Below are 72,089 nucleotides of genomic sequence, written 5' to 3' on the forward strand. Positions count from 1 at the left end.
AAGTATAGGAGATCAACCCGTAGCCACTTAAGAATGGAAAGCCGATGATTTAACAATTTCTCACAATAGAGGGGGAAAGAAGGATGAAGATGAAACTCCTTGATGTCGGGCAAGGGGGGCAAAAAAGATTTCCAAGCATGAGACCAAGGAATAGGTCCTGGAAACTTTAAGAAGAAAAAATTAGATTTCCAAGCTTTGAGAGATGAAGGCATACCCTCAAAAAGAACCATTTTAGTTCGTGAATGAAACAGGAAAACACCCGGTTCTGAGCACTTGGGATAAGAAAATATGAAGAAATTTTGAGGAGTAGGAGGAATATCCCGTAGACGAAACAACATGTAAGTACCGCATAGATAACGAAATGCATTAGGGGCGAACTGCTGCAAAGGAATATCAAAGTACCGACTTATTTCAATCAAGAAAGGAGGAATGAGGAACCTTAAGCCCCCTATCAACTGGTCCCTGAAAAAAGTCATGCAGTCATCAGGGGGACGATGAGGTCGATCATTCGGTGTTGGGATTATGATGCTGTATTCCCTAGGAATTTCGTATTGGCGATGGATGGATAATCTAGCATTCTTATCAAAGGAGGAAGACATATGGGCATACCAAGGAGCAATTGCTTCCGCAGCCATGGACAAAAGTATAAGCTAGTGAAGCAACAGATTACTTACTGAAGACAAGAAAAGAGATCGTCGAGAAACGGTGAGCCCAGGATTTGGTTGAAGACTACCACAAGAAAAGAACGCTAGAACAGAACAGAAGGGATAAAATTTAAAAGGAGGCGAAGGGTTTAGGGTTTGGAAGACACACAACCGTCGCCAGATCAAAACATTTTTTGCAGCAGGCGCGGAGGATCACAATAGAAAGGCAGAAGACCCACGTGACGTGGCGGTCAGAAAAAGCGTGTGTCATGCCATCATAAAAACATTTATATCGGAGGTGATAGGTCGGATCACGCTGGGGTTGGTAGCATCTCGGGGTACACTTCTAACATTCTCTCACTTGAAGAAGAGCCAATCACCAGCTAGGAAGCTTCGAAAGAAGACGTGATCAACTGGACATGAAAAAGCGAAAAGGACTGATTTCCTTGACTAAAGTCTAAGCTAAAGACAAAAAACATTTAAGGATGAAGATTTAGACGAATGACAGATTTCGAATTAACGCCCTTATGAAATACAAATTAACATTGATTGAAAATGATTTTATATTGACTTTGGTTATGCTGGGAAGGTATAATATTGATGTCAAGCAACGAAACAATATTGGCTGGCATAATATTAACCATGATATAAAAGTATAACAGTTAAGATAGTCTCAGTCATGATAAATAACACATAAGATATACAGAAAGATAATGAATACAACATTACATTTATTCTTGTAAATTACAGAAAGACTCCATAGAATCATTAAACTTAATACAAGAGTCTGTTGTTACATTTAGAATCTGATCAAGTACATAATATTACATTTTCCCTCAGAACAGTAAGCCTCAAACAAATAACAAATAACAAAATTCACAAACACAAGCTCTCACAACGCTTAAAAAACTTCAGTCCCCCTGGGTTCAAACTTACCATGAAGCAGAGATGGAAATATCTCACTTCGCCCAGGCTTGTCAAGGCACATAAGTGGCAATATTCTGCCCGGGACGAAGAAAGCAACAAAGTAGAAAAACTCAAGGGCAGGGGGAAGGAGAAAGGTCCATACAGACCATAATGGAAAAGTAAATGTAAAAACCACTTCCCCTCTCAAGCCCTAGAGCTCGGCTAGTGAGGCAACCAGGTATAGCCCAAGGGTAACATGTGTTGTGCCCTTCACACAGCACCCCTGGGTCATTTGGCTACCCCTCTATGAGTAGCAAAAATCTCTCTGAAGTTTCTTGAATCTTTCAGAGCATCGACATCTTTGGATGAAAAATCTGACTTGTGAGGCTTCATCTCTTAAGACAATCCCTTGAACCCTAGAGGTAACCGGAGCAAATATCCCAATAAACTCATATATAGATCTCACCTTGTCCAACAAAAGTCGCCCCCAAAGAGGAGGATCCGAGACCATAGCCTTAGCAATAAAAGGTGGCAAGGAAGGAAAAGAACTGAGATGGGTGGTGGATGAAGAGAAGGTTGTAGCCCTATTTAAAGAGGCGAACGGCTCACAGGATCACTATACTTGGTTTAGAGAAACAGTGGTACACAAAATTTGTGAGGTCATTTCAATATCTGGAGCAGAGTCACGGGCAGGAAAAGACAAGACCATACTCATGTCTAGTCAGTCGTCTACACCTCCTTCTACTAGACTTGAAGGGAAGGCTAGTGATGTGGGTTAGGTTTTGTGGGTCTCCCGATGAGGAAAGAAAAGGAGGAAGGAAAAGCAAAATAGATAGGCTAATATTGGCCGGGACATACCTTCAGGATGAAGGTAGGCTAATATCGGTCGGGACATACCCCAATAGGAGGTAAGCCTATATCGACCGAAATACGTCTCCCAGGAGGAAGATATATATACTTTAAAGGAAGTAGGCTAATATCGACCGGGACATACCTTCAGGATGAAGATAGGCTAATATCGGTCGAGACATACCCCGATATGAGGTAAGCCTATATCGACCGAAATACGTCTCCCAGGAGGAAGATATATATACTTTAAAGGGAGTAGGATAATATTGGCCGGGACATACCTCAAAGGAGGAGTTAGGTTTATATCGGCCGAAAGATGCTTCCCCAGAGGAAGATCTATATGTCTTAAAGGGAGTAGGCTAATATCGGCCGGGACATACCTTCAGGATGAAGGTAGGCTAACATCGGTCGGGACATACCCCGATAGGGGGTAAGCCTATATCGACCGAAATACGTCTCCCAGGAGGAAGATATATATACTTTAAAGGGAGTAGGCTAATATCGGCCAGGACATACCTTCAGGATGAAGATAGGCTAATATCGGTCGGGACATACCCCGATAGGAGGTAAGCCTATATCGACCGAAATACGTCTCCCAGGAGGAAGATATATATACTTTAAAGGGAGTAGGCTAATATCGGCCGGGACATACCTTCAGGATGAAGGTAGGCTAATATCGGCCGGGACACACCTTCAGGATGAAGGTAGGCTAATATCGGTCGGGACATACCCCGATAGGAGGTAAGCCTATATCGACCAAAATACGTCTCCCAAGAGGAAGATATATATACTTTAAAGGGAGTAGGCTAATATCAGCCGGGACATACCTTCAGGATGAAGGTAGGCTAATATCGGTCGGGACATACCCTGATAGGAGGTAAGCCTATATCGATCGAAATACGTCTCTCAGGAGGAAGATATATATACTTTAAAGGGAGTAGGCTAATATCGGCCGGGACATAACTTCAGGATGAAGGGAGGCTAATATCGGTCGAGGATATCCTTTCAAGGGGAGAGCCAGTACAGGCCGGTCGACCAATACCTTGGACAGATACTGGATAAAATGTAGCTTATTAACATAAAAAGGGTGCAAATAGAAGCTGCATGAGAAAGGATCATAAATGAATATTTCAAAGAAGATAATTAATGAGAATATCTGTAATATGTAAATGCATGACAGGTGTTATATATTTTGGTGGGAAATATGCTTCTAGATTATTTTGCAGGTACTAAACGATAAAGAAGGTACATCTGGGGTACAAAAAAGATTCCTTAAAAGTCATCTACCGCAAGTACACCGCTGACGTCATCTCATAACGAACTCTAACAAATCGAGGTCCACTTCATGACTACGGAGGTTATATGAAGTGGTATAAAAAGGAGAATCCTCTCCGTTGGCCAGGTAAGTTCACAAGTTCACATCATTGTGCACATTCATAACCCTAATTTTCAACTACTGTTCATCTTCTTCTTCCTTCTTCCACACCGAGAGAGATCACTGACTTGAGCGTCGGAGGGCCTAGCTAGGGATTCTCACCCCGGTCTTAGGTCGCTGACGATAGTGTTGGTTGGTCTCTTGTGCGCAGGAAGTCTTGGAAGCTTCAGATCTGGGTTTCTTCTCTTCATATTTGGATTTCTTCTTCCTCATCGGGTCTTCGTGCGAGGAGGACCTGCGGTGACTCTATTTCTCTTGATCTGCTTTGGGTTTCTCGGATCGGTATTCTGTGGACATTATTCTTCATCAGCTTGGTGGGTTTCCTTCTTCCGGATCTCCGTCGTGTCCAGCTTCTCAGACAGGATCACATGCCAACATTCATCCAATAATAAAAATATCTACATATCCATCATTAATTTGATAAGAAAACAATTGATTGGAAGTCAACATTCATTACGTAACAATTGATTTGGAGCAGACCCAATTGATTGGAAACCCTAAAAGTGTAGATATAAAGGCGACGATGAGTTCAAATGAGAACATCTCTTCACTTGATCTTCTCCGCCAGTTCTTGGAAGCTTAGGGCTTAGGTGTTGCTACACTTCTAAGCTTACAAGAGGCATTTACAAGCAACGAAAGATCAAACAAGTAGGTTTTTCATTTGTATTTGTGTGTTTACTTATTGTTTTGAGTTGTATTGCTTATGTGAGTTGTAAGAGATTTCTCCACCTCCGGATTATTTCTGATAAGGAGTATTTTTGATAGTGGAGAGAGCGCTCTGTGTGGATCCTTAGATTAGTCATCTTTTCTTAAGATAGATACCAAGTAAATCCTAGTGTTAACATTAGGAAGTTTGCCGCTTTGAGTTAATCCACTACAACAACATCTACGAAGCGAGCAAACAAGTGAGATGAGCTATTCACCCCTAGCTCCGAAGTATCCCAACAAGACCTTAACTAGATTCTGGTCTCGGGAAGACAAGATCTAATTAATACTACTAACTTATTGTGCTAACTTTGTTTTACAGAATAAGCATATAATAGTTGTCTGGACTAACTCTATTTTGCAGGAAAGAGAAGAGTGAAAAAGGGTTGTCTGGGCGCTCGAACCAGGTTCACCCGGACAGGTGCCTAGCCAAGCGCCCGGGCGACGGTTTGGGCGCTCGAAGGTGCTCTAGGTGCTTGGAATAAAAAAGTTCATCCAAAAATTGAGGTGGAGTACAATGACTGGCCAAACCATGTCAACAGTTTAGGCTCCCGGAAGGGACTGGGTGCCCGGAGGTGGATAAACTTCGAGGATGAAGTTTTGACAAGAGCTCGTCATATCAGCATAGTTCAAGCACCCCGAAGGGGCTCAAGGCGCCTTGAGGGGCTATAAAAGGAGGTTTTGACCAACAGCTTCAAATCATCATTTGCTACAACTTTCGTACTCGCACACTACTCCGGAAAGGTCTTTGGGATATGAAAAGTTGTTCCAACAATTTACGCTCAAGTTTTCCAAGTTGTATTGTCAATATGATTTAACTCCTGTAATTGTACTTAAAGTTTTGCAATTACTTTGTGATTATAGTTATTGCCCAACGAAAGCGCTCAGCGAGTGCGGACCTTAGAGTAAAAGTTGTCAAAAGCTCTGAACCAAATAAAATCATCTATGTTAGCATTCACTTTTCTTTTACTTTGATTATTTTCGCTGCATCTTCTCATGATTTTTGAAAAAGCGATGAACACTATTCTAACCCCTCTAGCATCTTTACGATCCAACAAGAACAAGATATCTCTAGATCTAGATCAACGGTTCAAATTGATTCATCTTAATCTGCTCTATTTGACCTCCAAATCAAGCCAGATTTAATCTGACATGACCCAAATCCATGGCTCTTTAATTTGGATTTCCTACAAAACCACACTAAAAATATAAGATTTAACTCCACAATTGTAGAAAATTTATAGTTATGTCTAAAATGAATTCCTACTCGTAAAACATGATATAAACATCAAATTTATCATACGAGAAGGTCTAAGTACAAGAGCCAGAATTATAAATAAAAAAATGCTAGTTATCAATGTATTAGCTTGATATGTTGTGTGCTAAACTTAAGTTGCAAATTCCTAATCAATAAGCAATCTAGGGAGAGCACTTGAGTTCTCAGTGTTATTTGGTGTTTACTTCTCTTCAAGCTTTCCAAACTCAGCATTTCAGATAGATGATAAACATAATCGAATGTTGCAATTGCATGAATTTGACAACTTGAAGTGGTTTGAATTTGAATTGCATCCTTATTGACATTCGATGTGGTTACTGCATATGGGAAGAATAAAAAATAAGAGCAGAAAAAGGAAAGAGTTGTTGGATTAATACAATTATGTAAAATCTGCAATGAATGGTCTGAAATTAATGTAACAATCGTGTGCTAAATTTTATTACAGCTTTTGATCAACAAATCCTTCCATTCGAAGTTATATCCATTGCAGTATTAGAAGCTCATTAAGACTTAAGTTGGAACTTCAGTGAATTCACAATTTTTGAAATTAGAGTATGAAGTAGAAAATTCCAAAAAAACTAGTCTCAATTATGAAATTATGGAGTTAGGATTCTGGATTTCCAAATGCAGAAGATCCGGGAGATGGAATTGGTAGATGATCTCTGAAAAACTGAACTTCTTTGAATCTGATTACCTTGTCCATATTTTTGAAACTTGTGAAGACTTAATTCATTAGGTTTTACTGAATTTGTTTTCTTAAGTTCTGATACGTAGAAATTTCTCAAGCTTGAGTCTGAATCTAAATTTTGAAGGTCGATTTCCTTGAAACAATTTCTAGAATTGGAAATGTAGAAATGTTAGCTGAAGCAATGACAATTTTTGACAAATGACAATTTTAATTGAAGCCTATGTCAAACATTAGTAACAAGATTAAGCATTCTCTTATTTACTCTATCAACAAGGCACATTCTTTTGTGCAATTTATTTGGTTAACTCATCAGATTTATTCTACCAATACTTTTACTCTCTCATTATTTCTTTTTCTCATACTCATTTTGTTTACTTCACTTAATTTCTTTTTGATTCTCTTTCAATTCTTAATAAATCCTTTTGATTCATGTATACTATATATTTACAATGGTAGAGAAGAGAAAATAAGAAAGTTTATGGTAATGAAATGTTATGAGTAGCCTTTTAGCGAAACTCTATCTTTACACATGTTTTTGAGAGCTAGAGATGAAATACTACCTTATGAGGCTCTTTTCATGCTTAGTCTACTCAAGTAGTTTGAAATCACCATACTTGCTGACTAACGTAACAATTGGATAAATATGTGTTTTGATCCTTGTAAATTTGATGATCCTAGGTAATTATTTTGTACTATCTTTGAGATATTGCTAAGAAATTGTTTAAGAGATATTTTAGTCATTCTTTATTTTATTTACTTGCTCGGAACGAGCAAGAATAAATGTGAGGAAATTAATAGTCATCATTTTGTCACATGATTTTAGTCCTTAATTTTTATTTTTAATCCTCTCATATGGTTAATTATTGATTTTTATCATGTTTATTGTATTGAATTCATATTATCATATTATGAGCTTTGTTATAATTCTTCCTATTTTTATGGATTTCTATTTATAATTGTGTACTTTTATTTTGTAAGGATTAAACTTAAGCTGGATTAAATTGAACCTAAAGGATTGAGTCAAAGAGAAGTCTAATTTAGAGAAATCTGAGTCGTTTGATCACATTTGAGTCGTTAGATTAAATCTAAAGTAAAGTAATCAAAGGGCTCAGATTTAATTAATTTTGGTCGTTCATCAAGATTTGGTTGATTCTGGTCAATCTATATAGTTCTGGGATGATCCGAACAGCTCATTTTGATCCTACCATCTTAACCTTCCATGGGGGCTTGCTTGATCTGGACCATCCATTTAGATGACATTTGACGAAGCACAGTGTTGGGGGTCGCGCGCCAGAACACGAATTGAGGAGGTGAGCTTCGATCGTCGCCACCGCCAATCTACCTCACCGCCGACCACCGTATCTTCTTCCGTCGAGGTCAAGGGTTTCCCTTCCTCATCCATCCTCACATCCATTTCCCTCAGAAGCTCCGGTCACCATCTTCATTATGCATCGTCTCCGCCATCGTCGCACGCACACACCCGACGCCTTGATCCGCGACGTCTCCTTTATTTTCCGTATCCTCCTACCACCTGCCTTCATCACTTCCTCTCCAGATTGGGAGAGGAGAAACTTCCTCATCGACCGCATCTTCTCCACCTCCCATCTTCCCCCGATCCAGATCTGAACAGAGCATTCATCACCTCCGGCTTAACGTCTCCTTCACGAAGTTTCGGGATCCTGAGGCCAGCATCACTCCAGATCTGGATAGCTCCGATCAACCACATCCCTTCTGCCCCAGATTTGGACAGCGGTTTATCTTCACAGCAGCACACTCATCCGATCTCCATTGCATCTGCAATCTTGGTTTAATCCCTTTCGATGAATTGATTAGATCATTCCTTTGTTTGTTAAGTTGATATGCTCTTATTTGGTTGTTGGTTGTTGATGTGTTGCTTGATTTCATTTGGGTGTTAAGAATTGTAATTGGTTTGATTTCCCTTGTTAAAGATTGCATGCATTAGAGTTAATTCGATTCATGCTACAACTTGTTTGTTGAAATGTTTCTTCCACTTGATATACTTTAGTTTTGCAATTCTATTTGTTTAGTTGGTTGCAATGTCATTCTTATTGAATTGTAGGTTAGTTGTGTTCGTTATCTAGATGATCTTGTTGCAATGTAGCTTAGTTTTAATTTCATCATCATGAGTAGATTAGGTATGCTTTATTTTATGCTCTCATAGATTAGATTAGGGTAGCTTCACGTTTCCTGTCATTAGCCTAGGATCTAAAACTCAAACCCCCATTTAACTTTCAAAATACCGAGTAATAACATTCAATCCCAAGTTTATCACCCTATTGGTTACATTCCTTGAGAGAGACGATTTGGACAATTCTTATGCTATATTAGTGTAGAAAGAAGTTTCGGCACTTTATTATTTGATACTCACTTCATGATAAAATTAGGTTTATCACTATTCTAGATTCTAGAGATTATCCTAGAATGTGCAAATATAGTAGAGCAAGCAATATCTTTGCTCAACACTTGGTATGCCTCATCTCAGTGAGACTCCACCAATGCATATAATTTCTTTTGGCCGTGGGGTCAGCAACTAACTTGAATTGTGGTGATTTAGAGACTGAACAATATTCACAACACATAGCTGTGTTACGACTACTTGCACATGGGCACCTACAAACTAATGATGGATTTTCTTTGTGTGACCTGCCTTTTTTGCCATGAGAAGGATAATACACATGATCATCTCTTCCTCAATTGCTCAGTTAACAAGATCATATGGACTAAAAGGCGCACTTAGCTAGGCATTCAGCAGGAGATGAGCACTGTGAGGCAGATGTTTCAAAAAAGAGATTAGAGATTCAGGATATATTACCAGGATGATGAATTTGACTATCTTATATATCTTATTTGATAATCTAATAATCGATATAATATTAAAGGAGTGGTATATAGTTTTGATAGGATGTTCATAAAGATCCTAATTGGATTCTTAATCTAATTTATCATACGTATCAAAAATAAATAAAATTTTATATTCAAATTTTAAATTATCGTAAAACCTGCGGCAATTTACCAAAGGGCGCACTTGAAAATTTGAATTTACCAAAAGGCGTACACTACTTTGGTATTTACCAAAGAGCGCACTTTTTTAAAAGCATTTCCTATTTTACCCTCCTGATAATTTGACTTTTCCTATTGTTTTTCTTTTCTTCATTATATTTCTCTCACTTCTCTCCTCTGTCGGCAGAATATAGGAATAACATTAGTCAATCTTTAATCACATTTTAATACATTTGAAGAAACCAAAAAAAATAATGGACACCATATTTGGACTCCTTGCAATTTTAGAAATCTACAGAAACTGAAATGGGTGCAATCGGAGCTTTCTAGGTCGATCAGTGGGTTTCGGTCAAAACTCACTGATGGACGATTGCACTCATTCAGTTTCTATGGAGTTCTAAAATTACAAGGAGTTCAAATATGGTGTACATTATTTTTTTGCTTTATAGATGTTAACAAGCAAAATCAAAGAATCGACATAAAGCCACGTTGGGCGATATGGAATCATATCAGCCCAGCGTGACTATCATTCCATATCGGGCCCAATGTGGACTGATATCATTCCATATCAGGCCACGTTGGGCTGATTTGAGTCCATATCGGCCCAATGTGGGCTTTTTGCTGATTCTTTGATTTTGCTTGTTAACATATATAAAAGCAAAATAAATAATGGACACCATATTTGAACTCCTTGCGATTTTAGAAATCATAGAATGAAATGGGTGCAATCGAGCTCTGGGTCCATCGGTGGGTTTGACCAACCCACCGATCGATCTAAAGCTCGATGCACCCATTCGCTTCATTCTAAAATTACAAGGAGTAAAATATGATGTCCATTATTATTTTGCACTCTGTGATGGACGGAGGTTTTGAAAACCCTAAATCTCTCTTCTTTTTTTTTTTGTTTAGGCCTGATATGAAGATATCATGCCCACGTTGGGCTTGATATCTCTTCATATCAGGCCCAATGTGGTCTGATATCTCCATATCAGGCCCAATGTAGGCCTGATATGGGAGATATCGGACCAGATACAAAAATAAAAATAAAAAAAAAATAAAGAGATAGTAATAACCGATAGTTTTTAGAGTGCTAAAAAATAATGGATATCATATTTGGACTTCTTGCAATTTTAGAAATCAGAGGCTGAAATGGGTGCAGATCGGAGCTTTCAGGTCGATCGGTGAGTTTGGTCAAACCCACCGATGGACCCAGAGCTCCATGCACTCATTCGCTTCTATATTTCTAAAATTACAAGGAGTTCAAATATGGTGTACATTATTTTTTGGCTTTTAGATGTTAACAGTAAAATCAAAGAATCGGCTAAAGCCCGTTGGGCATGATATGGAATCATATCAGGCCCAGACCCCGATATCATTCATATCGGGCCACGTTGGGCTGATTTGAGTCCATATCGGGCCCAATGTGGGCTTTTGTCGATTCTTTGATTTTATTGTTAACATCTATAAAAAAAATAAATAATGGGCATCATATTTGAACTCCTTGCAATTTTAGAAATCGATAGAAACTTAAATGGGTGCATCGGAGCTCTCAGGTCATCGGTTGTGTCTCGAAACCAACGATAATGAAAGTTTCGATTGTAATTGTCCCATATCATTAAAATTACAAGAAGTGAAAATATGGTGTCCATTATTATTTTTGGCACTCCTAGTGGTGGACCAGAGGTTTTGAAAAACCCTAAATCTCTCTCTTTTTTTTTTTCTTTTTTTTTTTGTTTAGGCCTGATATGAAGAGATATCATGCCCACGTTGGGCCTGATATCTCTTCATATCATGCCCAATGTGGGCCTGATATCTCCCCATATCAGGCCCAATGTAGGTCTGATATGGGAGATATCAGGTCTAGATACAACAAAAAATAAAAAAATAAAAAAAAAGAAATAAAGAGAGAGTTAGGGTTTTCAAAACCTCTGGTCCACCACTAGGTGTAAAATACCAGAAATAGGCGATTATGAATAAGGGAATTTTCCGGAATTTTTGGACATTTTTCGGGAATTTTTCGGAGACCTTATGTGCGAGTTTACGGGGATGAAAAATTGGGTCCCGGGAAAGCCTGTTTAGGTTACCCATATAATTGAGGAAATGTTTTATTTTCCTTTTTAAATTCTTTTCCTTTTCTTTTATTTTTTTTTTCCCGTTCCTTTTCCCCATCCTCGTCGAACCTGCGGTTGTCTTCTCCCAAGCCAACCCGATCGCCACTTCTCCTTCTACTTCTTCCCTTCTCCCTTCTCCTCCGTCCCTGCACAAGCGCCGACGAGCACGAGCCACTGCCGGGCGAGCCATCGCCGCCTGATTTGGCCGATTTCCTGAGCCCTAGGTTGGGTTCACAACCTGACCGAGCCTCCACTCCTTCTTCTTCTCTCCCTCTGCCGGCACAAACCGCCCGACGGCGCCACTTTGCTCCGCCACCTCACCGACGCCCCAAAACGAGCCCAGCCGAGCATCCCAGCCGTGCCCTAGATTTGATCGTGCTGCCGCCGAGTCTGTTTCGCCGACCCCCGTTTCCCTTTCTCTCTGCCCTAATCTGCACGCCGGTTGTCTCCTCCATGCCAGCCATTGAGATTCTTCACAACTCTCCTTTTCTTGCTGCCGTCGCCCAAGAAACACTCCACGCCGCATGAGAACAGCAACCTGAAGTAGTTCATTTTGGGTTTCTGACCAAGAAGGGTGTTGCTGATTGGAGCGTGCAGACAACTCAAGAAAACTGATTCAACATTGATGATCATGTTGTTGACCAAGCATCAACAAGTTGGAGAACAATTATTGGTGCTCCAAGTTGAATGTTATTGATTGGGTGATTCTTCTAAGCAACCAAGCTGGTTCTGTTCTGACCAAAAGATGGATGTGCTGCTCCTACTTCGGTTGTGGATCAAGAAACAACAGGCTGTGAGTTTGAGGTAAGAGTTAGGATTTTTGGACTTCGTTGTAGAGGATTTCTAGTGTGTTAGCATTATATGTTAATTTGGATTCATGTGTAGGTTTCAATTGAAACTGAATAGTGGAATGGTTAAGGTTAAATAAAACTAACCCTAGTTAACTTGAGTTATATTTGATTAGGGTTTTACCCAAATTTTAGGGTTAGAGGTTGTATTTAGCTATTTATGTGAAATGTAGCTAAATAAAAAGATTTAATGTTTGACACAGGATTTTAACGCGAGACGAGTATCTCGGAGTCAGATTTGGACCTTTTCGATTGGAGGCGGGTACTTTTGACTTATTGTCTTTGATATGCTTAGTAATTAAATTAACAAGATGCATTAATTGTGTTTCTTACTTATTTCGGTTAATCACTGCCCAATACATGCTACCTGTTGATTGATTGTTTGTTTACATCTTGTATGGATATGTACCTGATTCCACATGCTCATGGGTAGTGATTTAACCATATTTTACCATATCAGGACCTAGGTTTGTTACCTTATATGATCAGATACCTTGATATGATTCATTCGCTTTGGTGCACATTATGATATGTCCAGAGATTGGTTTAGTATATTACCATGTTTAGTGACATGCACCATTCGCATGATTGCATGCTGAGTGATTGATTGCTCCTTTATTGTCGAGCACTTTGCCAGTTTCATTCGGTGCTCCGTTGTGGCGCTCATGGGTAGCGGGACACAGCGTGGTAGCACGTCGGTTTGACTCTTCCGTGCTCAGTTGATCCGCTCATGGGTAGTGTGACGCGTGTAGCACGTTAGAGATTCCTTCCCGTCATAGTGTACCGAGATGAGAGCATTCGCTCCCCATTTATGATTTGGGGTAGAATGATATGTATCCGACAGATCCGTCCACTCGATCACTCATCGGGAGTAGTGTTCTTAGTGCACAGTTGTCACGCCCTACCACTTAGTCCCACTTTTGTTGTGAGTTGGTCGATGGCGTCAGGGGACCGTAGCGTTCATCGCATGCATGTATGCATTTATTTTATTGTTTGTGTTTGTTGCACTTATATGCGCACACTGCTTGGATACCTTGATTGACATGCATACTGGTCTTCTATACCTTTCGGACTGTTCGGTCCTGGTTAGTACAGATTCTCTCCTGTCTTCTTCGATTGCATTTACCTTTATCTTTATCAGACGTATGATTAGTGCTAGGTGTTATTTCTTTACTTTGCATATCAATTGTACCTGCTGAGTGTTGGACTCACCCCGCCTCCATTGTTGTTATTTTCAGGTTGATGCTGTCAGGAGGGAGTTCCAATCGCTAGTCCCCACTGCACGTAGTGCTAGATCCCCTGCAGACCTCGAGGATTGATTGACTTTTGAGTTTTCTTCTCGTTTGTCTATGTTTAGACTTGATTTGTTTGATACTTGGACGTTGTATTTATTTTTGTGATGTCGATGGATTTTATTTGGTCTTATTCTACTACATGCCTGCCGGGTCGGCATAAGAGGTGAGTTTCGTCGGATTTGAGTTTTTACGAGTGTAGTTGAGTAGGGTGGTTTTCGAGTCAGAGTATTACTGCTTTGTTTATTTTATTAACTGCGTGGTTGTGACAGCTAGAGGCTGAATACATATATAAACTGCGTGGTGATTGATTTTATTTACTGTTATTATTCCAGCCGCCTGTGGCTGAGGTATATGGGTTATGTAGAAGTTTCAGATTGTCCGTCGTACAGGGGAGATGCTACCGAAATTTCTTCGGACAGGGACTCCTCTGGGGCGTGACACTAGGAGTGCCAAAAATAATAATGGACATCATATTTTCACTCCTTGGAATTTTAGAAATTCATAGAAACTGAAATGGGTACAATCGGAGCTTTCTATGTCGATCAGTGGGTTTCGGTCAAAACCCACTGATGGACCTAGAGAGCTCCGATTGCACCCATTTCAGTTTCTATGGATTTCTAAAATTGCAAGGAGTTCAAATATGGTGTCTATTATTTATTTTAGCTTTTTATATAGGTTAACAAGCAAAAATCAAAGAATCGGCAAAAAAACCCACATTGGGCCTGATATAGACTCAAATCAAGCCCAACGTGGGCCTGATATGGAATGATATTAGGCCCACATTGGGCCTGATATGGAATGATATCAGGCCCACGTTGGGCCTGATATGGAATGATATCAGGCCCACGTTGGGCTTGATATGATTCCATATCAGACCCAACGTGGGCTTTTATGTTGATTCTTTGATTTTGCTTGTTAACATCTATAAAAAGCCAAAATAAATAATGGACACCATTTTTTCACTCCTTGCAATTTTAGAAATCCATAGAAATTGAAATGGGTGTAATCGGAGCTCTCTAGGTCCATCAGTGGGTTTTGACCGAAACCCACTAATCGACCTAGAAAGCTCCGATTGTACCCATTTCAGTTTCTATGAATTTCTAAAATTCCAAGGAGTGAAAATATGATGTCCATTATTATTTTTGGCACTCCTAGTGATGGACCAAAGGTTTTGAAAATCCTAAATCTCTCTTTATTTGTTTTTTTTTGTATCAGCTGAATGGTGGAGCGATTATGGTGAAGATGCCCGACACCTTCAAAAAATTGCAATAAAAGTCCTAAGTCAAACATGCTCATCTTCAGGATATGAAAGAAATTGGAGTAGATGGTATCTTATACACACAAAGCTTCATAATCGCTTGGCTATCAAAAAGTTGCACAAATTAGTTTATGTTCACTATAATATGCAGCTTAGGGTATAAAACATGATGCACAAACAAGAAGATGATGATTTTTAAAGCCCGATAGACCTTAATCACATTTTTCATGATGATGACATCTAAAATGCAAGGAGTTCAAATATGGTGTCCATTATTTATTTTGGCTTTTTATAGATGTTAACAAGCAAAATCAAAGAATCGACAAAAAAGCCCACATTGGGCCTGATATGGACTCAAATCAGGCCCAATGTGGGCCTGATATGGAATGATATCAGGCCCAATGTGGGCCTGATATGGAATGATATCAGGCCCACGTTGGGCTTGATATGGAGTGATATCAGACCCACGTTGGGCCTGATATGATTCCATATCAGGCCCAACGTGAGCTTTTATGCCGATTCTTTGATTTTGCTTGTTAACATCTATAAAAAGCCAAAAAAAAATAATGTACACCATATTTGAACTCCTTGTAATTTTAGAAATCCATAGAAACTGAAATGAGTGCAATCGGAGCTCTCTAGGTCCATCAGTGGGTTTTGACCGAAACCCACTGATCGACCTAGAAAGCTCCGATTGCACTCATTTCAGTTTCTGTAGATTTTTAAAATTGCAAGGAGTCCAAATATGGTGTCCATTATTTTTTTTGACTTCTTCAAATGTATTAAAATGTGATTAAAGATTGACTAATGTTATTCCTATATTCTGCCGACAGAGGAGAGAGAGAAGTGAGAGAAATATAATGAAGAAAAGAAAAACAATAAGAAAAGTCAAATTATCAGGAGTGTAAAATAGGAAATGCTTTTAAAAAAATATGCTCTTTGATAAATACCAAAGTAGTGTATGCCTTTTGGTAAATTCAGATTTTCAAGTGCGCCCTTTGGTAAATTGCCGTAAAACCTCGGTTGGTAAGTATATCCAGCCAAAAATTGAGGAGCGAAATGAAAAGTGCAAACGAAATGAAATTCTCTTCTAAATTCCTAAGCAGAAAATAGTTGCATACGTCTTCGTGATCGGAGTCGGTGCTGCCCTTCCAAGGCTTCCGCCCTCTGCCGCTTCGATCTAATGGCGTCGAAGAAAGGACTAGAAGATTTCGATGCAGTCTTCGGGGAAGCCACGCCGGAGTGCGATGCGGAGACGTCTGCTTTGGCAGCCGCTGCGGCCCGCCCTTTCCTCTTCTACGCCCACTCCCCCGATCCCTCTTGCCTCGAGGTCGTCGCCACCGACTTCCACTCCCACACCTTTTCCCGCTTGTTCACTGCGCATGACCTAGAGGACCTCGTAAGAATCGCATTTTGGTTATGAGTTCCTTTTAGATGATCTGTATTCAACGTTCATCTTATCTATTGTGTATCATATTCGAGCTCTCACGAATAGTTTTATATGTTCTTCAGTTTTTATTGCACATCCAATTTTAACAGGTAATTTGTTATTGTTTAATCCGATGTGCTATTTGTATATGCATCTATCTCCGTGTGAGTGTAGCTTATATTCTGCAACTAATGTATGTCATGGATGCATCACTGAAAAGTCTTTAGCTTTCCGTTGATTAGTTGACTTATTTTTATTGAAGTTTTTTCCTTTTTAAGTTAGAATACCTTATTCATTTGGTTAAATTAACTAGTTGGCACATGCCCAGGGTTAAAGATTGATAGCTCCACACCCGTCTCTGCCATTTTGTTTTTGCCATAACTTGTCATTCAACTCACCTTTAATGGATCTCCTAGCACGGTCAGCCACCCACTCTTCCTGTACATGAGTCCATTACCGACCAACACTTGGAGATCCATTCAACTTCTAGTCCTATTCCTTGTTTCTTTCCGCCACACACATGGACGTGGCTTTTACTGTTTTGGCTCTGGCCCTTTAGCTCAATCTTGTTGAAATCCTTGATGATTCAAACTCGATTATCAAGTAATAGCAATTCTCTTTTTCCTCTGGTTCTATAGTTCTTTGAAATTATGCATTTCCCTACTTTGCTGGTAACCGACTTCTCTTCTGTCATGACCTCACTCTTCATCGAGGCTCCTCCTATTTATGCTTAAGGTGATGCGGCCTATTTACTGCTGAAATTGCTAAGTATCTGGATCTCAATCAATCAATGATAATTTGCATTTGTTGGATTTTTCTCTCTTGCAACTTCTCCAATCTACCTTGCGTTGAATTTGTTGCATTGGATCCCAAATTTTGCTTCTTGGAATTGGTGTTGTCCTAGAGATTACATTTTTGGCACCATATGATTTCTATTTCCTGGCAATTTTGCAACTGGTGCTGCACTGGATCACTGAATTCTCTCTTGCACATGATTTCAACTTTTTCCTTTATGACATAGAGGTGAAAGATAATAAGTGGCTGAGAGATGGTTATGATGAAAAAGTGAATAACAAGGATATCTTTGTGCTGGTGGATGGGAATGATGGAAGGCAGACAAAGTTAACCAGGGAAGAGAATGCAGAAGTATCACATGAGCTGTATGTATGTGGCATTGATTAAAGTGCATGAAAAAAAATAAGTGGCCTCTTTTATTGGCCTTACAGCTCAGATTCGTAAGAGATTAAAAATTCTTGGTTTGCTTGAAATAGTTCAAGTAATAATTAAATTATTCTAAGTTTAAAATTGAACCATGAATTGATTTATTATATTGGACCTTTTTTCCAAAAATATTATATTTGATTGTTTATTGCATCAATTATGCTTGATGTTGTTTTTCTATCACCAAGCTCATAGGCTGAGCCTTTGTGCCCTCATTTAACACTTTCCTACCCTATGTTTACCTTTTTTGAGATCTTGTTTTATGTTGAGCTGGATCTGGTGTTTTGACACCATTTTAAGTCTCAACAAAAGCATAAAATTGTACATTTTGCTCAATTCTGAAGCGAGGTAGAACAAGATTTTAGTCTATGCAGCTAGCTCTTATTTGTTGTCTGGTGCTCTTTATAAATGGGAAGACATGATTACAATGGCATAAGCTGCAAGTGTTTCGTTTTTATAGCCATACGTTCTCACCAAAGGAGTACTTTATGAATGTATATGCTCTCTGGATCACCTTAACTAATAGGTATACCTAGTTTTCTAACTTCATTTTTGGGAATGGAGTGGTGGTGGTGGGTGGGGGGAGTGGAGTGGTATAGGGGTTATTCTGATTTATGAAAATCCTTTCTGATCACATGTTTTGTCCAACAAGATAAGCATGCAACTTTTTTTCCCTTTGTGTTCTTTTGCGCTATTTTCTTGGTTGTTTTTAGTAAAGCTCATATATTCTTATTTGCTAGAGAGATGACATTGGGATTGGTGGCTCATGGTCTGAATTTATTGATTACCTCAATTCTTCTCTGTCTTATGGAAATGTAAAGCTTATTTTGGGTTCTTCACATAACAGAGACTCTGGTGAACTTTCCTACCTTTCACAATTATTGTTGTGTATAAATTCCAAGTTGTGGTGTGATATTTCACTGCATAAATCTATTGTAAATCTGTAGAAAGTATCATTTGAGAGCTAAGCATAAATTTCTGCCCCTTGTTATATTTCAATTGCCTTTTACAGAAGTCAATTCTGTTGCTACCACTTAATGTGCAACATTTGTTATTTGTATCTCTTTACTATAGCTATAAATTTGAAAAATATGTTCTTCCCATCTTAAATGCTTGGATGATAGATGTCAACCTGATACTGTTGAAAATCTTCAATATCCCTTCATTTTTTAAGCTTGTTTATCTCCAAACAAACAAACAGAATTCAATACTTGTTATAGTAGATGTTCTTCTTGGGTTAATTTTGTTGGAGCAATCCCAATGTTCGTGCGACCATGTGTTTTGGTGTTTGGGCAAAGGGTTTAAGTTAGGTTCACCCTTATATTTGATATGTGTATGTGAGTGTGCAAGTTTGCAGGATACACATATGACTCAGCTTGATAGCTTCGGGTCCGGTGAAGGATGGAGGATCCGCGGGACCATGGACAATGCAGCAAGGACAAGGGCCGAGGGAAGCGACTTCGAGGCATACGCGAAGGATGACATTGGGACGAGCCGCGGGCTTGTATGCATCCGAGGGACGAGAGCCAAAGGAAGTAGGCTTGAAGGCAAGAGGTCAAGTCTACAAAGAAGCGTCAAATGAGTCGTAAGGGTGAGGGTCCGAGTGTTGAGAGACTGTACTCGGGGTACCAGTCGACTGATGAAAATATCAGTCGACTGGGAGCGAACAAAATGTTTCTGTTTGCTCGGTTAGTGTGGAGCAGTCGACTGGTATCGAGCCGTTGGGTTGTAACAGTCGAATCTCCACAGAGGGCAGTTGACTAACACTTTTAATAGTCGACTGGTAGGCGGGGTTTTCTAATCCGTGGCCTATATAACCAAGGCTTTGGAGCTTGGTTAAGGTTGACGAAATAGACGTGGTTAACCCCTATTAGTAGTCTACTTGTGCCCTAGTGTCTTAAGTGTTCTTGTGAGAGTTATGGTGAGGTTTCTCCACCCACAAGGAGTTACGTGAGCTAGTCAGAATTTGCCGGGGAGTCATTCACCGACGAATCGGAATCGTCCACTTTATGGACAGCAGTGGAGTAGGAGCCTTATCTCCGAACCACGTTAAACAACGTGTAGTGGTTTGCTCATTTCTTTCTTAGTCTTTAGCTTGTTTGTTTGGTATTATTCCGCTGCGCAAACTAACAAGTGTAGGAAGTAATTAATTGGGGGTGCCGTTTATTCAACCCCTCTTCTAGCCGGCCACAAGATCACCAACAAATTTTACATATTTCGACAAATAAATTGATTTAAAGTTTTGTGTTCCGGGTGATAGTTGAATGTGTAAATAATTAAAAATCAATAATGATCAGCACCAACAATCTCTTTAGTTGCCAATGCCGATCATGCAAATGAGTATTGTACTGCTGACACTTGGCTCGTTTCAGCATGTGTCAAGACAAATTCAAGTAATCTTCATTATTTATAAATATAAAACTTATATGAATCTTTTGCAAGGGAGAGGATTCAAAGCTATTTCTCCTCTACGACACCTTTGAATAGCTTTACAAATTTTAACACTTCTGCCAACAAAGGAGCTTCTTCAAGCTCTACAATGACATGGTATAGCTTCGCAAGGACTGCAACAACTCAGCAAAAAGCTCCATAAGGATTGCACAATTAGTGATTCAACTTTAGGATTTTCATAATCTCGTAAACAACTTTGTGAAGCCCAAATGAACATTTTTGGAAGTCTAGAAGTTAAGTAACTTTTGTCGATCGAGGAAGAAGCTAGAAAATAGCTCCTTGACAAATGCAGTTTCTTCTTCTCTCTGCCTATGATTTGCCATCAGCTCCATGTGTTGGCACTCTGACACAATACCAAAATCATCTTGCTGTGGTCAAAACTCCAAATTTTCAACCTTGGGATTAGACACTATAAATAGAGATCTGTTGACTTCTCACTTGGACACCATAAACCTATCTCTAAGTCTTATTTGTTCTAACTATCTGAGGATCTTTTGTCTCCATTAAGTTCTATACAAGATGCTCATGTTGTATCGCTAGTAATATTCAAACTATTTATTTATTTTTATTGTACTAATTAATTTTTTATATGGTCTCCCTTTACCCTTTACACCATTCATTCTACAATTCTACTCTTCTAACTATATAATCTATTTGTCACCTTTGAACATGGTTATCCCATGTCATTTTTTCCATTTTATCATTTATTCAAGCTACACCTAATATCTCTTAGATGTTAGCATTCTTCCCCTCTAGTTACCTTATGCATCCATCTTAATATTCTCATCTCTGCAATATAATAATAATAATTATTATTATTATTATATTATTATATGTATATGGTATTTCCCAATTGTCCATGACTAATATATAAAGTATGATAGATATATCATAGTTTTATAAAAAAAATTCTTTTAGTGCACATGATAATTGCAAAAGCCTAAAAAGTTCCTTAAACTTTCTGTCCATTTTTTATCCTATTGTATGATATCTTCATCCATCAATATGTTCTCATTGCTGAATATTCATTATATGTATAGCTGTTCTTTACAAGATTTTTGTTACCTCCCATCTTAATTTTTTCTTTATTCTGTTCTTATTACCAAAACTATATTTCATATATTTAATTTTGATTTTATTTAACTTGAAATCTATAGTTCTAACTGTGCCAAAAAACATAAATATGTAATTATAAAATTTTTGTTCAATTTACTAGAGATGAGAATGGTGCATTTGTATATGTGAGATTACTAGAAAAGAAAATTTAAAAATATTATTATTCAAGACAATTATGTTAGTTCTAATTGATGATAAATTGAATAGGTTAAAGTTGTATGAACATATTCAAAGATGACAAATGGAATTATAGTTGACCAAGACAATGGATTCGTTGAAGGTGTGAGGATTTAAAAATCAAAGAAAACTCATGGTGATCTATATATTGTTAGTAATATAATTTCACATTTAGTCTAAGGGACGGATAAAGGGTTAAAATCCATGCATGACACCCTAAATAGTTGGGACTAACACCATCTGTTGAAGTTGATTTTTTTCTTATTTAAGTTTTCAAGTAAATGTCTTTTAAATTGTTTTAGATGGTGATATGGTGAATCAACATTAAAATATAGGAAAACAAGAGTGATTTCAGCTAATAGTGCTCCTAGTAATTTCAGTGGAATGGTTGTGTTATGACAATACCCTCTAAGCACTTTAATCAATGTTGTGCCAATTTCTAATAACGGGGATACCATCAAGAATAGGGGCAGAGGAGAAATTTATGTTCTATCCTCACAGTATGAAGTGGTAACCAAAAGTTAGATCTTCAGCAGTCCAACTTGTTTCTTGCATAGCACATGAATCATCCATTTACATCATACTATGTCGGTGGTCATTATTTCAACAATGGCAGTAATGTCTTCTAATGGTAAAACACATCATATATAACAATTCCTTAGTAGTACCTTGCTTGGAAGCATAAAATGAAGATTTAGCTGCTAAGCTATTGTTGGGTCAAGCAAACTTAGAATATTTTGATTTCATTTTTTTTTCATCTTTCTTTCTCAAAAGGCATAATAATAGTGAAAAATATTTCATCTTTTTTATTATAGACCTTAGGAAATCCTTTCTTGCAAGATGATGCCTTTTAGACTGCAGTGCACGTCATTAACAAACTTATGATGATTCAGGGACCGATCATGCAAACATGATAGCTTTCAAGTCAAAGGGATTGCCTCGCATATCTTTATCTCTCAGCAAAATCTCAAATGATCAAGCTATCGATGCAATAGCAAAATTGTCTCTATCACTTTTCAATGCATTCAAGAAAAAAAATAGTGATGCCCTAAAAGGTGTATTCTCAACAACTTCAGCATCAACTTTCCTATTGTATAGTTCTTTCGTAACTTTATTAACTTGCATATTATTCTACAGAGATATTAATTTATCCATTATTAAACTAAAAGTGTGATTGTTTTCCTTTTTAAAACAAATTTTATGTGTTTTTTTAGTCTTCTATATGATTTACTTAATTTTTAATATTTTAGTTTTTTGGTCCCTTAATTTTTGTATATTTTCTTGTTTGGAAGCTCATCCTTTATTCTTAAGTTCTGATGCTATTTTTCTAATGGTTGTAGTCTTTGAGGTTTGACGTTACTAACAATGTAAACTTCCACCTGTTTCGTCATCTAAGAATTTCCTCTTTTGAAGTAAGCTCACAAAAGTTTCTTTGAGTGTGATTCTTGTTGATATAACTCAAGATGGCAGTATTAAATACAACCCTGTTACACAATCTAACCTGACCTTGAACATGATTAGTAGATATAAAATATGAAAGTGATACGAGACAACCTGAATACATAAATGGGTGGATACAAATTGTCCTGTTTCTAAAATAATTCATTTAAAAAATATTAATAACTTTTATGCAATATAACTTAAATTCTTTTAAGAGGTTACTTAATCTTACACTTTATGAAATTATTTTCTATTACATTTATAATCATTTTGCATTAACTTATATTGTTTTTTATGATCCAAATGACATAACCCGTTTATGACACAATTAACTCGACAAGCCACGAATTACCATCCCTATATAGATGCAATGTGTTTGTTTAAATCTCATGGCAGTACAATAGATTGATGCTGATTATTGATGACGATATAAGTATGGTAACCAAAGAGAATAGGACAAGTTCTTTCTAATAGGTAGCCACACTTATTCAAAGCACATGTACCATTTGAGAACTCACTATACTCTTGGAGCACTAAAGGCATCATGTTAACTCATAAGATTGGAAGATTCTGTGATTCCTTGATAAAAATAATTTTGTAAAATTCCACAGATAAGCCATTTTGTATAACATTGCAATATCTTACCCAAACTTCGTAGCCGGTAATTAGCGAACAGGAAATATATTACCCAATTGGTACAATTAACAACTATACTTTGATGCATTCCCCTACACAATATTGAACTGAAAGATGATTTTGATGATAAATGCATTTAATATATACGTAGGTTGTATAGAAATCGTCAGGGGATTATACAGAGTGAATTCTAGCTTCTTTTCTGTTTCTTGAATTTGTAGGAATGTGTTGGATGCTAGGTTGCAGAGCTCATCTTCAATAATCTACCCGTTATCAGTTGCTGTAAGTAGCATCTTGATCTAATACAAGAGACCATCTTTGTGAAAGCATAGACCAAAAAATCCAAATTTGGACAGTGGTAGATCTACAAGTATTTGGTGATATGGTTATAGTGTAGTAGATCTTAAGAGCATCACAACTTCTTTTGGCTCCTCCACCACCCCCTGCACTAAAAACACAATATCTATATTGTTTGGGTTAGTCTCCTTTGTGTTGCTAACAAACTGGTTTGCATTCCATTGCCAAGCTAATTGCAGTTAACAAGCCCAAGTAAATACAATAAGGACAATAACAACAATGCGTCTCAATCATTTAAGAATAGCTATATGGATCGTATTCTGCTTTAAACTTTATGCAATGGCTATATCGCCGTTTAGATCAAATTTTGTTAGGTTTCCTTGGCTTTCTTTACCTTTCAGAAGTGGTATGTAAATGTCAGTTGCATATTGTCAAACATTTTAAATGATCTTTGTGGTGGAAACTGGAAGTATTATACTAAATGGAAATTTATTTAGAGCATAAATTTTTTTATTTCATTAATTTGATGTTATTTGTGAACATCCATAGAAGTGCAGAGATTCTGCTTAATTTCACTGTGCATTTGTTTTTTTAATTCTGTAATAATCTTCTGATACTCTCTTTTCTATTCTAGAGCAAGAACACATTTCACGGTTAATGGGATCCCTATCTTCAGAGAGGGTAGGCCACCTGTTAGAATTTGTTTACTTGCAGAGATTTTACTTAATTTTTGACTAATATGTGTAGAATTCCTTTATAAACAGTTCAGCACTCCACTACCTTAAGTTATAGAGTTGCTACTGACTGAATAATCTACAGGTTCATGGAATTGCCTATGTTCTTTGGTTGTAGGATTAGAGATCTCTAGTATTTGGTGAAGAGTTAATAGTTTTTTTCTCAATCTTCAAACTAACACCATTATTTTCTGGTAAATTTTGATTAGTATTATCTTTTTGCCTCATTATTTGCCAAATTGTTGAATCTATGGGGTGCATGATATTTTTTCTTCAAGTTTGGACATGTTTTGGTGTTACATACTAAAGATCTTCATCTTGGACTCCATGAGGTCCTTTGTTGTATGCTTCAAAGTTTGTCTTACCTACTTAGCTTTTGCCAATGTTTTTATCTGTTTTACCAAGGGGAAATTAAGATTCCATATCTTATATACATTTCCATCCTAGTGTAGATGCCTGTATACCCATGTCGCCATATTTGGTGAGTCTTGGCATTTGACACTTACTTATTCATGTTGGCTAACAACATAGGCATTGGTGAAATGTAGTTTAACAGGATATAATCACTGTCTCTCACACTCTATGACGAGGGTGATGAGGCTGCAGGAGTGACAACACCCTGGAGGATATATTCTTTGATTGTTTTACGTTACTCTATTTCTACGTTCCTGCCATAGGCTGGTCTGAAATCCAAATGCCACTGTTGAGCTTGCCTCCTAATAGCATTCTATAAGCCCACCTTGCTCTTGAGGCTAAATCGGATTTTCCTTTCAATTATTTGTTTTTTTAATGCATAGTTCAGTTGACACCAAAGGGTTGCCAGACTGTTGATAAGAATGACTCTACTACATGATCATTTGATTAGAAAAGCCTTTGCTATTGTTTCAGTGGGTGAATACCTAAATACAGTCCAAAGTCCAACCTCTGGTTTTGTTTCGAGCCAGCTTTTACATTTCAATTTTTATTAACGAAATTTAAAAACATTTTAAAGTATATCCCCTGCTACTTGACAATAACCATTAAACTTAGTTGACTTGGTTGTAAAATAATTTTTCTATGATTTTCTACTGAAAAATATAATTTAATAATAGTACTCCTTGGATTTCATCCTGGAGCTGAAAAGATGGGGCATTGAATTACTTCAAATTAAACTTTTTGGAATATTGGAAAAACATGATTTGGTAGTCCATGTCCGCTAATTAGCTTTTCTAACCTCAAGTTGGTTAGATATAATATATTTGGAAGTTCATGTATCATATCAATACAAAATATAAAGTTGACTGTACTTAAAATGACTCTTATGGTATGTTTGATTTATAGGAATGACTATTCTATCTCCTCCTATGAATTCTCGTGGACTAAATAACCCTATATTTGATTGCAAAAATGACCTTGAAATATATATTCTCATGTAATAGTTTTAACCATTAACAAGCAATCTCAATGGGGGAGGTTTTTCAAATTCATAAGAAATAACTATTCCTTGTTCTATTTCATCCTTATCTCTTTCATACATATGGTTTGTTCGATTGGATTTATTGAGTCGGATGTGTAAAATGGATTGGTTAGATCAAGCGATCAAACGAGATTATTAGGTTGGATGGATGGATCAAACTGGTAGGGTAGGTTAGAGTGACTGGTTGGACTGACTAATTCAAGCTAGAAGAATTTGCTAGTCAAGTCGAACCGATGGAAGTTAAGCCAGACATGTTAGATAGGTCATTCATAAGAAATAATTATTCCTTGTTCTATTTCATCCTTATCTCTTCCATACATTTGGTTTGATCAACTGGATTGATTGAGTCGGATGCGTAAAATGGGTTGGTTGGGTCGAGTGATCCAAAGAGATTATTAGGTTGGATGGATGGATCAAACTAGTAGGGTAGGTTAGAGGGATTGGTTGGGCTAGTTGGGCTGACAAATTCAAGCTAGAAGAATTTGCTAGCCGAGTCAAGCCGAACGAAGTTAAGCTAGGCATGTTAGATAGGCCAAATAAGCTGAATAGGCTGAGCGTGTTGGTAGATCAAGCCAGGTTGATTAGGTGGGCTAAATGAGTTGGTCAACATAGTGTGTTGTGTGGTGGAGTTAGCCAATTGCATCAAACGAGCTAGTCTTGTACATGCCAATGATGCCATGTCAAGCACAACAATATGATTTACCACAAGATGTGACAGCCTGTGACATTAGTAAGGGATGCCTGACATGGGTTTTAGCTCTTTTTGACACAGGCCTTGGCTAGCTTGGTCCCAAGCTCACCAAGCTTATTTTTTAAAAATAATATTAAAAGTATAAAAATATATTTAAAAAATAAAAAAAGACAAAATTAGGAAAAAAATAGATAAATATAAAAAAATTAAAATTAGAATTTTTAAAAACTTTTGTTATTGTTTTTGAAATTATATTTTTAAATTTTTAGGTCAGGCTCAACACACGAGTTTTGCTCAGCCTAGGTCCATGTTGTGTTCAGCTTTGTTTCTCACAGGCTGAACCTCCCTTGCCCAGTTCGACTCGTGGACTAAGCCAGGATTGACACATCACAATCCATTCCTTCATGGTCCATGCCAAGCGCAATCAGTTCTTTCACACAGGCACAACTTAAACTAGGTCAGGTTGGGATAGGTCACGGGCGACCTGGCCTAATTTTCACCTTTAGGTCACTAGGATAGGGCCACCAATCGAACCAAGCATACCAGTGGAGATGGTAGTGACCATTTGGTTAGTTGCTCAGTCTCTCTCTATATATAACCAAACTCATGTTATTGGTCTACCCAATCAATGTCAGGCCCAACCAACCCAACTTCCATGTCCAACCCTAGCACCCCATTTATCATTTAGACTGAACCAACTTGCCTAATTGATGCTACTAGATTCACTAGTTTGGCTAGCTTGATTATATATATACATATATCATTGTGAAATCTAATTCCTCATGCATTCCTTTGAACATTCCTACCATAAGAATAACTATTCCTTATTTATTTCATTTCATAAACCAAACTAATAAATACTTTTTGTCTATTCATTCTTTATTCTATTTTGTATAAAGAATTATTCTATTGCGTGTCCCCCAACTGTACCATTATATTTTGGACTATTTAGTTCAATTGATAAATCTGATAGGAGATTGGTCAGAATGCTATTTTTCAATTTATTATTCTAGCATGTATTAGCTCATGCAAATCATGTTAATGTTCATTCTTGAACGTACATAACTAGCTGTTACATGTGTATATGTTTCGATTCTAAGTGTTTGAAGTTTCACATTTCAAGTGTACAATGGGACTTGTCTTGCTCTTTTCATTTTACAGCTTGAACGTATAAAAATTAAAAACACAATCAAAAGTGTTGTTTATTGTTTTAGGAAATTCAAACTGTTCATGCCGTAATAGCCATGTTTTTCCTATGTTAATCAGGAAAGGAGTGATAATCTGCAAAAACAACTTGAATCCCTTTCATTTCTGAGCAAACGGAAGACACCTAAGCTGAAGTCATCCGATATTCTTGCCAATTCTGAAACCATCAACTCTGAAACAACATCAAATTCTGGATTGCAACAACCATTGGGTAATACACCATTGTCTACTGCATTTGTTTCCTCAATTATTATTCTTGAGAGTCCTAAATTACTTGAGCATACTGGAGGAATCTAGTTTTTTTTCCTCTTTGGTACAAGATAAATGTAGGATCACAAATATTTTGTAGGTGGTCTAATAGCGCTATAAGAACACAGTTTATACTCTCTTTTAAGCAATTTTAGCTGATGTGATTGCTGCAGAGATTACTGCTATCAGAGCCCCTGAACCCATCAAAATTAATCACCGAGGTGTTCCACGGGGTCCTCCTGTGCCTAACAGGTAATGTTTTCCTTTCTTTATGATTCTTTCTGTTACGATATCTTCATGATATTTTGCTTCTTCAGGTCAAGAGTTAGAGGTGCTTCATTGCAAACTAGCAAGGATGATGCTGATGACTAGCACACACGCCATAGCTAAGTTGATTGCTTGACAAATTGTAGCATTGTTTTCTTGGGCATACTTGAATTGAATGCTTGCAATCTGTATATGGGCCATAATTTAGAAAGGTTCTTAGGATATATTTTCCCTATGTGAAGCACTTTAAAGTTGTTAGTGGAATTCTGAATCATATGCCCATGGGTGGATTTAGAAAGAACTTAATCGAGCCAATTCTATCCACTATGTTAAGAGATCATGAGACGAATATTTTTGAAGGTTGATTTTCGCATGGAAGTTTTCCATCGGAGATTATTGTATACTGAATTTAAACTTTAGTTGTAACTAAAAAATTTTCTTTGATATGATGCAACTGAATTTAAACTTTAGACGTATGGTCTATCATTGGAGATTCTTGTATTTTGAATTTGCTAGTTAGATGAATTAAAAAGGAAGATTTTTCTATTAAAAAAAAGGATATTTGACTTTTTAGGGAAGGGGCATGACTAAATTTTACTAAAATCATATTTTTCAATTTAATTAAAGATACATATCTTTCATGGTAGAGATTTTAAAAATATATTTGTTGTTAAAAATGCTTTTTATACATTTAAAAACACTTTTATAATTTTCTAGAGAAATAATTTCTAAGAGTATTATAAATTTAAGGGTGTACCATTTTATTATTTTATTGATTAAACATTTATTGAAATATTTTTAGAAAAATATTAGTGGTCCAAAAACAAATTAAAGGTATAAATGAATCATTCGGTGCGCTATAAATAGATTCTTATTTTAATTAGCGGAAGACAATAAATGTAATGTGATAGTGTAGTAGTAATACAATATACGCAACGTGGTCTCATAAGAAAAGGATTAAGAAATTTTTTTAGTTTAATTTTTTAAGGGAAAAAAAATCAAGTTTTTAATGAGCTTAAAATAATTTTAAAAAGAATAAATACTTTAAAATAAAAATTAATTTGAACTAGCAAAAGTGAATTTGTCATCTAAACATAGAAATATATATATATTTTTTAAAAAAAATATGAAATTTTTCTTTCATTCTCATAAAAGCTTTGAAAGCTTAATCATTACACCCACTCATTGAGACGAGAATTGACTACTCATTCAATATCATATCTTAGGGGATTTCCTTTTAGATATTGAATGTATTTTAATATTAAAAAGTTGAGGATTATATTACTCTCGATAGAAATAAAGTCAAGGCAAATAATATTGGAAGAAAAAGTGAGAAAATGATACGGTAAAATGAGAACTATGCATTAAAAAAAACATAAATCTCAGAGGTGTGATGTGATAAATTGCCTATAATACATAGATTATGTTCCATCATACATTGACTATACTTAATGTTAGATAATTAATTTATAGTTAGCTATCGTGCACATGCATTATGTAAGTTAAACCTTCTATATCAGATGGGGCAATATAAAAAGAGATATGAGGGAAAAAAATTAACCTATGAAAAATAATTTTAATTTTTAAGTATTATCCATACTTTTATTTTTTAAATAAGGTAAGATTAATATTTTTATAATTTTATATATCTCTAGAGGTACTTACAAAAAATTGAGGTTGAGTAGTTGTCCCACCAAAACTATACGTGACTCTGCTCCTAGTTGTGTGTGTAAAATAATACATGAATACGTGCGTATAACGGACTTTCCTTTATAAAAAAATAATTTAAATCTTTATATCAGATATTAAACTAATAAGAATAAATACTACATTTAATCTTAGCAAAAAGTCGACCATAAATTGGGTAAGGGTGTGCTAGATCTATACAATAGTGCAATAATAGGGCGACGCTCGAGAATCTCAACAGCAAGTTATTGTTATTTATTTATAGCTTTTAGAGCAATTTGATCTTTTTTCCTTTTATATTTAGGGTTCATGGTTTCTTAATTTAACTATATAAAACTTTGTACTCTGTATTTCTAAATATCAATTTTGGATTCAATAATATGGCTAGTTTTTTTCCTTAATTTCTACATGGTATAAAACGGTTCTCCGTCACTGACTTAATTTTTTGTCACCCCCTGTTATTGCTTTCTGTTGTCGCTGTCATCTCCTATTGCTGTTATCAATTTTAGCGCTTACATCTTTTTCTATTGATTTCGACATTAATGCCCTGTGCTGCCAATTATGTTCTTTTCTGCCGATTTAGGTGCTGAAGCTCTATGCTATCAATTTAACGACACTCTTTTCTATTAATTTCGGCGTCGATGCTTTTTTCTGTTGATTTCGGTGTCGATGCCTTGTGCTATTGATTTTGACGTCAACATCTTTTTTTGTCGATTTTGGCGTCGACGCCCTATCTTGTTGATTTCTACGCTGATATCCTTTTCTACTTCAAATTTTTGTATGACCATGGGACGTCCTAACACCAAGTTTTACGGATCGTATAAATATATATCCTTACAGTTTAGTTATTTTGAGCATTATTCGTTTTGCCATCATGTCTAGACATACAGATACTTTATGAGAATCTGATTCGTATATGTTGAAGTAGTTTCAACAGTTCCTTCCTTTACAACCCTCTGCCATGTCATCTTTCTCTCATATAGATTTGTCATCGTCTAGTATTTCAGATATATCTTCATCCTTATGGATTTTGGATTCTGATATCTCCTATCATATGTTATCTAATTTATCATCTTTTGTTTCTTTTTCTTCGAGTTCATCTATATCTATTATAACGGTTGATCGTACTTATATGTCATTAGTAGGTGTTGGTTCAATTATTACATCTTGTTTATCTCTTAATGATATTTATTATATTTGAAGTCTTACTTTAAATCTTATTTCTGTTAGTCAATTATGTGAGCCTGGATACCTAGTCTATTTTTCTTCATCCAATTGTTATGTTTAGGACCTGCAATCTTAGAGGCTAATTGGGACAGGTCATAGGTAAGGAGAACTCTATATTTTAGATCAACTCAAAGTACTAGAAGTTATAACTTTGAGTGTAGATTTATCATTTTTTCATTTGAGTCGTTCATCTTCTAATTTTTATTTGTGGCACTCTTGTTTACGTCATGTTTCAGTATCTCATTTGTAGTTTTTAGCTTCTTCAGGAGTATTAAGACCTTTAAAAAGATTTGATATTTCTAATTATAGTGGTTGTAAATTGGCTAAATTTTCTGTCTTACCATTTTCTAAAATTCTTGCTTTTTTCCTTTTGCTCCATTTGATCTTATCTATATTGATGTATGGGGACCCTCTCCCATTTCTACAAAAGGGGGTCAAAGTATTATGTTTAGTTTATTGATGATTGCACTCGTTATTGTTGAGTCTATCTTATGAAACATATGTCTGATTATCTTACCATTTTTAACAACTTTAGAACTCTTGTGAAAACTCAACATTCTAGTGTCAGTATTTTTGTTGTGATTTGGGGGTAAATACACTTTGAATCATTTTTCACATTTACTTGCTTCTGATGGTACTATTCATCAAACCTCGTGTATAGATACTCCTGAATAGAATGGTGTGGTTGAACAATAATATAGACATCTTGTTGAAATAGCTGATTCATTTTTATTGCCTACTAGTATTCCTAATATCTTTTGGGGAAAAGCAATCATTATCGTTACTCATGTGATTAATAGATTTCAACCTTACATAATTCAGGTTTATCACCTTTTAAAAAATTGTATGGGCAAGCTCTTCTCTATTCCTCATTGCGTATTTTTGGTTATACTTGCTTCATCCTTCATCAACATATCGAGTGTAATAAGTTAGTCTCTCAGCCTACACTTTGTGCCTTTTGGGGTTATGGTGTTAGTAAAAAAAATATTGTTGTTTTGATCCTGTTAATAAAAAATTGTATGTCTCTCATCATATTATTTTCTTGAACATATTTTATTCTTTTCTATTCCAACTAGTTCGCATAATATGACAAAGTCAGATCTATTTTGTATTAATCCTTTCAATACCGACACTAAGGAAGCTTCACCCATAACTCCTACTAATAGTTCAACTGAATTTGGTACTTTGGTTCCTGACATATCCACTCCACATGCTCCTCCTTCTGCCACTATCCAATCATCTCCTAAGGTTGCGGATGATCCTTTTCTCCATCGCCGTCAATTCACTCGTATTAGTAAGTCTACTAAATTAATAGATTTTGTTTACTCTTGTTATTCTCGTTATTTTGCTTCATTTGTTGCATTTGTTTATTATCTTTTTGAGCATGTATCTTATAGAGAATCTATTTGTAACCCATTTTGGTAGAATGCTATAGCTGAGAAACTAACTGCTTTACATTTGACTCGTACATGAAATTTAGTATCGTTACCACCAAGAAAACACACAATTAGTTCTTGTTGGGTATATAAGATCAAAACTAAATATGATGGATTTATCGAACGATACAAAGCTCGTCTTGTTGCTAAAGATTATTCTCAAGAGTATGACATGGATTATGAGGAAACATTTGCTCTTGTTGCAAAAATGACGATTGTTCATACTTTGATTGTTGTTGCTTCTATTTGTTGATGGAGAATATCTCAGATGGATCTCAAAGATGCATTTCTAAATGGTGATTGATCCTGTCCGAGCGCTGAGTCGATAGACATTGGGGGGTGTGGCGCTCTCCGCTGACTCCGACTGGTGATGTGGATCTCCGGCGAACCTGCAAAGAAGTCGAGCCGGGAGGGGGTTCCCGGCAACGACCCTCCGACGCTCAAGTCAGGCGAAGAAGAAAAGAGGCAGAGTAATTGTGGCTACAGTGATGAGAATTCCGCATACCTCCGTCGAAGTTTGGGGTCCTTATATAGGACCCCGGGGAGGCGCGAGTACGCTTCTTGATGCGTGCTCGTTTCCCCAAACATACCTCCAAATGAATGTGTCAGAAAAGCATGTCTGACACCCTTCCGCAATCGTCTGAGCATATCCCTGACGTGACAGTGGAAACTTCCACTGTACAATACTCTGTCCGATCCGGCCGCCGACCATGCTGCTTGTCGGCGGCAGACGTCTCGAGGATGATGTTTACCAGCTGTCCCTTTCGTCTTTTTGCATCCCTTGTCTGTTCCAGGGCCAAGCGGTCTTGCCGCTCGGCGCTCCTATCCCTCGAGTGCGTGTATGTATTGGACCGAGCGAGAAGATCCTCGGTCTTGTGCTCGGCTGGGATCGTACCTCAGTGATCTGTGCTTCGACCGAGCGGCCTGTCTGCTCGGTCCATAAGCTCCTTTACCTTAAGCATCGAAAGCTCGACCTGTGGTCGAGCTATATTCCGATCGGCTCGGAGGACATCCTGTCGACCGGTCAGATGTTCTGTCTGCTCGGTAGGACCTCGGGGCCGCCCTTATTGACTTTTGACCTCCACGTGTCATTGACCGCCGCCGACGTAGATGCCCCGTCCTTACCACCGGATCACATGTCTTCCCCTCAAGCCTAGTCGAAGGAGGCACTAAGTCCGACTGACTGGACTATGAGTCTATCCGAGTGACAGCCGATCTGCCACTTTCGATGATGCCCTTCCGCCCGGCCTAAATGGAGTGAGCAAGATGTCGTTCGACCGACTACTGATGATTATCCTGCCGACCTGCTGGCGGTCAACCCTGACGCCTTTCGAATCTCCTTGGAATACGTGCAAATCATTGCCATTAAGGCGGAGCACGCTACCCCTGCTCCTAATGGGGCTGATTAAATGCGCTCCTATGACCAGATACCACGTGGCGCTGCTGCTGTCATCGTACGACGGAGGCGTTGTTGGTTGCTACTCGGAAAACCTATAGGTTCCACTGTACAAAAATTTTGTACAAAGGTCTGAACCTTTTCCTAGCTACCATGTGTTCTTTTAAATTAAATTTTGGATCGCCTGCGGAACTTAACACGTTTGATCCAAAACTTAATCTATTTGTTCTTTTAGGTTTTGACTTGGATCTCCTGCGGAACTTAACACGTTCGACCCAAGTCACCTTAAGTTATTAATTCCATTAAATATTAATTTCCATAATTGGTTCCCAGTACTGACGTGGCGAGGCACATGACCTTCTTGGATATGCGAGCAGCCACCACCGACTAGACAAACCTTTTATAGAAAGCTAATATTTAATTTCCTAAAATAACTTTAGGTTAACCGAAAAGAACAATCAAATCACAAGGAAAAATAAAACAAAAGAACACAACATCGAAAAATATATTCGAAATACTAGAATCGTAAGCCTCTTGTATTTGGTATTATTTCCAAAAATAACTAGTATGATGCGGAAAGAAAAATTACTAGTTATACCTTTTAGAAAAATCTCTTGATCTTCTACCGTATTCCTCTTCTAACCCCGGACGTTGTGTGGGCAACGATCTTCCAAGATGAGAAACCACCAAACACCTTCTTCTCCTCCTAGCTAGGTTCGGCCAAAACAAGAGAGCTTCACCAAGGAAGAAGAAAAACACCAACCAAACTCCAAGGGATACAAGCTTTCTCTCCTTCTTCTTCTTCTTCTCCAAGTAGTATCCGGCCACCACAAGAACTCCAAGCAAGAGGGATGTTTCGGCCACCACAAAGAGGAAGAGAGGGAGAGGATGTTGGCCGGCCACACCAAGGAATAGGAGAGGGAGAATAATAGAGGTTGTCTACCATGAAGGCACCCCTACCCCTTCTTTTATATTCCTTGGCTTTAGCAAATAAGGAAATTTATTTATAATAAAATTTCCTTAACTTTCTTTGACAATAATTAATTAAGAAAAATTTAATAAAATTTTTTAATCAACTAATCATGGTCGGCCACCTCAAATAGAAAAATTAGGAGAGTTTCAATCAACAATTAAAACTTCCTTATTTGTCTTTGGAAATTTTTTAAAAAATAAAATTTCCCTTTATAATCCCTTCATGGTTGATAAAAAGAAATTTCTATAATTTTAATTTTCTACATGTGAATAATTTTTCAAAGAGAAAAATAAAATATCTTTCTAATCTACAAATAAGGAAAGAGATCTAATCTCTTTCTTTTAATCTTTTGTAGATCTTTTAAAGAGAGATATTTTAATTTTAATTCTCTGTAATAAATTATATCTTCCACATAATAAAAATTAAAATTAAAATTCTTTTTTAATTTAATGTGGCCGGCCCCCTCTAGCTTGGGTTCAAGCTAGGGCCGGCCACCCTAAACCATGCTTAGGCCGGCCCTAGCTTGGTTCCCAAGCTAGCTTGGCCGGCCCCCTTTAGGTGGGTATAGAAGGTGGGTATAGGTGGGTAGAGTACTCTATAAATAAGAGGCTACGATAGGGATCGAGAGGAGGAATTGGTTTTGGTCTCCCGATAAAATTAAGCATCTCGTGTTCGCCCCGAACACACAACTTAATTTTATCAATAATAATTTATTCCACTAGAGAACTATTATTGAACTACCGCACTAATCCCAAATTACATTTTTGGGCTCCTTCTTATTATGAGTGTGTTAGTCTCCCTGTGTTTAAGATATCGAATGTCCACTAATTAAGTGAGTTACTGACAACTCATTTAATTAATATCTTAGTCCAAGAGTAGTACCACTCAACCTTATCGTCATGTCGGACTAAGTCCACCTGCAGGGTTTAACATGACAATCCTTATGAGCTCCTCTTGGGGACATTATCAACCTAATATCTCTAGGACATAGTTTCCTTCTATAATCAACAACACACACTATAAGTGATATCATTTCCCAACTTATCGGGTTTATTGATTCATCGAACTAAATCTCACCCATTGATAAATTAAAGAAATAAATATCAAATATATGTGCTTGTTATTATATTAGGATTAAGAGCACACACTTCTATAATAACCGAGGTCTTTGTTCCTTTATAAAGTCAGTATAAAAGAAACGACCTCAAATGGTCCTACTCAATACACTCTGAGTGTACTAGTGTAATTATATAGTCAAGATAAACTAATACTTAATTACACTACGACTTTCTAATGGTTTGTTCCTTTCCATTTTGGTCGTGAGCTACTGTTTATAATTTATAAGGTACTTATAACATCATCTTCTGCATGTGACACCACATACTATGTTATGTACAATATAAATTAATTGAACAACTACAAACAAATGTAGATAATTTGACCAAATGTGATTCTTTATTCAAAATAAATGTTTACAAAAAGCTTAGGCTTTCAGTATACACTCCAACAGGCGTCTCGTCCGATGGGACCTTCGGTGGTTTGAAACGACCTATCAGATATGGGCCTCGGGTCCCGTGACCTGAATCCGACGGTTCGGCGGGACCGGGCTCAACCTTATAAAGCTCTCGTCGTTCTCCTCCGCCGCACTTTCGCCTTCGCGTGGCCAGAAGCCTTCTCTTGTGCTCAGTGCTCCGGCGACCTTGTCCCTCTGCATTCCGGCGACCCCTCGCCCTCTTCTTTTGGCCACCTTCTTTTTCGTAAGGATTTCTTGCCTCTTGCTCCTCTGTTCTCGTGTTTTTTCCCGCATCCTTCGCAGTGTTTGTGCTCCGTGGTTACTGTTCTTATCATCTTTCTGTCGAGCTTCCTGCTCTTCCTTCTTCCTTTGGCCTTTCCACTATTCCGGTAATGGCCAACTCTTCCCAGCCCGCAAACCTCACTCCTGGCCCATGGTATACTACCATGGAGTCACGGTTCGATCGACGTGACGCAGAGAGCTTAATTAACGCCTTCGATCTCCCTTCTGATTTCGAACTTATTTTGCCCTCGCCTTCCTCTCGCCCTTACAAACCGCCGCACGATACTGTTTGTTTTTTCCGCGATCAGTTTACAGCCGGTCTGCGGTTTCCTCTTCATCCCTTCATCGTCGAAGTCTGTAATTTCTTCGGTATTCCGCTCGGCCAACTGGTGCCAAATTCCTTCCGCCTTTTGTGTGGGGTTGTTGTGTTGTTCAAAATTCACGACATTCCCCTCCGTCCGGAGGTTTTCTACTACTTCTATTACCCCAAGCAATCTGAACTGGGCACTTATCTGTTCCAGTCTCAGATCGGCTTGGTCTTCTTCGATAAAATGTCTACCTCCAATAAACATTGGAAGGAATACTTCTTCTTCCTCCTTTTTCCCAGACGGCTCCCCTTCTTGACCAAGTGGCAAGTCGGACCGCCCACCTCTCCCGAACTGAAGAGGTATAAAACCCGACCGGACTACCTTCAAGCAGCGAATATGCTAGCCGGTCTGAAGCTCGACATCAACAAGCTCCTCCTCGAAGGAGTGATGTACATGTTTGGCTTGAGCCTGAGCCGAACCAAACTCCCGAGCACCTTTGGTAAGAAATTTACTTGAGCCTTTGCCTTGAGTTCTAACTGATTTCCTTCTCTTTTCTTTGCAGCGAACATCGTAATGGAATATGTACTGTCGGCAGCGGCCAAGGAAATGGAGCAGATGGGTCTTGCTACGGTCGGCTCTCACGAGGGTGAGAGTGAGACTAATGCGGGTGAGTTGGCCGCTCAGACTTCTCCCGTGGAGGTGACGGGTGGCGCAACCTCCAGCAGAGAACCGACCGTTCGGGAGGAAGACTCTGATCCGGAGGACGAGCTCCCACTCAACAGGAAAAGGCGACGCGTTGAGATGCCACTTCGTTTGACTACCTCTACGGTGCAAGTGTCCGAGCTGACGAGCCCTATGTCTCCCTGAGGCAAGGCTCCTTCCGTCGAAGCCCTCTCCTCCGACCGGACCCCCTCCCAGCTAGAATCGACGGCAGGTCCCATTGTGGCTCAGCCGGTCTGCTCCCTGCCTCCGGTGTCTCAGAGGCCTCGCCGCTCGGTCATACTTTCGAGCCGTCCTCCCCGGCATCTGATCCCTCTGCGTCCGCTTACACGACGTCGGGCGAGCGTCGCACCATTAAGGCCACTCTGCATCTTCCTACTGAGGATTACCTCGCGGAGTCGGATCGGCCCAAGACCCCTGAGCACATGATCGCCATCCGAGGGCCTCTTGCCGAGGTATGGGCGGACGCTCGAGCCTGCGTCGCCACAATGCCTCCCGGCCTGCTAGCTAACAGTCACATGAGGCATGCCACCGGCGTAAGTCTTCTGTCTGCTCAAAGCTCCTTTTTTGTTAGCGATGGGTGGAAGACGTAGCGGTTGCCGCTCGTCTGGCGCTGCTGGAGGCTGAGCTGAAGCATCTCAAGATTTCTGGTGGGTCGTCCTCTTCTCAAGGCCCTTCATATGCCGAGCTGCAAAAGGAGCTGGCCAAGACCAAGGAGCAGTTAGAGGCCGAACGGAAGAAGACGGCCGACCAGGCATACATGCTAGACCAGCTCGACAAACAGGTCAAAACTTATGACCGCAAGATAGAACTCGCAACCACTCGAAAGAATATCGCTATCGCCGATTTGGAAGAGAAGAATGTGGAGGCCCGCGCCCTGGAACAGCGCGTGAAGGAGTTCGTCAACCTGCTCGACGCTGAGAAAAAGGGTCGCTCGGCCGAAGTGGTGGCCCTTAAGGACGAGATGAAGAACCTTCAGGAGGCCCTTGAGGCCTCGCGCACTGTCTTCAAGGAGTACTAGGAGGCTGAGCCGAGCCGGTTCCTCGCGCTGAGGCAAAAATACATTCGCTCAAACGAGTTCGCTGAGAAGGTCTGTAGCAGGCTGGCCGAGGCCTTTGAGCTGGCCATCAACGCCACGGCGGATTATCTAAAAGCCAAGGGCCACCTTCCAGCATCTGTGGGCATTCCTGTCCGGGAGCACGCGACGCTTCTTACTACCATCCCCAAGCATATCTTTAATTATCTCGAATGAAGTTGATGTTTTGTAATCTTGTCACTTGGTTGAAAAAACTGGCTGCTATTTAATGAAACTTTGTTTCCAGCATGGTTAGCTCATTTTCTTTAGCCTAACTCAAATAAGTGTGCCTCCCGAGCAGGTTTTGTCTCGGTCGGTCGATCTCCTCATCCTTTGTTTTCCCTGCTACCGATCTTCTGTCTTCGGAAGTTGATTTATAGTGTCGCCGTTCGGTGGTATTTAACCTGGTGTGTTTGTAGTCTCCGACTCTAGAGTTTAACATCGCCGCTCGACGGTCTTCAAGCCGGGGGGGTTTATAGTCGCCGATCCAACTCTAGAGTTTAACATCGCCGCTCGACGGTCTTCAAGCCGGGGGGTTTATAGTCGCCGGTCCGACTTTAGAGTTTAACGTCGCCACTCGACGGTCTTCGGACCGGGGGTCGCCGATTTGACTCTAGAGTTTAACGTCGCCGCTCGACGGTCTTCCGACCGGGGGTTATAGTCGCCGGTTCGACTCTAGAGTTTAACGTCACCGCTCGATGGTCTTCAAGCCGGGGGGTTTATACTCGCCGGTCCGACTCTAGAGTTTAACGTCGTCGCTCGACGGTCTTCAAGCCGGGGGGTTTATAGTCGCCGGTTCGACTCTAGAGTTTAACGTCGCCGCTCGACGGTCTTCAGGCGGGGGTTTATAGTCGCCGGTTCGACTCTAGAGTTTAACGTCGCCGCTCGACGGTCTTCAGGTCGGGGGTTTATAGTCGCCGGTTCAACTCTAGAGTTTAACGTCGTCGCTCGACGGTCTTCAAGCCGGGGGTTTATAGTCGCCGGTCCGACTCTAGACTTTAACATCACCGCTCGACGGTCTTCGGGCCGGGGGTTTATAGTCGCCGGTTCGACTCTAGAGTTTAACATCGCCGTTCGATGGTCTTCTAGGCGCTTTGCTATTCGGTGCCAAATGCTCATATCCCTTTGTCTTTTTCAATTTTTACTCCTGCAGACGAACGGAGCATACATGAAATAAATTACACTAGCGTACCTTTTACCCCGCTCGGTACGGTTGGAGGTGGTTTGCGCTCCATGGTCGTTCTAACCGCCGTCTATCCTCATCTTCCAGGTAGTATGCACCCGATTGGAGCTTTTCGACGACTCTAAAGGGCCCCTCCCAGGGAGCTTCCATCTTGCTCACATCGCCGACCGGCATCACCTTCTTCCATACTAGGTCGTCGACTTGGAATGCTCTGGAATTACACGCCTATTGTAATTCTGCTTCATTCTTTGCCTGTACGCCATCAGCCGGACAGCTGCTTTAGCTCGCGCCTCATCCACTAGGTCCAGCTCCAGCTGTCTTCGCTCGGCATTATCCCCATCGTAGATCTGGATCTGATCGGACTCAACTCCGACTTCGACTGGGGCGACCGCCTTGCCCCCGTACACCAAATGAAACGGTGTTACCCCCGTTCCCTCCTTTGGGGTTGTGCGAATGGCCCATAGCACGCCGGGCAGCTTATCCACCCAGCTTCCTCCCATGTGATCGAGCCGAACCCGAAGCATTCGCAGGATCTCCCAATTGGCTACTTCGGCTTGACCATTGCTCTGAGGATACGTCACGGAAGTGAAGTGTTGTTCGATGTCGTATCCCTTGCCAGATGAACTTTTTGACCATCTGCTCGGTTATTTTGGCCAATGGTTCGGCTTCGACCCACTTGGAGAAATAGTCGACCGCCACTAATAAAAACCTCTGCTGCCCGATCGCCATAGGGAAAGGTCCCACTATATATCCATACCCCACTGGTCGAACGGGCAGGACACAGTGGACGCCTTCATCCTCTCCGTTGGCCTATGGGAGAAGCTGTGGAACTTCTGACAGGAAAGACAGGTGGCGACGGTCTGAGCGTCGTCTTCCTGTAGAGTTGGCCAGAAGTATCCGGCCAGCAGGATCTTCCTAGCCAACGATCGCCCACCCGGATGACCTCCGCAAGATCCTTGATGTACTTCTTGGAGAATATATTCTGCATCTTCCGAGCTGACACACTTCAGCAGCGGGCGGGAGAACGCCTTTTTGTAAAGCTAGTCCCCAATGAGTGTGAACCGGCCAACTCTTCTCCTCAATAGTTGGGCTTCCTCCCGATCGGACGGCGTGGCCTCCGAATGCATAAATTCTATTATGGTTGTTCTCCAATCACTCGGGAATGTGAGGCCTTCCATCCGGTCGATGTGCGCCACAAAGGACACCTGCTCAATGGGTTGTTGGATGACGATCGGTGATATTGAGCTAGCGAGCTTGGCTAATTCGTCCGCTGACTGGTTCTCGGCTCGAGGGATCTTCTGTATGACAACCTCGATGAAGTTAGTTCTGAGCTTTTCAAAGGCCTCCGCGTAGAGCCAGAGTCTTGCGTTGTTTATCTCGAAGGACCCCGAGAGTTATTGAGCGGCCAATTGGGAGACAGAATATAGTATCACCCGGCTGGCTCCCACATGCCGCGTGGCCTGTAGGCCGGTTATGAGGGCTTCATATTCTGCCTCATTATTTGTTGCCCGGTAATCCAGACGAATGGATAGATGCATCCGCTCTTCTTGAGGAGATAGCAGCAAAATACCGATTCCGCTACCAAGCCGAGTGGATAACCTGCCCACAAATACTTTCCACGAAGCTTCGGGCTCAAGATTGTGTACCTCAGTTACAAAATCTGCCAAGGACTGTGCCTTAATCGCCGAGCGGGCTTGATACTGGATGTCGAACTCACTGAGCTCCATCGTCCATTTGATGAGCCGCCCGGACGCCTCTGGATTTAGGAGCACTCTTCCCAACAGGCTATTCGTCATAACGATGATCGTATGCGCCAAGAAGTAAGGGCGGAGTCTCCGAGCGGCGAGAACTAAAGCGAACGCAAGCTTCTCGAGGCCAGTGTAGCGAGACTCGGCATCTTTTAAAATGTGACTCAGGAAATACACGGGCTGCTCCTCTTCGCTTCCTTCACCAACGCCGAGCCGACAGCATGCTCTGTGGAGGATAGGTATATGCGGAGTGGCTCACCTACGTTCGGCTTAGCCAGCACAGGTAAAGAATTTAGGTACATCTTCAGCTCCTCGAACGCCTGATCGCACTCCTCGTCCCATTGGAACTTTGTGGCTCGACGCAAGATCTTAAAAAATGGCAAGCTCCGATCGGTTGTCTTAGAGATGAATCTCGACAATGCCGTTATCCGGCTGGTGAGGCGTTGCACTTCCCGCAGATTCCTGGGAGGCGGCATGTCTTGCAGTGCTTTCACCTCGCCTCTATGCCCCGCTCGGTCACGATGTATCCCAAGAAGCGCCCTCCTTTTACTCCAAACAAACATTTTTGGGGGTTCAGCTTGACTCCATACCTCCTTAGTGTTCGGAATGTTTCCTCTATGTTCGTACAAAGATCCGCCGCTCGGAGTGATTTGATTAGTATATCATCCACATAGACTTCCAGATTGCGCCCGATCTGCTCCCGGAATACTTTGTTCATTAGCCGCTGGTATGTGGCTCCGGCGTTTTTTAGTCCGAACGGCATCACGTTGTAGCAGTAAGTGTCGTCCATAGTAACGAAGCTCACTTTGTCCTGATCTTCCCGGGCGAGTGGCACTTGGTGGTAGCCCTGATATGCATCCAGCATGCATATCAACTCACATCCAGCAGTAGAGTCTACCAGTTGGTCGATTCGGGGCAGAGGGTAAAAATTCTTCGGGCATGCCTTATTTAGATCCCAGAAATCGATGCAAACTCTCCATTTGTTGCCTGGCTTGGAGACCAGCACCACATTGGCGAGCCAGCTCGGGAATTGCACCTCCCGTATGTGGCCGACCTCCAGAAGCTTCTCAACTTCAGCGCGGATGATGACATTCTGTTCGGCGCAGAAATCCCTCTTCCTCTGCTTCACCAGCCGAGCGTCCGGGCGGACGTGAAGTTCGTGCTGCGCTATGCTCGGCGAGACCCCTGGCAGCTCGTGGATCGACCAAGCGAAGACGTCACAGTTTTGCTGGAGACATCTGATAAGCTTCTCCTTCTGGCTCGGCTCCAGGTCGGATGCAATGAACGTAGCGGCATCCGGTCGGACAGGGTGGATCTTTACCTCCTCCCTTTCTTCATAAATTAGAGAAGGTGGCTTTTTGGTTATAGCATTTACCTCGATGCGTGGTGTCTTCCGAGCATCATTTGGTTCAGCTCGGACCATCTCCACATAACATCGCTGGGCTGCTAGTTGGTCTCCGCGGACTTCTCCAACTCGATCTTCTACGGGGAATTTGACCTTTTGGAAAAAGGTGGAGACGACTACTCAGAACTCGTTGAGAGCCGGTCGCCCCAAGATCACATTGTACACTGAGGGAGCGTTGACTACAATGAAGTTAGTAGTCCGAGTTCTTCTGAGCGGCTCCTCTCCCAGGGAGATAGCCAGCCGGACCTGTCCGACCGGCAAAACTTCATTACCGGTGAACCCGTAGAGGGGAGTTGTCATCGGCAGCAACTCGGCTCGGTCGATTTGCAATTGATCGAAGGCCTTCTGGAAGATTATGTTGACCGAGCTGCCTGTATCAATAAAAATGTGGTGAATAGTGTAGTTAGCTATTACCGCTCGGATGATGAGGGTGTCATCATGCAAGACTTTGACTCCCTCGAGGTCCCTAGGCCCAAAGCTGATCTCGGGCCCGTTCACCCGTTCCTGACTGCAGCCAACCGCATGGATTGTGAGCTGCCTCACATGCGCCTTCCTTGCCCTGTTGGAGTTGTTAGTTAGAGCCCTAGAGCCAATCATTTGATGATTGTATTATGGACTTGTTGTATCATATTCTTATATAAATAAAGGCATTTATTTTGGTTATTATACTTACTTGTATTGGTGCCAAATAAACTAAGTATAATAGCGTCCTTGAGTAGAAGGTTCTTACCTATATCAATCGATTGGTTGAATCGATAGTGAGATGATATAGGGAACACTACTCTTACTCATTTCTAGTCGATAGCGAGTATTAACATTCAGGGACAATGTTAATGCAATAAGACTAGCATGTAGGTCAACTCGATGACTTGATCTCACAAGTCATGGATATAGAGATATCAAGTTGACACATGGGTATGCATTGGAGAATGTATACTGAATGACCCGCCATGAGAAAGTATCATGGATCATTATATGAGTGTCATATACTTTCTCATGTGGCTATTAGTATGACTACTAGTCCTTAGACCTGAAGTCACCATGGATCCCTACATAAGGAGTTATGTACTTTGGTTTCGTCAAACGTCACCCGTAACTGGGTGGACTATAAAGGCGATTACTGGGTATGTAACAAATTATGCGGAGGGATGTAAGTGATGTAGATGGGATCTATCCCTCCTATATGACGGGAGTGACATCGATATTCTTGATAGAGTGAGACCACGAAGTGCATGACCATGCCCAAATGAGTCAATATGAGATATTGAGCTCATTTGATTGAGTGAGTCTACTTGGAGTTCAAGATTTAGATTGATTAGAGGATGACACGGTATATGCCTCACATTGATCAATTTAGATGTCTAGGATAGAAGGACACTTGTCATATATTGTGAGGAGTCACAATTAGTAGTCACAAGGTGATGTTAGATCTCAACATTCTTGTAACTTGGGTAGTAATGATGTGTTGCTAGATACCGCTCATTACTTATGCTCCTAAATGGGTTTAGGGGCATTGCCAACGTTACAAGAACCTATAGGGTCACACACTAAGGACAATTAGATGGAGATTTGGTTCATATGATGAACCAAGAGGACTATATTCATGTGATGAATTAAATTGGATTAAGAGTAATCCTAATTGGGCTAATTGAGTTGGACTCAAGTTGATTCATGTGTTCAATGAGTCTAATTTAGATTATGACTCATTGAATCAATTTAATTAAATGAATTAGATTCATTATATTAAATTGGCTTGAATTAAATGGTTGGATTAGATCAACCATGAGAGAGATTAAGTCAAGTTTGACTTGACTTGAGAGGAAGAGGAAGAGTCAAGTTTGACTTGACTTTATGCCACATCATTTGTGACTTGGCATTAAGTGGCCAATGATGATGTGCCACATCATCATGTTTAGAACATGTGTGTGCCACCTCATGGAGGTTACAAATCTCCTCCTCATTTTAATGGCCACATTAAATGAGAGGAGTTACAAGATAGTGGCCAGCCACTTTTGTGTGATGAATGGAATATTGATTTCATTCATGGCATTATTCCATTATCTTCTTCCTTGTTCCAATTCTTCTCTCCCTCTCCTCTCCATTGCCGAGACCTTCTTGGAGTGCTAGCATACTCTAAGGTTCTCCCTCCATTGATTTGTTCGTGTGGATACTTCTAGAGGGTTGTCTACTTTGACAATCTTGAGATCCAGCACCTTGGACGAGCGGGATTTGTGAAAGGCGCGCATCAAGGGTAAAACTCGTACTCTAATGTAGATCTAGAGTTTATAAACTCGTACTTGTAAAATTTTATTTTTTTTATTCTTCGCACGGATCCAGTGGCGGGGGTTTCGGGGTTTCCGCGACGTGAAAAAGCGGTTTTCGCGGCCCGAAAGACCCAACAGGAGTCACCTCCGGTTGGTCCACCAGAGATGATGTTGATTTCTCCCCGGGACGCGTTGCTTCTATTCTCTTCCTCTCGAGCGGATTGCCTGGGACGCTCGTGCGATGCCCGAGGTTGAGTCCTGGGCTGTTGATGACGTTGCTGCTCAGGGGAATCTCTTTCTACACGCCGACCGGGGCTCTGGTGTCGGTGTTGCCGGCCCGGCGAAGCTGATCGGCGACGATAACTCCTCGGCGTAGGATGAGCGATTGGGGGGAGGCTCCGACAATCGCGTGTGTTGTGGGTTGCTGACTGATAGAGCGAGCAAAACATGGGAGTCCATATCTTCCCTTTTGGTTTAGGTCGATCGACCGCTACTTGTTGAACGGCGGGCGACCTTGCTTGTTGATGAGGTCGGGCTGCTTCCACCCGAGGTCCTCTAGGCAGATGGTAGCTAGTGGGAGGCTTCCACTCAGCTGAGGCCGGTGGTTCAGATGGTGCTTCCTTCCTTCTGGCCGCCTGGGCTTCCTCTACGTTGATGTATTCATTGGCCTTGTGCAGCATATGGTCGTAGCCGCGAGGAGGCTTTCTGATGAGCGAGCGGAAGAAATCACTGTCTACAAGCCCCTGTGTGAAAGCGTTCATCATAGTTTCTGAAGTGACCATTGGGATGTCCATGGCCACTTGGTTGAAGCGCTGGATGTAGGCTCGGAGTGGCTCCTTCGAGCCTTGTTTGATGGCGAACAGATTGACGCTGGTCTTTTGGTAGCGCCTGCTACTTGTGAAATGGTGGAGGAAGGTCGTTCAGAAATCTCTAAAGCTCTTAATTGATCCGTCCAGCAACCTCCGGAACCAGCGTTGCGCCGAACCGGACAACGTAGTAAGGAAAACCCTGCATTTAACTCCGTCGGTGTATTGGTGAAGAGTGGCAGCGTTATCGAACTTACCGAGATGGTCGTCCGGATCAGTTACGCCATTATACTCCCCGATCGATATTGGAGCGTAATGCTTCGGGAGCGGGTCTTGTAAAATCGCCTCAGAGAACTGGCGATTGACCCGCTCGGGGGATAACTCTGTACGCGGTGTTTTCCCCTTTCTGACGTCTCGCACGAGCGCTTCATCGGATGATTCCTGGTTGGCTAGGGCCAGCTCCAACGGGGTCTGGAACAGTGCCCGATGAAACGGAATGGGGGCGGCCGGCGCGTCTCCCGGTGTGCCGGTCTGCTCTTTGTTCTGAGCCCACGTAGAATATTGTTCCGGTCGGTCCTCCATGGCCGCTCGGCCTCCAAAGACCGAGGTGGCCTGTTGCGCTATCCTTTTTGCTTGGGCCTTCTGCTGTTGCTCAACCATCTTTGCGGCTCGCGCTTGAATGAGTGCTTCGAGCTCCTCGGGAGAGAGCGTTACCATGAGTTGGCGTCCAGCTTCTTCCATCTCCTCGGCTCGGATTCAGGTGCTATTCCCACAGACGACGCCAATTTGATCCTGTCCGAGCGCTGAGTCGATAGACGCTGGGGGGCATGGCGCTCTCCGATGACTCCGACAGGTGATGTGGATCTCCGACGAACCTGTAAAGAAGCCGAGCCGGGAGGGGGTTCCTGGCAACGACCCTCCGACGCTCAAGTCAGGCGAAGAAGAAAAGAGGCAGAGTAACTGTGGCTACAGTGATGAGAATTCCGCATACCTCCGTCAAAGTTTGGGGTCCTTATATAGGACCCCGGGGAGGCGCGAGCACGCTTCTTGATGCGTGCTCATTTCCCCAAACATACCTCCAAATGAGTGTGTCAGAAAAGCATGTCTGACACCCTTCCGCAATCATCCGAGCATATCCCTGACGTGATAGTGGAAACTTCCACCGTACGATACTCTGTCCGGTCCGACCGCCGACCATGCTGCTTGTCGGCGGTAGGTGTCTCGAGGATGATGTTTACCAGCTGTCCCTTTCATTTTTTTGCATCCCTTGTCTGTTCCAGGGCCAAGCGGTCTTTCCGCTCAGCGCTCCTATCCCTCGAGTGCGTGTATGTATTGGACCGAGCGGGAAGATCCTCGGTCCTATGCTCGGCTGGGATCGCACCTTAGTGATCTGTGCTTCGACCGAGCGGCATGTCCGCTCGGCCTATAAGCTCCTTTACCTTAAGCGTCGGAAGCTCGACCTGTGGTCGAGCTATATTCCAATCGGCCCAGAGGACATCTTGCCGACCGGTCAGATGTTCTGTCTGCTCGGTAGGACCTCGGGGCCGCCCTTATTGACTTTTGACCTCCACGTGTCATTGACCGCCGCCGACGTGGATGCCCCGTCCTTACCACCGGATCAGTGATCTTCATGAAGAAGTTTATATGACACCTCCTTCTGATATTTCACACCAACCTGGTGAAGTTTACAGACTTCGTAAAGTATTTTATGGTCTCAAACAAGCATCTTGTGCTTAGTTTGAGAAGTTATCTACAATGATTGCTTCGCTTGATTTTCATCCTAGTAATCATGATTAAGCATTGTTTATCAGACGTATAAGTGCAGGTCGTATTCTTTTATCAATATATGTTGATAACATGATTGTTACTAGTGATGATTCTGATGAAATTACTTCCTTGAAGTCTGAGTTGAGTCGTTGTTTTTGCTATCAAAGACTTGGTATACTATAGTACTTTCTAGGCATTGAGGTTGATTATTCCCAAAAAGGTTATCTTTTATCTCAGTCAAAGTATATATCTAATCTATTTGAGTATTCTCGTCTTACTGATAATAGAGTCGTTGATACTCTTATTGAGATTAATGCTCAATATTCTCTATCTAATGGCTCACCTTTGTCGGATCCTAGTTTATATAAAACTATTGTTGGAAGCTTGGTTTATCTCACTGTGACACATCCAGATATTGCGTATAATGTTCATATGATTAGTCAATTTATCGATGTACCAACTTTTGGGACCGAAAAGTAGCTAGTGGGGGGGTGAATAGCTCGTCGCGTGCTAGATGCTCGTCGTTGCTTGTTTCTTCAAAGATGTGCAGCGGAAATACAAGAAACAAACCACACAACGCTAACAAGGTTGGTTTACTTGGTATCCACCTCACAAGAGGTGACTAGTCCAAGGATCCACACCTACTCACGCACCCTCCACTAATAAAAACCTCATTTTCGGTAACTACCGAAGGCGGAGAATCCCTACAAGACTCTCAGTACAAAAGAAAGGGAAGGGATACAAGAATACAAGCACAAGCTTACAAAAAGTGTAGAAAACCCTAACCCTAACTTTTCTCCTTGCCTTTGATCCGCCTCTTGACTTGGAAAGCTTCCAAGATCCTTCAAGAACTGGCGATCTGAGCTTGTTGAGAGAGTTGTGGAGGAGCTGGTGAAGATCTGAAGTTTGTCGTGGAAGCGATGCCGAAGGAAATGAACGCCTGCGGCTTAAATCGACGCCAACGGTCTGATCCCGATCGATTGGATTGCTCCCAATCGATCGGGGAGGCTTTGGATCGATCCACGGATCGATCCAGAGCGCCTCTGTGCTCTGGAAAAATGCCTGGATCGATCCACGGTTCGATCCAGCGCTTATCGCGCGAAGCAGCAGCGTCCCAATCGATCCACTGATCGATTGGGACCCCTGGATCGATCCACTGATCGATCTAGAGGCTCTCTGTTCGCTGGGAAAGGCCTGGATCGATCCACTGATCGATCCAGAGGCTTTCTGTTCGCTGGGAAAAGCCTGGATCTATCCACTGATCGATCCAACTCTTGGTTTTTGCCCAAAACCAAGTCCCAAGCCTCTCAAACCAACATCCGGTCAACCTTGACCTGTTGGTACATCATGCCTAGCATCTGGTCACTCCCTTGACCTGCCAGGACTCCCCACCAAGTGTCCAGTCAATCCCTTTGACCCACTTGGACTTTTCTTCATCTTGCCAAGTATCCGGTCACTCCTTTGACCTACTTGGATTTTCACCAGATGTCTGGTCAACCTTGACCCATCTGGATTTCCCCGTGCCTGGCTTCACTCACCAGGACTTCCAATCTGCCTAGCTTCACTCACTAGGACTTCTTTTCTGCCTGGCTTCACTCACCAGGACTTCTCTTCTGCCTGGCTTCACTCACCAGGACTTCTCTTCTATCTGGCTTCACTCACCAGGACTTTCACCTAACTTTACTCACTAGGATTTCTCTTCTGCCTGGCTTCACCCACCAGGACTTTCACCTAGCTTCACTCACTAGGATTTCTCCGCTGCCTGGCTTCACTCACCAGGACTTTCACTTCGCCTAACATCCCAGTTAGGACTTCCCAGTCAAGTATCCGGTCAATCCTTGACCTACTTGACTCTTCTTCAATCAACCTTGTATTGTCAAACATCGAAACACAAACCAAGACTCAAGCTTGGTCAACCAGGTCAACCTTGACCTGAGAGATGTTGCACCAACAATCTCCCCCTTTTTGATGTTTGACAATACCATAATAACACTTACAATACCACATGTAAGTTAGGCTAATCGCATAGCCTAAACCTTCTTCATGCCACTAGGTAATGGAAGCATAAGTTAAGCTCTTCATTTTCCCCCTAAGAGGGCAAACTCTCTCTTAGATAATGAAAGCCTAACTTACCCCCTTTCATAAGTCCTTTCATTCTCCCCCTATTGGCACACATCAAACCATGCCCCATTTTTGGGCACACATCAACAAATCCATTGCTGAAAACTCTCCCCCTGAAGAGTTGCTCATCGTTGATCACAACTTCACTCGTTGTGATCAACACGATAATGAAGGTCTCATTCCCTTCATTTTCAACCAAAGCTCGCCCTGGAGCATTAACAAGGTCTAATGACCCAAATGAAGGTCTCATACCCTTCATTTGTCCTTAATCCTGCATTCTCCTTCGATGTAGTTAAATGCCCATCCTTGAGTATTATCCACTTGAACAATGAGGATATCCACTCCCCATTAAAGTTCAAACGCTCAACTTTGAGCATGTTCTTAAAGGAAAGTTAACCACCTTCCAAGGTTCATGAAAATAATTTTCATGTCTTTAAAGAGTCTCTCCCCCTAAAGATATGGTGATAACTTCTGTCATTGCACCAACAATGACTTGGAATCCCTAAACCTTTAGGAAACCCAAATTTTGAAGTTGTGAGGTTCAAATATTCAAAACATTGAAACAAACCTCAACCTAACTTCAATATAGTCTTCCTTAACCAATCCATCCTTGTTTTCAACATGAATACTCCCTTTTTTATGTATACAAATGTATTTTGAGGGGTTTGGAATGGTTACCTAGACTAAACATAGGTTCAAAATGCTGAAATCAGGTCTTCCCAGCCAAAATCAGCAACTTGGATCGATTGGAGTTGGGTTTCAATCGATTGAACCTTTCTGAATCGATCCACTGATCGATTCAGGATGTGTAGATCGATCGGCTGATCGATCCAGCGAGCTTCTGCTCGCGAGAATTGCCTTCTGAATCGATCCACTGATCGATTCAGACACTCCAATCGATCCATGGATCGATCGGAGCTCTGATAGTTGCTGAATTTCAAATTCAGCCAACTTCAGAAACCCTTAGAAAATTCTACAAAAATCCAAAAATCATGAAATTTCGTGTAAACATTATTTAGGGCATACTTTATCATGGAAAAATAGTTTTCTATGAAAATACATCATATTTTCAAAGATTGACACAAGCTTGAAAACTTGCTAAAACTTTAGCGTTTTCTTCAAGTTTGTGTCTAACTATTCAATGGTGATTACTATCAAAAGATAGCCTTCACCAAGGTTTTCCAAAAACATTTTAAAATAATTTTCAAAACCAATATCCCATCACATTCCTTGGGCTTAATGCACATGACTTGTACATTAGCTTTCCCAATGATGGGAAAACACATAACTATGTGTTTTGATGAACCTAAAACTCAACAGAATGCACTAAATCAACATCTTGAGTTTTGTTCATCTACCTAACATCTCACTTGTATCTAATGTGCACCAAAACACATACAAGTCACCTTATAGTCCTTGTGAGATGTAAAGTTTGGTTTTGCCTTAATCTAGGGATCATGCATATCTATCTAGACATTTTGAGTGGAAAACATCCAACAAGGATGTTACTTGTTGATTCCACTTGTTTAAAAATGCCATTTGTTTATACCACTTGTTGGTAAAAACATTTGTCCTTAATTTTGAGGAAATAAGCATAATGCATGATAATGTTATGGCATACATCAAAAGGAAATAATTTTCAAAAGAAAATATCCTATAACTACATGATGTATGAATGTCATGACATGGTATTTTTGTATTTTTCATAATAAGTCATGAATGCAAAAATAATCATGATGTCATGGCATATTATGGGCAAACAATCATGGCAAGGTTTAGCATATATAAAATATACCTAGATCACTTATTTAAGTATCCTTAACCACTTAGCTTATTCAAAATATACCACATGTTTTAACTTAAAACGTTAAACCTAGATTGCCCTAAATGCTTCAAAGAAATGTCAAAACCTAAATTGACATTTCTATTTCTCTTGATTTGTTTATGCCACTTAAAAATTAAGCATATCCTCAAATGTTGGCATATCCATTTTTCCTCAAGAGTAATCACATAAATCAAGGCTCGGATTGCCTTAAATTTTTAAGAGAATACCAAAATCCCAACTTGGTATTTCTCTAGGTTTTCCCAGTTTATGCCATTTTAAGATAAAATCAATTTTTCCGCCATTAGGCACATTTTACTCTTTCAAGGAGTAAATAATAATTCCATTTCATTTTAAGGTTAACAAAAACCTTGAAAATGCTCCTTGAGTGTCAATTTCCTCAAAGTTGAGTTAACTACCCTTCTAATCGGAGTTGACACTCTCTAACCCATCTATGGGGTAGAGAAGATGCTCCTAGGAACCCAGCACCTATTGGTGCTCCTTGGATGCTCTAGGTACTCACTAGGGATAACTTCCCTAGATACCTTCCTAGTGACCTTGTTGGGCTTCTTAGAAGCCTTGGTCACATTTTCTAGGTCAACTCTAGGGATAGCCTCCCTTGTGACCTTGTTAGTGACTTTCTTAGACTTCTTAGAAGTCTTAGTCACTTTGGTTGCAAAGATACTTCTAGGGATATCTTCCCTTGTATCCTTGACTTGACCTCTAGACTTAGGGTTTGTTCCATAACTATATGGAACCCTATGATAACTAGGCACATTCTTTTTAGCTTTGGGTTTGTATCCCAAACCTCTATGGCCATTGGATGACTTTTGTACCCCTAAACCTAGGTTATGCTCATTTTGCCCTAATATGATATTTTCCAATCTTTTTAGGGTCTTTTCTAACTTATCAAGTCTTGACCTCAAGACTTGATTTTCCCTCACTAAGTCCTTAGTATTTGATTTTTCATTTGATCCATGAGCATTTTTATTCTTGGGCTTGTATCTATTATCCTTAGTGTTCTTGCCCAAATGTCTATCTACCTTCCTAACCTTAGGTTGGGTAGTCTTGGCATGTAGGGCCACATGCTTTTCCTTAATGCCCTCATGCTTTCTATTCTTATGGTAAATTGCATTAAGATGATAACAATTACAACTATCATGCTTTTTACCATAATGTAAAGGGGTAGGCTCAATAAATGTTACCTTCTTCTTTACCTTGGAGGCTCCCCCTTGACTAGTGCCTCCTTGAGCCTTGACCATCTTCTTCCCCTTGGAGCATTGACTTCGGTAATGCCCTTTTTGTCGACACAAGAAACACACAATGTGCTCCTTGCTCTTCTTTGTCCCGGGGGTGGTCTCCTTGGGCTTCTCCTTGCCCTTTTGTGTCACTTGACCCTTCTTCTTGGCCAAGTTGGGACACTTACTCTTGTAGTGCCCACTTTCCCTACACTCAAAACATATTATATGATTTTTATTTTTAATTGAAATATTTATACCTTCATGTGTAGGGTTGGCACTTTCTCCTTTGGATTCGGAGGTAGAGACTTCCTCTTGATCCGCAAATGATTGTCCTCCCATTGATTTAGCTTGACTTGTGGAGGTGGAAGCTACTTCATCCTTTTCTTCTCTTGTCCCGGATGTAGAAGCTTCTTCTTTTTCTTGATCCGGCGTCACCAAGGATTGCTCCCCCTCAATCCTAGAGGTGGAGGCTTCATCATCTTGTACATGGAACAAGGAGTATGCTCCCTCCTTGTTCTCTTCATTGCACTCCCTTGAAGATGAAGCTTCTTCTTGGACTTCTTCTTCGGAGGTTGAGCATCTCTCAACCTCAGAGTCCTCCTCTTGGTCTTGCTCCAAAGAGTCACCCTCTCTGGATTCTTCTTGCTCTTGTACAGTGGAGGTCGAATCCGAGCCCATCTCGGAATTCCATTGTAGAAGTTGAGCTTTTGAATTTCTTTGACTTTGACAATTTTGCTTCAACTTCTTCACCCTCTAGCTTTTCTTGTTATGCTTTACCCTTTCGGCGATGATTCCGGTGAAGAGCAACCTTGCTCTGATACCACTTGTTGGGACCGAAAAGTAGCTAGAGGGGGGGTGAATAGCTCGTCGCGTGCTAGATGCTCGTCGTTGCTTGTTTCTTCAAAGATGTGCAGCGGAAATACAAGAAACAAACCACACAACGCTAACAAGGTTGATTTACTTGGTATCCACCTCACAAGAGGTGACTAGTCCAAGGATCCACACATACTCACGCACCCTCCACTAATAAAAACCTCCTTTTCGGTAACTACCGAAGGCGGAGAAGCCCTACAAGACTCTCAGTACAAAAGAAAGGGAAGGGATACAAGAATACAAGCACAAGCTTACAATAAGCGTAGAAAACCCTAACCCTAACTTTTCTCCTTGCCTTTGATCCGCCTCTTGACTTGGAAAGCTTCCAAGATCATTCAAGAACTGGCGATCTGAGCTTGTTGAGAGAGTTGTGGAGGAGCTGGTGAAGATCTGAAGTTTATCGTGGAAGCGATGCCGAAGGAAATGAACGCCTGCGGCTTAAATCGACGCTAACGGTCTGATCCCGATTGATTGGATTGCTCCCAATCGATCGAGGAGGCTTTGGATCGATCCACGGATTGATCCAGAGTGCCTTTATGCTTTGGAAAAACGCCTGGATCGATCCACGGTTCGATCCAGCGCTTATCGCGCGAAGCAGCAGCGTCCCAATCGATCCACTGATCGATTGGGACCCCTGGATCGATCCACCGATCGATCCAGAGGCTCTCTGTTCGCTGGGAAAGGCCTGGATCGATCCACTGATCGATCCAGAGGCTTTCTGTTCGCTGGAAAATGCCTGGATCGATCCACTGATCGATCTAGCTCTTGGTTTTTGCCCAAAACCAAGTCCCAAGCCTCTCAAACCATCATCCGGTCAACCTTGACCTGTTGGTACATCATGCCTAGCATCTGGTCACTCCCTTGACCTGCCAGGACTCCCCACCAAGTGTCTGGTCAATCCCTTTGACCCACTTGGACTTTTCTTCATCTTGCCAAGTATCCGGTCACTCCTTTGACCTACTTGGACTTTCACCAGATGTCTGGTCAACCTTGACCCATCTGGATTTCCCCGTGCCTGGCTTCACTCACCAAGACTTCCAATCTGCCTAGCTTCACTCACTAGGACTTCTTTTCTGCCTGGCTTCACTCACCAGGACTTCTCTTCTGCATGACTTCACTCACCAGGACTTCTCTTCTGCCTGGCTTCACTCACCAGGACTTTCACCTAGCTTTACTCACTAGGATTTCTCTTCTGCCTGGCTTCACCCACCAGGACTTTCACCTAGCTTCACTCAATAGGATTTCTCCGCTGTCTGGCTTCACTCACCAGGACTTTCACTTCGCCTAACATCCCAGTTAGGACTTCCCAGTCAAGTATCCGATCAATCCTTGACCTACTTGACTCTTCTTCAATCAACCTTGTATTGTCAAACATCGAAACTCAAACCAAGACTCAAGCTTGGTCAACCAGGTCAACCTTGACCTGAGAGATGTTGCACCAACACCAACTACAGTTTATTGGGATGTTGTTCTTCGTATTCTCAGGTATCTTCGGAGCACTCAATTTCAAATATTTTTATTTCCTTCTACTTCATCTCTAGAGCTGCATGTATACTCTGATGCTGATTAGACTGGTGATCCTACAGATAGCAAATCTACCACTGACTTCTGTGTTTTTCTTGATGATTCCCTCATTTCTTGGAAGAGTAAGAAATATGATGTTATTTCTTGATCTTCCATAGAAACTAAGTATCGTGTCATGACCTCAACTACTTATGAGATAGTTTAGTTGCGTTGATTGTTTACGGATATGAGTATCTTTTCTTCATTAACCTACTCCGTCATATTATGATAATTAGAATGTTATTCAAATTACATGTAATTCAATTTTTCATAAGCGGACGAAACATATTAAAATTGATTGTTACATTACACTTCAGCTTTCGTTTCTTGTCTAACAAACTCTCAATGCTTTTAGCAGTAGCATTGTGAGTTTGAGGGGAGATGTTAGATTATATATATTTATTTGTATTGCTTTTGGGGCAATTTAATTTTTTCCCTTTATATTTAGGGTTTTTAATTTAATTATATAAGACTTTATACTCTGTATTTCTAAGTATCAATTTTAGATTCAATAATATGACTAATTTTTTATTTTTTCTTAATTTCTATAATAAAAAATTAATTTAATATTATACTTGATCTTAGTAAAAAAAACTGAGAAAATTATGTTGGTGCAAGATTCTCTAGTCAAGGTTGACCTCGTTGACTGAGCTTGAATTTGTTCAAGCTCGAGTCTTGATATTTGGATTTCGATGTTTGACAATACATGGAGATTGCAGGTGCAATTGTTCATGTGGAGAGATTGTTGGTACAATTCCTTTTTTGGTCAAGGTTGACCAGTTCAGATGTGAAGGAGAGTCAAGTAGGTCAAGGTTGACTGGATACTTGACTGGAAAATCCTGGTGAGTGAAGCCAGGTGAAAGTCCTAACTGGGAGGTTAGGCAGAAGGAAAGTCCTGGTGAGTGAAGTCAGGCAGATGAGAAGTCCTAGTGAGTGAAGCTAGGCAGAAGGAAAGTCCTAGTGAGTAAAGCTAGGCAAAAGGAAAGTCCTGGTGAGTGAAGTCAGGCAGATGTGAGGTCTTAGTGAGTGAAGCTAGGCAGAAGGGAAGTCCTGGTGAGTGAAGTCGGGCAGATGTGAAGTCCTAGTGAGTGAAGCTAGGCAGAAGGGAAGTCCTGGTGAGTGAAGTCAGGCAAGGGAAATCCAGGTGGATCAAGGTTGATCGGACACCTGGTGGAGATAAGTCCAAGTGGGTCAAGGATGACCAGACACTTGGCACGAGGAGAAAAGTCCAAATGGGTCAAAGGGATTGACCAGACACTTGGTGAGGGAGTCCTAGCAGGTCGAGGGTGACCGGATGCTAGGCATGATGTACCAATAGGTCATGGTTGACCGGATGTTGGTAAATGGGACTTTGGACTTAGCTTTGGGCAAAAACCATGAGCTGGATCGATCAGCCGATCGATTGGCTCATGCCCAATCGATCGGCTGATCGATTGGGTGAGTCCCCGCGACAAGCCTCGATTGGGAGAAGCTCACGATCGCACAGAATACCTCTGGATCGATCGGTCGATCGATTCAGAGCCTCCAATCGATCAGTCGATCGATTGGGAGCTGCGATTTTACGCGATAAGTCTTGGATCGATCGGCGAATCGATCCAGGCAATTCCCGAGAGCACAGAGGCACTCTGGATCGATCGGCCGATCGATCCAAAGTCTCCCCAATCGATTGGGAGCAATCCAATCGATTGGGATTCGACCATTGGCGCTGGATAAAGACGTTGGCGTGCAATTTCGTCGGCAGAACTCTCGGGTTTCTTCTCCAGCGACACCAACGATTCCACAGCTTCTCCACAGAGTTCTCACCGCCAGTTCTTGAAGATTCTTGGAGGCTTGCGCTGGTGCACGTCCAAGTCAAGAGGCGAGGAAGAAGTTAGGGTTAGGGTTTCTTGTGTAAACTTATAAGATCTTATTATATTTTGTTTCCCTTTCCTTTCTTCTTGTACTGAGAGATTGTAAGGCTTCTCCGCCTTCGGTAGTTACCGAAAATGAGTGTTTACATAGTGGAGGGTGCGTGAGTGTGTGGATCCTTGGACTAGTCAGCTCTTCTTGAGGTGGATACCAAGTAAATCCCTAGAGTTAGCGTTGTTGTGTTGTTTCTTGTATTTTCCGCTGCTATCATCTTGAAAAACAAGCAACGACGAGCACGAAATCGCGCCGAGCTATTCACCCCCCCCCCCTCCTCTAGCTACATTTTCGGTCCCAACAAGTGGTATCAAAGCGAGGTTGCTCTTCACCGGAATCATCGCCGGAAGGGGCAAAAAGCTAGAGGGTGAAGAAGTTGGTGCAAATTCTATCAAGTCAAAGACTTCATCATCAAGCTCAACTTAAAATGGAATTCGAAGATGGATTCGGATTTGGCACGAGGGTGCCTCCACAATATATATCCACGAGTTTCGATTCTTGGAAATCAAGAATCGAAAACTTTCTTATGATGGAGATAGAGCAATGGTTTGCTCTCATGGAAGGCTTCGAAGCTCCAACAAATTCAAAGGGAAAAACTCTCAAGAGGAGCAAGTGGAGCCAAGAGCAAATTCAAAGGAGCGAGGCAAATGACAAAGTGACCAAGCTATTGGTCAATTTATTGCCAAGCAATATTTTGGCTCAAGTCGGAGAATTCAAAGATGCTAAGGAGCTTTAGAGTAAATTGGCAATGATTCATGAGATCCCCTCCACTGTACCGATTCAAGAAGAATCCAAAGAGGGTGACTCCGTGGGTCAAGATCAAGAGGAAGTGGACTCCGAAGTTGAGAGATGCTCAACTTCCGAAGAAGAAGTCCAAGAAGCCTCATCTTCAAAGGAATGAGATGAAAAGAGAAAAGAGAGAGCATACTCTTTGTTCCATGTACAAGATGAAGATGATGAAGCCTCCACCTCTAGGATTCAGGGGGAGCAATTTTCATTGACACCGGATCAAGAAGAAAAAGAAGTCTCCACATCCGGGTCAAGAGAAGAAGAGGATGAAGAAGCTTCCACCTCCACAAGTCGAGTTAAATCTATTGGAGAAGCATCATTATCGGAACAAGAGGAAGTTTCTACCTCTGGATCCAAAGGAGAAGATGACATCTCTACACTTGAAGGTATAAATATTTCATTTAAAAATAAAAAACACATTATATGCTTTGAGTGTAGGGAACATGGGCACTACAAGAGCAAGTGCTCTAAATTGGCCAAGAAGAAGGGCCAAGTGGCATCAAAGGGCAAGGAGAAGCCCAAGAAGACCGTTCCCACAACAAAGAAGAACAAGGAGCACATTGTGTGCTTCTTGTGCAACCAAAAAGGACATTATAGAAATTAATGTCCTAAGGGGAAGAAGGTTGTCAAGCCTAAGGGAGGAAGCATGAGTCAAGGGAGAGCCTCCAAGGTAAAACAAAAAGTATCATTTATTGAGTCTACCCCTTTAAATAATGGTAAAAATCATGCTAATTTCAATTTTTATCATTTTAATGCTATTTACCATAAAAATAGGAAGCATGATAGCATTAAAGAAAAACATATGACTCTCCATGCTAAGACTATCACACCTAGGGTTAGGAAGGTAGCTAAAAGTTTAGGCAATAACACTAAGGACCATAGTTATAAGCCTAGAAATAAAAATGCTCAAGGATTTAAGGGAAAATTGAAATCTAGGGATTTATGGGAAGAAAATCAAGTCTTGAGGTCAAGGCTTGATAAAATTGAAAAGACCCTAAAAAGGATGGAAAGTATCCTAAAAGGGCAAAGTGAGCAAAACCTAGGTTTAGCACAACAAGGGGCATCCAAGGGCCATAGGGGTTTGGGATACAAACCTAAAACCAAAAAGGATGTGCCTTCTTACCATATGATTCTATATAATTATGAAACCAACGCTAGGTCAAATGGTCAAGTCAAAAATACTAGGGAGGTTATCCCTAAAAGTATTTTTGCAACAAACGTGACTAAGACTTCTAAGAAGTCCAAGAAAGTCACAAAGAAGGTCACAAGGAAAGAAATTCCTAGAGTTGACTTAGGAAATGTGACCAAGGCTTCTAAGAAGTCTAACAAGGTCACTGGGAAAGTATCTAGGGAGGTTATCCCTAGTGAGTACCGAGAGCATCCAAGGAGCACCAATAGGTTTTGGGTTCCTAGGAGCATTTTCTCTACCCCTTAGATGAGTTAGAGAGTGGCAACTCTAATTGAAAGGGTAGTTAACCCAATCATGATAAAGTTGGCACTCTAAGAGCATTTTAAAGGTTATTGTTAACCTTTGAAAATGATAAGGATTATTGGTTTACTCTTGGAAAGAGTAAGATGTGCCATAATGTGAGAAGTTTGATTTTAAAATAAAATTGGCACATCTGGGAAAATCATAAGAACTATCAAGTTGGGATTGTGGTATGTTCTTAGGAAGTTAAAGGCAAATCTAAGCCTTATTTTTTTGTTACTCTTGAAAGAGTAAATTGTGCCAAAATTTGAGGAATATGCTTAATTTAAATTGGCACAAAATTTATAAAAGCAAAAAAAATGTCAAATTGGGTTTTGGCATCTTCTTGGAAAATCATGGGCAATCTAGGATTTAAGTTAAGTTTAGCTAAGATTTTAGGATACTTAGATAGATAATCTAGGTATATTTTATTTATGTTATTTTACCATGCTTTGTTTGCCCATCATATGCCATGACATCAAATTTTGCATTCATGGTTTAAATATGAAAAATATAAAAATATCATGTCATGTCATACATACATCATGTTGTTCTAGGAAATTTTTCCTTTGAAAAGTATCTATCTTTGATGTATACCATAACATCATCATGCATTCGTTTAATTTCCTTGTAACTAAGGACTAATGACATTCATTAACTGTTGGGACCGAAAAGTAGCTAGAGGGGGGGTGAATAGCTCGTCACGTGCTCGTGGTCGACGTTGCTTATTTCTTCAGAGATATGCAGCGGAAATATAAGAAACAAAAGCATACAATGCTAATACGGATGGTTTACTTGGTATCCACCTCACAAGAGGTGACTAGTCCAAGGATCCACACCTACTCACGCACCTTCCACTATGAATAACACTCCTTTATGGTAACTACCAAAGGCGGAGAAGCCCTACAACACTCTCAATACAAGAAGAAGAAAGGGAAATACAAGATAAGCAAAAGCTTACAAGATGTGCAATAAAAACCCTAACCCTGACTACTTCTTCTTCTTGTTTTTGATCCGCCTCTTGACTTGGAAAAGACTCCAAGAATCTTCAAGAACTGGCGATCTGGAGCTTGGAGAGAGCTATGGAGGTCCTGGAGAGTATCTGGAGTGAATCGGTGAAGTGATGCCGAAGACAACGCTCGCCTGCGGCTCAAATACGACGCAACGGTCGGATCACAATCGATTCGATTATTCCCAATCGATCGGGGAGGCTTTGGATCGATCCACGGATCGATCCAAAGCGCCTCTGTGCTCTGGAAAAACGCCTGGATCGATCCACGGATCGATCCAGCGCTTATCGCAAGAAGCAGCAGCGTCCCAATAGATCCACTGATCGATTGGGACCTCTGGATTGATCGGGACCTCTGGATCGATCCACTGATCGATCCAGAGGCTTTTTGTTCACTGGGAAAGGTCTGGATCGATCCACTGATCGATCCAGAGCCTGGATTGATCCATTGATCGATCCAGAGCTTGGTTTTTGCCCAAAACCAAGTCCCAAACCTCCCAAACCAACATTCGGTCAAACTTAACCTGTTGGTACGTCATGCCTAGCATCTAGTCACTCCCTTGACCTGCTAGGACTCCCTCACCAAGTGTCCGGCCAATCCCTTTGACCCACTTGGACTTTTCTTTCATGCCAAGTATCCGGTCACTCTCTTGACCTACTTGGACTTTCACCTAGCTTCACTCACTAGGGTTTTCAATCTGCCTAGCCTCACTCACTAGGTCTTTCACACTGCCTAGCTTCACTCACTAGGTCTTTCACTTGGCTTCACTCACCAGGATTTTCCTTCTGCCTGGCTTCACTCACCAGGACTTCCATACTGCCTAGCTTCACTCACTAGGGCTTTCACCTGACTTCACTCACCAGGATTTCCATCTGCCTAGCTTCACTCACTAGGACTTTCACCTGGCTTCACTCACCAGGATTTACATCTAGTCAGGTATACCTACTTGACTCTTCTTCATTCACACTGATCAGTCCCTGATCAGAATCTCCCCATATGAACAACTGCACCTGCATTGTCCATGTGTCTACATGTATTATCAAACATCGAAACTATGACCAAGACTCAAGATTGGTCAAACCTGTTGATACAGTCTGACCTAGCTATTGTTTTGATGTTGACACGGATTTAAGTTTGTATCAGATGTTAATTAAACTCGGTTTGATTAATGATCAAGGTTGATCAAGTGGAAGGGAAAAGTCCAAGTTGGAAACTTGGCACGCGAGGTCAGAGAGGGCTCGGTAGCTTGTTCTCTGGACCGGACGAAGTCGGAGAGGGCTCGGTAGCTCGTTCTCCGGACTAGGTCAGAGAGGGCTCGGTAGCTCGTTCTCTGGACCGGACGAAGTCAGAGAGGGCTCGGTAGCTCGTTCTCCGGACTAGGTCAGAGAGGGCTCGGTAGCTCGTTCTCTGGACCAGATGGAGTCGGAGAGGGCTCGGCAGCTCGTTCTCCGGACTAGGTCAGAGAGGGCTCGGGAGCTCGTTCTCTAGACTGAATTAGGTCAGAGAGGGACCTAAGTGTACATTCCATGGTACATTGGATCGGTCGGCAGACCGATCCAGTGATACATGAGACAGTGGATCGGTCGGCAGACCGATCCAGTGAAACTGTGAAACTGAGTTTCCATGGATCGGTCTGGTGACCGATCAGGAAACACTCAGTAGCACACTGAGTGTAATCTGATCGCAATCGTGAAACACTCGAGCACAGTGTAATCTGATCCTGCGGACCGATCGGAGATGCGATCCAGAGAGAAGGGGATCGGTCATGGAGACCGATCCAGTACACCTGGATCGGTCTCCCGACCGATCAGCTGGGGACAGTAGCGATGTATCAGCGATCGGTCCGTGGATCGATCCGTGACCACACACAATCAGTTTGTTCGATGTTTCTGTGATTCCTCCACTGCATCTGATTTGCCTGATATATGTGATATAACCCTCTGTGTTGTTAGCTTTTGAGTTTGCAGGATCACAGGTATCATTCAGAGCTTAATTTCAAATTAAGTCCATAAGAGGAATACGACAAATGGCCTTTCTACTGTGATTCACGGCGCATGGTGTATTTGAAGCAACAACGGCTACTGGTGTGATCTGGCTGCGATCCGCTCGACTCCTGGTGATTGGTTCGAGCTCAGAAGACACCAGTGAAGACTGTAATTTCATTGGTGTGAGTTCAGAGAATCAGGTAAGGAGGAAGAGGGATTGGCTGCAGCGATGATTCTGTGCAGTTTGACCACGATTCGTGACAGCGGAGAACAGGGGCTTAAGAAGCAGTAAAAAGAGAGGAAAGAAAAACAGAAGAAGCAAGCAAGAAAGTGAAAAAGTTCTGTTAATCGTTCTTGAGCTCTCGTGTGAAAAACTGCGATCTGTGAGTTCCGATTTCCACTAATCCTCGGGTGGTTGTAAGCATTAGTCATTCCTCTTTGCCACCGAGATCTGTAAGTCTTGTGCTTTAACATATATATTCCTTGAGACTGTGTGGAGAGGTTACTCCACCGAGAAGGAGGATCTTTAGCCGGAATTTATCCGGGGTGCGATCTATCGAAGATCAAGGAGTCGTCCACCTTACGGACACGCCGAGGAGTAGGGGCAAGTTATCCCCGAACCTCGTAAATTAGTGTGTTAGTGTGCTTGTTTCCTTCTTGTTTTAGTTTTCTAATTCCGCTGTGCTAACAAGTTTTTGTAGAAGGTTTTTGTTTAAGTTTTTAAGAGGCTATTCACCCCCCCTCTAGCCATCTAAGATCCTAACAAGTGGTATCAGAGCCTGGTGCTCTTCATCTGGACTAACATTCCAAGGAGCAACAAGATGGCCATGAAGGAAGGATTCAGCACCAACAGACCACCCTTCTTCGATGGAGCAGATTTTCAGTATTGGAAGAGCCGCATGGAGTATTACCTCAAGACTGATATCTCCATGTGGTTCTCGGTCAAGGAAGGATTCACACCACCGAAGGACGAAGAAGGTAAGGAACTCGATTCATCAAGGTGGTCTACTGAACAAACTCGTAAAGGGCAAGCCGATGCCAAGGCAGTAGTCACCTTACAATGTGGGATTGCCAAGGACCAACTCGTCAAGGTAGGTCCATTCTCGAGTGCAAAAGATTTATGGAACAAGCTTATCGAGCTCCAAGAAGGAACCCGAGATTCTCGGATAGCCAAGAGGGACCTATTCTTGAATCAACTACAAAATCTCACCATAAAGGAAAACGAAACGGTAAGTGAACTACATGGGAGGTTCAAAGAGATCATCAATGGTCTCCATTCCGTGGATGAACGCGTGGAGAATCGTGATCTAGTAAGGTACGCTCTTAAATCCTTTCCAAGGAATGCCTTGTGGTCATCTATGGTAGATGCCTACAAGGTTTCCAAAGATCTTTCCATTGTTAAATTAGACGAATTCTTTTGTGAAATGGAACTTCATGAACTTGCTAACAAAGGTCAAAAGGAGAAAGGTATAGCTTTGGTTGCAGGAGAAAAGAGCAAGGATGGGAGAAGAAAGAAAGAAAAGAAGAAGGAGAAAGAGATTCCTTTATCTTCATCCTCCTCCGAGTCCGATGATGAAGGTGGATCATCATCAAGCGAGATGGCAAATTTTGTGAGGAGGATCATGAGAAGAAGCAGGAGATACAAAGGTAAAACTGTAGATCAAAATATTGATAAGTCTAACATTACTTGCTATGAGTGTAGCAAGAAAGGCCACTACCGGAGTGAGTGTCCAAAACTCAAGAAGGAGGAACGGGCCAAGAAGAAGAAGGAAAGGGCCAAGAAAAAGAAAGCCCTCAAGGCCACATGGGATGAATCTTCCTCAAGCTCATCGGAGGAGGAAGAGAAGAAGGAGAAGAGTACTCGGCAATTGGCACTCATGGCAAGGGAGGAGTCCGAGTCCGAGAGTGATGACTCAAGCACTTCAGCCGCGGCTTCATCATCTTCGGATGATGAAGAGGTAACCTATTCTCACTTAGAAAAATGTTATAAGACTATTACACATTTTTCTACCTTGCTTAAAAAATCAAAAACAGAAAATAAATCATTAAAAGAAGAAGCAGAAAACTTGAGAGCTCTTAGGGAAGATGAGGTTGATGACCTACATCTAGAGCTCCTTGAGGATGAGAACAAGGCCTTGAAGGGTGAGGTTGAGAAACTCAAGAAAATGCTTGAGAAATTCTCAACTAGCTCCAAGACCCTAGACATGATTCTAAATGCCCAAAGGGCGGTCTACAACAAGGCTGGATTAGGATACCAACCTAAGGAGTCTAGGTTTATTTCTTTAGTGTCAAGAACCCAATTTCATAGATCACATGTTTCTAGGGTTCATGAGACTAGGAATAAGGTAACAAAGGCATGGGTGCCTAAGTCTTTCATTGTAGATGCATTAGGTCCCAAGATTTGGGTACCTAAAACATCTATCTTTCGTGTCTTGTAGGCATTGGTAAAGGGGGAGCGTCTATCAACTTGGTTTGTTGATAGTGGATGCTCCAAGCACATGACCGGAGACAAGTCACTGTTTTCTACCATTCAAAACAAAAATAGAGGTAATGTGTCATTTGGTAACAATGGTAGTCTTAAGGTTATAGGAGTTGGAGACATTCATATATCTGAATGCCTCCAAATCAAGAATGTCCTTCTAGTCAAGGGGATGACTTTTAATCTCCTAAGTGTCAGTCAATTGTGTGATACGGGTTACACAATTGAATTTCATTCGAGTCAATGTCTAGTCAAAAACATTGACACACTTGACACGGTACTAGTAGGCACAAGGGTAGACAACATTTATCAAGTTTCTTTTAAAAGTGCTACTAATGCTCTTGCTAAGTGTTTCATGTCAAAAGAAGAAGAATTGTGGCTTTGGCATAGGAGGTTGGCTCATGTGAACATGAAGAATATCCGGAAGCTGGTCAACAAAGGTTTAGTGCGAGGCTTACCAAGCATCAAGTACCAAAAGACTAAATTGTGTGATGCATGTCAGAAGGGTAAGCAAACTAAAGCGCCTCATAAAGGTAAAAGCGTTGTAAGTACAACTACTGCCTTAGACTTATTACATATGGATTTGTTTGATTGCAGTAGTGTTATTTCATTAAATGGAAGTAGATACTGTTTAGTGATTATTGATGACTTTACTAGGTATACATGGACCTTCTTTTTGAAAACTAAGGATCAAACCATAGATATTTTTATTTCCTTTTGTAGAAGAACTGAAAATGAAAAATCAACAACAATTAAAACCATTAGAAGTGATCATGGTGGGGAATTTCAAAATCATAGGTTTTTAGAATTCTGTCAAGAAAAGGGGTATAGGCATGAGTTCTCTACTCCAAGGACCCCACAGCAAAATGGGGTTGTGGAGAGAAAGAACCGAGTCTTACAAGAGGCTGCACGAAGCATGCTCAATGAGTACTCACTACCGAGCTACTTGTGGGCTGAAGCTGTGAATACAGCTTGCTATGTGCAAAACAGAACCCTGATACATAGGTTTTTAGGAAAGACTCCCCATGAACTTTAGTTTGGTAGACCCCCTACAATTAAACATCTTAGGGTGTTTGGTTGTAAGGTGTTTATTTTGAACACCAAGGATCATCTTGGAAAATTTTCGGCCAAGGTTGATGAAGGGATACTGGTCAGGTACTCGCTCATCAGCAAAGCCTATCGAGTCTACAACAATAGGACTAAATTGATTGAAGAGTCCTCTGATGTAGCTTTTGAAGAAATCCCTAACTTAAATGATCAATCAAGGGATGTAGGAGAAATTCAATTTGAACTTAGAAATCTAAGTTTGAATGATCAAAATGAAGAACGAGTCGAAGTTGACTCTGATGTTGATGAGCAAAGGCAACTAAGAACTCAATCTGATCCTTTGCCTGATATTGAGTCCTTGCCTGGGCCTAGTGAGACCATTCATGAGGCACCACCAACACCAAGACAATCTAGGATAGCCACTAGTCATCCCCAAGACCAAATTGTCGGAGACATCCAACAAGGGGTTAGGACTAGGTCATTCTTTAGAAATGAGTCTAATGAAGTCGCATTGATTTCAGAGATTGAACCAAAATTAGTTGATGAGGCATTGCACGATCCTGATTGGATCTTAGCTATGCAAGATGAGTTAGGTCAATTTGAAAGGAGCCAAGTGTGGGACTTAGTTCCTAGACCTAAGAAGACCACCATTATTGGAACTAAATGGGTCTTCAAAAATAAGTTAAACCAAAAGGGAGAAGTCGTAAGAAACAAGGCGAGACTTGTAGCCAAGGGCTATAGTCAAGTCGAAGGTCTCGATTATGATGAGACTTATGCTCCCGTGGCCCGATTAGAGTCCATTCGTTTGATGCTAGCTTTTGCTGCACATAGAGGTTTCAAGCTCTATCAAATGGACGTTAAATCTGCCTTCTTAAATGGCTTTATTAAAGAAGAAGTCTATGTTGAACAACCACCGGGGTTTGTGAATACCGAAGCTCCAAACCATGTGTACAAGATCAAGAAAGCACTTTATGGGCTTAAACAAGCACCTCGAGCTTGGTACGAAAGGTTGTCAACATATTTACTAGAAAAGGGTTTTGTGAGAGGCCAAATAGACCCAACACTATTTCTACGTAGAGATGGTGAAAACATTTTTGTGGCCCAAGTGTATGTCGATGACATAATTTGTGGCTCAAACAACAAGGGTTATTTGAATGAATTTATCACTCATATAGAAAGTGAGTTTGAGATGAGTCTAGTAGGAGAATTGACATTCTTCCTTGGGCTTGAAATCAAACAAACTCGAGATGGCATTTATGTCCATCAGACAAAATACACTCAAGAGATGCTCAAGAAATTCAACATGAGTGACTCTAAGGAAGTATCCACTCCAATGGCGACGAACACTCGCCTTGACAATGATGAGAGTGGAAAACCAGTTGATCTAACGCAATATAGAAGCATGATTGGTAGTCTTCTATATCTCACAGCTAGTCGACCGGACATACTTTTTGCTGTGGGCATGTGCGCTAGATATCAAGTCTGTGCCAAGGAATCTCATTTAATTGCAGTTAAGAGAATATTGAGATACCTTAAGGACACAATTCGAGTAGGTCTATGGTACCCTCGTACAAAGTCTTTTGACTTGATAGGCTATACCGATTCCGATTATACTGGGTGCAAATTGGATCGGAAAAGCACTAGTGGGGGTTGCCAATTTTTAGGTTCATCATTAGTTAGTTGGTCAAGTCGGAAGCAACATTGTGTTGCTCTCTCCACGACCGAGACTGAATACATTGCCATGGGAGAGAGTGTATCACAATTGTTGTGGATGATTCACACTCTAGAAGATTATGGACTTTCGTATAAGGGAGTGCAAGTGTTGTGTGACAACATTAGCACAATAAACCTAACGAAGAATCCAGACCATCATTCAAGGACCAAACACATTGAAGTGCGTCATCACTTCATTAGAGATCACGTAGCTAGGGGAGACATTGCACTCACATATGTTGAGTTAAAGTCAAACTTAGCCGACATTTTCACAAAACCCCTTCCGGAAAATAAATTTAGTCATTTAATGAGGGAATTGGGAATGTGTTTGGCTCAATAAGTAATTTTGACCACATCATGATCAATAAGGACCATTAAAATGACAAGAGAAATTGGGAAATTAATTTGGGCAACTTGGGAACATCTCACACAAACTATAAGGTTTACCAAAATATTTTTGTTTGCTAGAAATGGGGTGAGATGCTAGGATCAATCAAATTATTCAAAATGTATCATGCATCCCTTGAATAATTAGGTTGAAGAGACATAAATTGAGTATGGGGAAGGCCATTACATAATTCATGTGTATTTGGCTCCTAGATCTTACTCATATATTCCAATCAAGGAATCTTGGTTGGACTTTTGCCTAGAAATTATCTAATTATGGTTGATGGTTGATGTGTTGATTGATATTGTTGTTTGATTTATTTTATGACTTTGATTGATAATACGATAGGTTGTTAAAGGAAATAATAGCAACTTGGATATATTTTGACAAACTTGAAACTGATCATAGCAATCCTAAGTCTTAATTAATACCTTGGTTCACTATATAGGTTTATAAGGTTTTCTGAGATTGGAATTCTAAGATTCCAAATGTCTGAGTTTTTGGATTTAAAGTCTGAAACTTTCGGGCTCTAAACAAGCTCAAACCATAAGAGCGCATTTTTTTTTATATACTTGTGGATGTTGATTCTTAGATTCTAGGTTATGAATTTGGGAGATTCTGAATTCTTGAGTTTTAAACTTTTCAGAATTCTCGATAGATAACGGCTCATAATTTCAGTTACTGGAAATTATATCAGACACTGATCGGTCCAGGGACCGATCAGGATGATGCCTGATCGGTCTCCACGACCGATCAGGAGATTTGACGATACCTGATCGATCTCCACGACCGATCAGGACATTCCTGACCACAGAAGGTTCACTGATCGATCCAGGGATCGATCAGGAGACACCGGCACAGATCGACCCTATTGATCCACATCTGATCGGTCCAGGGACCGATCAGGAAGCTCCCTGATCGGTCCCCACGACCGATCAGGACGATCCCTGACCGATCAGGACGTTCCCTGATCGGTCAGGATTTCTCCTGATTGGACAGTCGTCCGATCATTTCATCACTGTTTACCCATCAGTAAACCATTAAAAACTTCCCGATCTCTTCTTTTCCTCTTTCACACGGAACCCTAGCCGACTTCTTCCCTCACCTCACTTCTTCTCTTCTCGTTGCATGCGGACCTCTAGCCGAACCCTAGCTGAAGCTCTAGCCCTCCGAAACTCTAGCCAAAAGTTCAATGACACCAAGGTAACTTTCTACCTCTCTAGAACTTTGGCAGTTCGGTTTCTTTTCTCACCATATATATTTTTTTTGGTGCTGGTGGCTCCGGTGCTCACTCATTGCCTCATTTTACCACTTTGTTAACCCTTAGAAAGAAAGTAGGGGGTGAAGGGACCTCTAAATCTAAGTCACCTGAGAAATCCAAGTCTCAGGCACCCTCCCGACCTCAACCTTCCTCTTCTTCAAGATTCCCGAACCACCAGTTTGAGCAAGCATTTCAACAGAGGACATTCAAGCTGCTTCCATGTCGATCTGTGGATCGAAAATACATGGATGAATTTTGTCCCTCTGTATCCGAAACCCTAGCCTATTATAAACTTGACTCGGTAGTCTACCTAGAGAGGGACATCAACCTTGACCTGATATCTGAATTCTATAACAATCTTCATCAGAACCATGATGGTGTTTATAACACCCGAGTCGCTAAAAGAACTATCGATTTCTCCATCAGAGAATTTTTTGGGTATCTAGGTTGTCGTATGTGTTCAGGAGATCCTTTTCCTATTTATCCTGATTTACCAGAGTCATTACCTCCTCCACTTGATGTATCACCTGACTCTATCTATGAGTATTTCTTTGGACACCCTAGACCTGATGGACTAGATGAGCTAGATGTTGACTTCCCTACTTTTGCAGCCTTGAGATTATCTCCTCAAGACTACATTCTTTTTAAGATTGTTACGAACTGCCTTCTACCTATCACATCTAAACCATTATCTGAGATCCGATCATATCATTGTCTTATGCTTTATGGTTTACGTCGACGTCTCGATTTTGATATCATGTCGAGCATCTACTCTTCGATCATTTCATATTCTCAGCCTAGCAGCTCCACTATTTATATGCCTTATGGGCATATAATTATAGATTGGCTCGAGACTCATCAGATTGATGTCTCTAAGGGTAGAACAGTCAAGATGGTCAGACAGGATTGCAGACTTGGGAAGCGGGCATTTTCCAAGTCTGGAATCATAGGACAAAATGGGGACGTTCGGTGGAAGGATTGGAGAGCTCTAGGTGAGTTGCCACGGGGACCTCCACGACAGGTTGCTCCTGTTGCTGCTCCTCCTGCTGCTGACGATGGAGAGGCCGATCCTGATCTGCGCTGGCAGATCGCCGAGCTGGAGAGTCGCTTTGATCGACACGATGAGCTACTGGCTGCTGAGCTACATGGACTGCGTGTTTGGATCGACCAGCGCTACGATGACTTACGCAGTCAGCAGCTGGTGACGCAGTCAGCAGCTGGTGACGCAGCAGCTACTTCTGGGCTGGATGGCCAACTACCCACCTCCGCAGCGTTTCTCGGGCCATCCACCTTCGAGCTCCAGCATGCCGCCGCAGGATTACGTGCCTCCCGCTGATGATGATGATGCTCCTCATGTTGAGGACATTGATTGATACATTCTGTTTAACTGTCTGTATTTTGGATGTTATTCTGTTGGATATTTTTGTATGACCTGGATTTTTGCGTTTCTCATCTATTTATGCTGCTCATTTTCCTATTTTTCTTTATGTGTCATTTTCTATTGACTATTGCTATGCTGTTCATACGCTTTGTCTTGACTGCCTCTTATTTTTTGTTATCGTCCCATAATACACTTAGAGGGAATTCTAGGTGCATTAAGAAAATGACAGTATGGGTTAAGGGGGAGTCTTTTGAGTTTGTGTCACCTCATTTGCACCTTTTCGGTGTTTGACAAAGGGGGAGAGGATATCTAAGTTTAGAGATGTATGAAGATTTGATTTTAGGGGAGAAGATAACGGGGAGGATCTTGATTCCTGTTATTGATTTCCTTACATTATGGTGTATCCATCTTACGGGAAGGATCTTGATTCCCGGTATTGACTTAGTGGTGTATCCATCTTAGGGGGAGGATCTTGATTCCCCTAAAATTATGAAAATAAGAACATTTCTGATCTAAACTTAAATCGTGTTGTCAAACAACAAAAAGGGGGAGATTGTTGATACAGTCTGACCTGGCTGTTGTTTTGATGTTGACACGGATTTAAGTTTGTATCAGATGTTAATTAAACTCGGTTTGATTAATGATCAAGGTTGATCAAGTGGAAGGGAAAAGTCCAAGTTGGAAACTTGGCACGCGAGGTCAGAGAGGGCTCGGTAGCTCGTTCTCTGGACCGGACGAAGTCGGAGAGGGCTCGGTAGCTCGTTCTCCGGACTAGGTCAGAGAGGGCTCGGTAGCTCGTTCTCTGGACCGGACGAAGTCAGAGAGGGCTCGGTAGCTCGTTCTCCGGACTA

General features: G+C 41.1%; 1 protein-coding gene across 1 annotated transcript; it reads left to right on the top strand.

Moving 5' to 3' along the window:
- Positions 1-16,127: 16,127 nt before the first annotated feature.
- On the top strand, positions 16,128-28,852 carry LOC121975223. Its single transcript, XM_042526742.1, has 7 exons — positions 16,128-16,435; positions 18,427-18,541; positions 22,324-22,485; positions 24,438-24,484; positions 27,951-28,101; positions 28,313-28,391; positions 28,457-28,852. Exons 1-7 carry the CDS (start codon positions 16,220-16,222, stop codon positions 28,509-28,511), a joined length of 825 nt encoding a protein of 274 aa, XP_042382676.1. The 5' UTR covers positions 16,128-16,219; the 3' UTR covers positions 28,512-28,852.
- Positions 28,853-72,089: the final 43,237 nt, after the last annotated feature.

The sequence above is a fragment of the Zingiber officinale genome, chromosome 4B, assembly GCF_018446385.1.
Source record: "Zingiber officinale cultivar Zhangliang chromosome 4B, Zo_v1.1, whole genome shotgun sequence".
Lineage (NCBI taxonomy): Eukaryota > Viridiplantae > Streptophyta > Magnoliopsida > Zingiberales > Zingiberaceae > Zingiber > Zingiber officinale.

What these genes read in the sequence shown, in the direction of transcription:
- LOC121975223 (XM_042526742.1), top strand. Translation starts at nt 16,220, where the DNA reads ATGGCGTCGAAGAAAGGACTAGAAGATTTCGATGCAGTCTTCGGGGAA. An exon ending in CGCATGACCTAGAGGACCTC is followed by an intron (nt 16,436 to 18,426) that starts GTAAGAATCGCA and finishes CTTATTTGCTAG; the next exon opens with AGAGATGACATTGGGATTGG. An exon ending in AAATAGTGATGCCCTAAAAG is followed by an intron (nt 22,486 to 24,437) that starts GTGTATTCTCAA and finishes TTTCTATTCTAG; the next exon opens with AGCAAGAACACATTTCACGG.